At 39.1% G+C, this 72,089-nt stretch overlaps 2 protein-coding genes across 3 annotated transcripts in view; one reads left to right on the top strand and one right to left on the bottom strand.

Moving 5' to 3' along the window:
* The window catches only part of CLASP2 (cytoplasmic linker associated protein 2), a 151,358-nt gene extending 146,878 nt beyond the window's left edge, over positions 1 to 4,480 (bottom strand). Inside the window, exon 1 of the mRNA XM_027655814.1 lies at positions 4,439 to 4,480. Coding sequence (XP_027511615.1) covers positions 4,439 to 4,465 — 27 coding nt within the window. The 5' untranslated portion in view covers positions 4,466 to 4,480. The remainder of the gene's footprint in view (positions 1 to 4,438) is intronic.
* Positions 4,481 to 19,149: 14,669 nt separating this feature from the next.
* PDCD6IP (programmed cell death 6 interacting protein) lies at positions 19,150 to 54,047 on the top strand. Of its 2 annotated transcripts, none has more exons than XM_027655970.1 (18): positions 19,150 to 19,470; positions 26,054 to 26,108; positions 27,851 to 27,920; positions 31,200 to 31,327; positions 31,921 to 32,074; positions 35,198 to 35,298; positions 36,933 to 37,049; positions 39,970 to 40,192; positions 41,633 to 41,756; positions 42,410 to 42,587; positions 42,981 to 43,092; positions 43,853 to 44,022; positions 44,762 to 45,010; positions 46,178 to 46,312; positions 47,192 to 47,286; positions 49,944 to 50,073; positions 50,444 to 50,649; positions 51,454 to 54,047. In XM_027655970.1, the coding sequence occupies exons 1-18, from the start codon at positions 19,265 to 19,267 to the stop codon at positions 51,620 to 51,622; spliced, it is 2,622 nt and encodes an 873-aa protein (XP_027511771.1). In that variant the 5' UTR covers positions 19,150 to 19,264; the 3' UTR covers positions 51,623 to 54,047. The 2 variants fall into 2 exon arrangements, with proteins under 2 accessions (XP_027511771.1, XP_027511770.1); XM_027655969.1 differs by having other exon boundaries at positions 36,918 to 37,049.
* The last annotated feature ends 18,042 nt before the right edge of the window (positions 54,048 to 72,089 follow it).

Below are 72,089 nucleotides of genomic sequence, written 5' to 3'. Positions count from 1 at the left end.
TGATATAATATTTGCTTTTCATTATGGTCCGATTTAATGTTAGTCTCTGAAGAAATAAAATCCTAAGCAAAAAGAGAGGGTAAAGCTCATGGTACAAGCTTTTTTCAATTTCTCTTGATTCAAAGCAAATATACTGATTAGGTAATCTAGTTGCTGTGAATAGCATTGAAGCTGAGGGGAAGGGCAAAGTATAATAGGAAACACACTTGAAATATCGAAACTATTTTGTCAACGCTGAGACGACATCATGAAGCTATGTTAAGGGCAAAAAGTCATGCTGGGATATATGGCCTGCCTTTTTATTTTTTTTCCCCCATTTCACATAGTAAGTGTTTTCTTAGAAAACAGTAGAAAATAATTGCCTCACTGTAAAATCAGAGGATTAGACTACTGTATTTCATCCCGTTACTGCCTGACATAACTAGTGCTTCTATACTGTATTGATTATTGATACACTGTTTGATGTACTGTTATTGATGTAACAGCAGAAAATTGGTAGCCTTTTCATCACTGAGGTGCTTGATAAGATCAAGGCAATTTCATTTGAAATCTTAGCACTGAGAAGAATTATCTTTTTTTTTTTTTTTTTTTTGTGGGATAAATAAATGTTTCTTTATTTTTTCCTCTGCAAACAAATAGCATTTTGATTTGCCAAATAGGGCTTCTAGTTGCTCATTTCCTACTTTAGCAAGGCAGAAGTAGCACTCCAACACTGAATTTAGAGCAGACCCCCAGCTAGGACAAATGACACGGTTTTGTTGTAGATGTTCTCACAAGGTCCTGGTGGACTTTATACCTAGGGATGTGGGCTAGGCTCCAAAAAGAAGGCATTTTCACTCAAGCCTCTTATTCTCAGTTAAGGAGATTGCTTCCTTTGGAATGCAATCTTCTTTTTGGTATGCAAGCATGTGAGCATAAATCCACTACTCTTGTGTATTTGTACGATGCATAATATTTTGTAAAGCAATTAAGCCCTGTAGTAATTGAATGGAGAATCAAAATTTTCTTCCGTCTTCTCCCTGTGACTTGCCAGCAACCAGGGCAATTACAGCAGGAGCTGAGGTAAGCGACACTAATCCAGTGAGGCGCGTTTCCAACCTGAACTGCGCACCAAACCTGTTCCTACACCCCCATCCCATACGACTGCGCTGCACAATTATCACACGTATCCTCCTGTTCTGAAAAAGGCAAGAATTGTACACACGGGCTGGGGAGGGAGGATACCGTGCTCTTCGTTCCTTTGACTGATAAGAGAGCTCATACTGTGCTTCAGGCTCTGTTTCCACCCTCCTTCCCTGCCTAGCAGAAAACTAGAATGGGATCTCATGCAACCTAGTTATGGGTCTTCTGTAACGAGCCTGTCAGTCATTCCAGCAGAAAAGCTACTTCCACGGACTGACTTCCCCTTCTGAGAAATCCTTCCCACAGAGAAGCTATAACCCCATCTCTGAAAGAACCATAAAAATCCCCTAAAAACTCCCTGATAAAAAGGTCTCTTTATTACAAATAGCGAACATAGGCCATAAAAAAAAAAAGAGTGAATTTAAACATGAGTCACTCAGAAAGCTCTGGTAAATTACACTTTATGTAGCCTAGGTTGACACTCAAGAAATCCATGAGAAAGTTGTCCTTCCTGTTGGATGCCTCAGCAGCTGGGACAGCACTTCTACATCTTGTTCCACCTTGGTAACTTGAAGCAAATGTTCAGATTGCATCTTGGAGGTGGTGTCCTTCAGTCATATACTACCTTTTAATGTCTTCTGGAATACCCATAGGCTTTTACTTGTTTATAGGTTGGAGATAAGTACATTGAGAATTTTCTTAAATACTACCAGCGGGTAAAATACTGCCATATTTTGTAAGCTATTTTAAGCAGAAAAGTGGCAGGTTTTGTTATCCATGTTTTATAGATATTTATTTTGTATATTTTGTTACGTTAATTGCAAAAGGATGATGTGCATCTTTTCAAGCTGAATTTATCACCATTAATAACTTTTAAGAATCATTTCAATTCCTCCTTCTGAGATTAATAATATCAGAATAATGAAGTAATAAATATCTTCTGAAAATAAATAAATAAGTCATGAAGGAACATTCTGATGATGATGATGTTGCAATATATGTACCAAGCTAGTTGAAGTATTGCCCATTTTTCTCACAAGGCCTTAAAGATAAATTAAATGTAACCATATTAAAAATGTACTCGGTGAACTCTGCTACATTTCAGCTTGTGCCATGAATGTTCTTGAAATTACATATTTAATAGAGATCGCACTCATATGCTTATTTGTAAAACAGCAGCTGAAACTAATAATCTGGTATTTTTCTTGTACATACTAAGTTCATTTGATTACAAAAATGGGGTGTGAGGGGAAATCATACCAATGCCTGATTACTGGATTACTCCGAGACATTAATTTGTTCCTTATTGTCAAATGTGTTTTAACATGTAGACGCTGCAATTAAATAATTCACCCTGATAAATCTTTTATGAGTCATTTGTTAATTTTCTTGATTCATATGATGTAGAGAAGGAAGAACAAGTGAAAAACTATGGGTCATAAAAAATAGTGTCAGAATTAACGTGTAAGTTGCCACTTCTCTTTTATCATATTAGTCTACCATGCCTTATATTATTACTCAAAGCACTGCTACGTAACTTAGTATCCTTTATGTCCTCTTTGCACGGTGACAGAGGTGTTTGTCTCTAGTGGTATAAGTATTTAACTGTGGTTTGTCAAGCAAAGGATTGCATCTCTTGTGCAGCCAGTTAGTTTGCGAGACCTTTATCAATTATATTTTTATATCTTTAAATTTCTGTGGTGGAATATAGTATGCCAGTGTTGTGTGTAAAAGCTTAGTTGGTGTATAATGATTTCATGTCATGCTGGAAAAAAATTTGGGATGCAATAGCTCAATGTAATAGTCCATCAATATAAAATTTTCTAAATTTTTAAACTTAATAAATTGATTAAATTTGTATTTAAAATACCTGTGAGAACTACTTCAATGTAGATGCAATTACCTCTGTATTGTCATGCTACTGTTTGTAACAGCAGTATGAAAGAACTAGGAAAGAATCCAAAATATTTGTTTCATCTGACCTGAAAAGTAAAAACTAGTGAGCACACAGTGTACTGCACAGCAGTATCAAGGGACGTGTAGCTGGGTGCATTTTGGCCTTGGAATGGCAAAATCTCTGTTCTTGCAAAATAAGTCCCAGCATTTTTATTATCTGCAGGAAGATTGCAAGACAGTGAATGCACTGAAGAATATGAAGAAATGTGCAGAGTGTCATCTTTCTCATCACACAGATACAACTTTACAAACCAGGCAGTGCAGTGATACCCATCCTAGTAACACTAGTGCAGTGCCAGACTCTGCCCCCATTTGCACAAAGCAACCCACTTCTCACTACATGGGAATTAGAAGGGAAACAGAAAAACATTTATAGTCTGATTTGTTTGGCTTGCTTTTGTTTTTGTAATGCAAGCCCTGCTATAAATAGGACAGACTCAGCAGTCATTTACTACTTGAAGAACTCTGACATTAATTACCAGTATTGATCACAGAAGGTTTTCTCAGGTAAGAAGTTGAAGGGTTCTTTCTCAAGACAAGAGGAAGTTTTCTTTACACAGATGTTGTTTAACAAATACAGGCATTTACGTACATATAGTTTAAAATGGTTTTTTTTCTGCACTTATCTGCACTCAAATGCCGGGATAAAGGTGACCGAATTTTTTGGCTGTTGCCTGATTCTGACATGCTTTCCTCTGCAGTTTGCTGAAGCTCTCTGGCTGCTTGAGAGCTCCCTCTCGTGGTAAATACTCCTTCCTGGAAGATCTTCGCAAGTATTCCCGACCGAAGGCATATCGTTGGAACTTTACCTACCGTATCTATTACCGATAACGCTGTGCAGCAACAGAAAGAATCCAAGCTAGCTGTTGTTGCAGATCACATTTTTTTTGTTTGACTGTCCGCCCTGCTCACATAGAAACCTACTGGTTTGTATGAATGCAAATATCAGTTGGTATTTTGGGGGGAATTTCTGCAAATGAGTATGAATATGAAAAAAATGTAAGTATTCGTTTGTGTTCTAGGGGGAAAAAAAGTCATGGATGATTTTATTTTTTTATCTTGAAAAGAATAAATTATTGTCCTTGTCTAGAACAGTTGGGGGTCTCTTGTATCTGGGTTGGTGCTGTTGAACCTGCAGTGTAAAGCTGACTGTACTTACTACAGCCATCAGCATCTTTGGCCAAATACACGCTGTTATGGGTCTATACTGTACAAGGGTGTGTTTCTATTAAATTGCTTTGCAGTTCAGAACTGTCACCCACTCTGTGCAGGAGGCGTTCTAAGGGTTTCAGAAAAAAAAGGATCCAGATATTCTCCTCCCTCCCTCCCCCACCCCAAGTCTTGACCTCCTGTGCCTCACCTGGGAAAAGCTGTGCATCTGCAGCATCAGGGACTAAAGCAGCAGTCATAAATCCTGCAAACCTCTTGCACAACATGGTGTAGTCATTGCAGCTGGCTCTTTGTGTCTGCTGTGAGAGATGCTGAGTCACTCTTTCTGGTATCTCTGCACCAGCCGACACAAGGGAGTGTGAAGGTTGCTTCTAAGAACACAGGGAGTGCACCAATTCTCCCTGTTTCCCTATGGATAAAGCGATAGCCTATACAAATGTCCCAAGCTGGACAGAATAATACATTTTAGAATGAAAATTTAAATGAGATAATAGCTATAAATACAGCTCTGAAAATAACAGTACTGCAAATCAAGTAAAATAGTGGGAAAAGTAAGGTAGATTATGGGGGAAGACAGTTGTTTTGTGTATGAGGGTCTGAATTGCATTGTTTAAATTAAATGTAGTTTAATTCATAGTGTTTTAATGATCAGTAAATATAGCACTCTGTCAAGAAAATACAGCTTTTAGTCACATACAGTTATCTAACTGGGAAACAAGTAACAAAACCATATGAATCCAAGCGGCTCAAATTCAGGCAATTTTTGAAAACTGAGAGTGGATTCAGATCCTATGACCCTGACCAGTATCAGGGATTGGGCTTGCTCTTTTCTTTTTTTTTTTAATGTTTCCAGAAAGAGGACAAGGTACTGATGTGATGTATACTGATGGGATCTCTTAAAGACAACATGTGGAAATAAATAATATTTACTTGAAGTAACAGAAATTAGTAAAAGTTTCTTATAATTAAAATGTAATGTAATTGTCAGAACTTAAAAGATAAATTGTTTTGTAAATGTACATGCACAAATTTAATTAAAACCCCAACATATTTCAAATAATTATTCAAGACAACTTCTAACTTTTCTTTGGTATTTCTTAAACCCATGTAGATGTTCAGTTTACTTTCCAATAAATTCTATAGCCATTAATTTTAGTGGTGTACTCAACAGTGCTGGATTAATGGTTAGACTCAATGATGCTAAAGGTCTTTTCCAACCTAAATGATTCTATGATTCTAATATGTTTGATCCTAGCAGATACCTTTTTACACATCTGTATAAAGAATTTGATAGTCATTTACCCTAATCCATAAAGTTGCAGTTAGAACTTTCATAAACCAATTCTTAGGTGCCAATTTATGGGTATTTTATTAAAAATTTTGGGTACTTCACTATTTTCACATTCTAGAATGGAAATGGTTAGAGAAGCAAATGTACAGATTTGAAACACAGTAACTTTGAAGAGACAAAATTTCTTCGAGTCAGATTATGAATAGGGGGTTTGTTCCCCTTTTAGAGCATCTATCTTTCCACTGAGAGAACTCACTGATCCACACAGCAGGTCTGGGGGACTATTTCACTAAAGACAAGTTAAGAAAAATATGTCATCATACAGACAAGAATACAGTATAATATTTTTTATATATAAATCCCCAAGTAATACTATGCAAATTCATGGCAGCAAAAGCAGACTCTTTTTAATCTGCTTTTAACTCAGTAACTATAATGTCTGTGATGTCTCAATTATGAATTCCCTTTTTTTTCATATTGTATGACTCATAGCACAGACATTCTTGTATTCATTGCCAGCATTTGAAGACAATAACCAGCCTATTTAGAAGTAAATTCCTATTGAAATCAAAATTTCTGCGTGAGGGGGTTTCTGCACACCAATGTATCCAGTGTTGTGGATTTCCAGAACATACACCCAATGCATAAATGAGCAAGCATGTCAGTACTCAGAGTGACAGCAGAGGCAAACCCTCAGCATGGCATGCACCTGTCTTTGCAGTGGATGTCTGTCATCCCCTTTGCTGACTCTAATGGATGTCACACCAGACACTTACAGCAAATCAAGAGTGTATGGAAGTGAGTGACTAGCTAAAAAATTATCTATAACCAGACTTCTAGTTCATTCAGTTTAGATACCTGCTTATGTTAAACATTTTGGCTCATTTTAAACTAGTTTAAATCCCAGTCTACAGCCTGATCATTTTGGAAAGAAAAGACTGCACAACCTGAGCTAAAATAATATCAATGTAGTGACAAATAGTTTTGGGGGTTTTTTTAAGTAAAATAATGTTCTTCATTCTTAGGCCTTGACAATGTAACTTTTATTCAAGGATCCTGGTACCAAGAGGATGTTCTTCAGGGTTCCCAAGGGCCCCTGTGAACTGCACAGAGATCATTGCAGTGAGGACTGCAGCCAGAGCAGGCTGCTACTTAAGGAAAGCAAAGCCACAAGCCAACCAAGTCGGAGCAGGGGCCTCACTGTGCCCTGTGCCAGAGCAAGGCAAGCAGAGCGGTCCTCTGGCTTTGCCCACGGTCAGCCAACAGCCTGGTGCCTGCCAGACAGGTCTGCAGTCACAAAGGCAGGTCCCAGGTCAAGCCAGGTGTCTTGACTCGGTGAGGTGCATGGCTTGGGTGCACCACAGCCACACTGTACCTCAGATAGGGGCCCAGGGTGAGAACTGGAGCTTAAATACCACTCCCAAGTGAAGCAGGGAAGCCTCCAGAGGGGCTTCTCATAACTCTTTCTCTCTCACCAGCTTTTCACAGCTTTTTGATCCAAGGTTACACAGCATCACTGCTGGCCTCCAGAACAGGCAGTCAGGCCTCTGCAAGGGGAATGCACCCAGAATCCTCATACTGTGGATTTAATAATGTATTTCTGGTCTCTGATTTCTTGGTTGCAATTAAAATAAACTAATTTCCTACCTCTGTATATGCTCTCTTATTTTCTGAAGTGTAAAAATACATGTTTCTTTATGTGTATGAGAATGGCAGTGTTCTTTTGTCTTAAACTCTTTAAACATCTGAATATAAAACTTACATCCCACTTCTGTCACAAAGCTATGTGGTAAAGGAGGGGTAAGAGCAGTAGAACCAGTCCATCTGAACTAGAGATCTGAGATGGACCTGAATGACAACACCTAAAATTTCAACATAGAGTCTGGTTTTCCACCCACAGTTCACTTTTCTTTATCTCTGTGGTTTTGCTGTGGACCATTATAAGTCTAAGGACTAGTTTCAAAATTTTAGCTACAGACTTGCACTGAGATTCAGAAATCCAGAAAATCCTGTTATGATGAGGTTTAGTGTTAGTCCTTACCTAAGCACAACTTCCTTTGAGTGCAGTGAATTGCTTAACTCTGAACTTTCAAAGTATGCCCAAAAATAGGAATGAAGCACATCTTGGCAATGGCTACAATTCCTCATATTTACGAAAGCAATCTTAGGGCATGATGACATTTTCAAAACTAGCATCCAGTTATATGTATTTTTGGAAAAACAAGTCGAGACATACTTCAATAGAGAATGCATTATTCTCCCAATTTTATTTTTCTGAAGTATACATGATGAAAAGAAAGTGCTTTCCAATAACCCATTTTATTTCTTCAAGCTAACACTTCAGTCAGTCAAATTTTGCTACTGGAGACTTCCAGAGAAGTTGCAACATTCCTCACATTTTGTTTTCTCTGGGATCCTGGAAGTTTCACAAGGACTGCACTCTCTGGGTTTCATAGAGGCAAATTGGACCAGCAACATTTTCCTTCTTTGATGCAATGTAATCGATATCTTGGTGCTGCTTCAAGAAGTGCTAACTTGAGCCTGGAGAATGAAGCAGATATGCTGGCTATGTCTACTCAGCATTTCAGGTTACTCTATCCATGTTCACGCTGCAGACTGCAGCGTGCTTCCAGGGATGTCCATACATAGGGATATGCTATAGTTATATCAGAAAAAGACACCAGACCTTTTGGCTTTGAAAGCATTTTTGAGTGCATATTTGTGCAACCTTACGTGTTTCAAGATGTGTGTTTTTGCAAACCAAAAGCTGCCTTCAAGGCACCATTGCAGAAAGCACAGTATTTGTGTGGTTATGTGACCAAATTTCTGACCAGGCCAGGAGTTTTATTCAAAGACTGTTATTCAATACAAATATTTTTGCTGTTCTCACTAGTAGCCGGAGCCTGTCACAGTAAGCCTCAGAGAGACTTGCTAGGCAGTGCTTGGTATCCCAGGGTTTGGTGTTTGGCCGGCATTGCTGCAGGAAGGCCTGCAGCTGCAGGTGAAAGCCAAAGGGAAAACATAGGTTCAGCTGCTGTGGCTGTGTTTGTCTACTACCAGCACTGCTTTGTTCTTGCAGGTGATAGGCAGACTCTGGCTCCATCAGTCACTATGTGCTCAGTCCTTCCAGAGCTGGAGAATGGCGTGACATTCTCTCCCATGCCCTGTCAGTGTGCAGTCAGCCTAGCAAACAAGACAGCTGAATATCCCACCTGTGCTGCAAGAATATCTGAAGATGCACATCACAGGTGAAGGTAAGCACTGGCAGTGCAGGCTGTGGTGTGGCCCTGTAATTGTCCCAGCTGCAGGGCTTGAGAGCAGATCAGCCCAGACCTCCTCATTGCACCCACTGGTTGACATGTGAGGAGGATCCTCTGCTGCCTTAATGAGGTTACCCCCTCAGTGCTTAGTGTGTGCATAAATAATTGACAGTCAAGGGTTCTGGCCTCAGGCAGTGTACAGTCTAATATGGAAATACAGGTGAGATCACAAAACCTCTATCACAAAACATAGTTTTATGTATATGCTACCTTCCATGTCAAGGCATGGCCATTACATGAAAATCCAAGAACACAATTATCATAAAACATAATCGTGTCCAGTAGTACATGTAAACGACTATTTAAGCAAGTAATATTTTTCCACAAAGAGGAAAGATAATGCAAATTGTATTTCATAGAACTGGGCAATAGCTATGCAATTGTTGCTTGAATCCAGTCTTTATCAGCTTTAAAATCTGCCTGTAATCTTTCTCTATAACCATATGGATCTCAGCAGGTGTTTTGCCTAAAGGGTTGTACAGCAGCAGGCCTTCTGAGAGTAATCAAGCCAAAGCAGATCATATGGTTTCACTATAAAACTGTTCCTGATATTTTAAATATTTCCAGCTTTATTTAACTACGTTCATCTACCATTAGTCACTCCTATTTAATGTACCACTGCTATCGTTTAATTGCAGATATACTTTCTTTCCATAACCACTAACTAGATATTGGTTTTATGAACCCTATTTTTCTCCCACTCTGATAAAAGTCCATTATATGATAAAATCCAACTTAATTTCAAATGTGTTCTCATCACTGTGTTTTATTGCATGTGTTAGTAATCATAAGATAGAGAGCTGATCCTGCAACAAGGAGAAAATCCAATATTAAATTAATACATAATAGCTTTGTACAGTACAATCTTTTCACTCTGAGAGATAAATTCTGTCAGCATGGCATTTGCAGTTGGTAGTAGATTCAAGAGATACATTACTCCTCTCAGGAAATAAGTCAAAATCATGGCATTGATATTATTACTTTTAGCTTTATCTTGGGGCTAGAAAAGACGAGCTGCCTATCATTTTTATCAGCATTCTCTCTTTATTTAGGCAGAGCTGAGGATAATGGTGGAAACGTGATTCACATTGTTTTAAAAATTTTTTTCATTCCCTTATATAAGTGAGTTTTAAGAGTACCTTGATGGTAACAACGTTGTGGGTTGTACAGTACGGTGTGACAGCTACCTCTGTGCTGTCATACAGACCTAATTGGCTTGCAGCAGTCCTAGAAGATTCTGTTTTGAGAAGCACTTCTGGTGGGGCTACATCAAGAATCTTTGCACCGTGTGTTAAATAAGTAACCTTGGTATTTCCATCTTTTTTCATCTGTTAGCTCTTTACATTTATACGGTGCTTCAGACAGCATTTTTTATTTGCTTATACACTAATTCATGCAGTTGTGTTCTTCCTCTGCAGCATGCTAATATTGACAACACTACAAAACTGAGACAGCTCAGACAATTTAGTTCCTTTCAGGTGCAGTACAGAGCAGAAAGCAAATGCAAGGAATATGTATTTATCTCCACTCCGAAATTGCCGCAGGCCAGTTTGGTTCCTGGAAAAATTCCATCTACCCTAAGAGTTGCCCTAACTTGTACCATAATTGATGTGTTTCCCATAGGACTTTTCAGCACTATGCATGACAAGTACTGAAGAACATCTCAGCCACGCCTCAGACTGCTCTCAAGTTGCCTCACACATGGAAAGATCCTTAGCAAATATTACCAGTCTAGTAATTTGCTCATTTTTGTAGGAAGACTTCTTCTGATGCAGGTGGAATGAGAAGAGAAGCAAAAGGAAAGAGACAGCTAATGACCACAATATGTTAATAAATTCTACTGCAACAGAAATCCCTGGTTCTTCTCGTGGGCCTAGCATGAGAGTTCTTCTGACAAATAACTTCTCTGGTGTGTTTATGATAGGTCTATTAAAAATATAATTGCTTCAATTATTGTCTAACCTAATTAGCAAAGTGTTCCTCAATGTTTGCAAAGACCCTTGCATGTATCTATAGTTATTTACTAGGTAGTATGGCAAATAAAACCATGCTCCTTATGTTCCTCATTGAACATTCTAAAGCCCCAAAAATTTCACGCTCACCATGATCAGGACACCCTAAGCTTGCTACCTTTTCCCAAGTACTCTAAGTCATCAACTCAGCTTCCAGTAATTGCCGACAGTCCTCCGTTCTTTACAGCATTCCCTTTTCCATTTCCTAAAGAGTCACCGTTCTTAATTCCTCTGTTTCCCTGCATATAGTCTGGTTAACATGCCATTCTCAAGTATGGTTTATTATTCCATGTGAGCAAAGGTGAAAACAAGAGAGGAAATGAGTTGAAGCAACTTTTTTGTTTGTCAGTGATGAGACATGGTGTCAGCAAGCTGTCATAGCCCAAGTATGAAGACGACTAGGTACAACTACAGCACTTCTGAAAAAAAAATTCTGATGAACCCTTAATTTTCATCTTTGATTTTTATCTTTGCTCTTAACAAACAATACATCTCAAGTAAAATTTCCCATCTCTCACTGAGCTGCTTTTCTGAGCTGTATTTTGATGTGCATGTATTTATACTTTATATATGAGTTTTATACAAACGGAGATGGTTACCATTGAATCACTGCATACATTTCTGGCCAATAAAACATAACATTTAAATAATTAGCATATAAACACTAGGTACATTAAATGAAAAGTCATATTGAATCATCTACATAATAAACAAAAAATTCTTTAGCTGCATCATCCCTGAAAACAGTCACTGATATACTGTCATGCCAAGCAGGTAATACCAGTATGATCAAAATGGAAAAAGTGACAGTCATGAACACATCACGGGAAAACGAATTGACCTGCTATGATGACTCACATCTAGCTAACCAATCCAAAGTATATGCTTTGAGGCCTGTTAAAAGTGGAGGAAGCAGATGCTATAAGTTCATATAGACATAGGGGTACAGAAGGAATACACAAAACTAGAGGCCTGAAAGTTGATGCATGCACGTCTGGTGTTATCAGAACTACAGAAGCACAAAGGATTGTATCGGTAAAGAAGTGATCAGTCTTTGATTTTTACTTTGTGAAGTTCACTGTCCTAGGGATAGGGATAGGGATTGTCCTAGGGACAATTTAATGTCAGTTCTGCCTAGTCATAGTCAAAATCCTAACTAAGTAGTTTGGAGGTAGTGCCAGCTGATTGTGAAAATGATTGCTGATAAGCCTGTCAATGCTTGCACAGAGAATGGATAGTAATTAAGCATGCATTTAAACATAATATTTGAAGTAGGAATAACCTATCTCATGTTCCTTGGATTATCTTATTTGTGTATGTCACCACCTCTGTATCTGAGAGAAGAGGAAACAGGCACACAAACATACTAGTTTGAAAGGAATACAACATTATAGTTTATATGTCAGTCTAAATGGAAGAAAAGTAGCAGATACAAATCAGTTGAATGTCAGATTCTACAGAAGAAAATACCAGTTAAGAAACTCATTACAAAAATTTCAGTCTGTTTATATGACACTGAGAACTTTCGGGAACTTCAGAGGGAATGTCAGGTAGAGTAACCTGAGAATTCACGGAGTATTAAGGATAATTTCAGGAGCTTGTAAAATATAATTTGCATGATAAATTCCTTACAGTAATGTTTCACGTATTGGCATTAGTCAAACCCTGTCCAGATACTTTATGCCAGGATGAATCATATATGACAAATGTACACTGAAATCTGCCCTAATTTATGTAACTTTTGCAAAGGTGTTGACCGAAGTGCAGTGTCATACCAGAAACTGGCTCATCCAGTGTCTCTCAAACTCTCCTTTTTAATGTCTGAGTCAGACTATGGGATGTCCTATGGATGTCCTACTGCAATTAGAAACAATGTGAGCCAGTTATTTCTTTTGATGGAAAAAAAAATTAGAAAAAGGCACATATTGTAAAGATGCCTGTGACCAAATCATCCTCTCCTTCCATTTTTTGTGTGAAAGCACTCTACTAATGCTGGATTTTGTTGCCTGCTCTCAAGACAAAAGAATGATCATCCAGGAGAATGATGAAATAGAAGATTAAACCACATTTTTTTGCATCTTACTTTTTGCAGACTGTACCAGCACAAGTTTGTCTATAATTTCTCCTTTGAGCATTGCCAAGCATGCATTTTTAGGAGGAATCCTCTGGCAGTGTGGTCAGCAAATCCTGTTGCCATTTCTTTATCCCTAGATTCTTGTGGTCAGACCAAACTTTTCAAAGAGCTGCCTGTACTGGTATTTGTTACATTACATAACAGAGAAACTTTGTTCTGATTCATTATGTTTGGAATGTGTAAGATAAAAACCTCATATTATTGAAAAGTTTAACAGCAGGACATGAGGATCTTCACAGCTTTCAGAAAGTATTAGAAATGGCTCTTTGTAAGCCTGTCAGTACATGTGTTAAGGAGATGTTTTGAACTGGGAAAAGTCATAAATCTCTCCCTGCATGGACCATGGAACAGGCCTGATCTGATCAGGGTCTTCCATCTTTCATTTGATCTTCCCATTTTTTGTAAGGTCTCAGTCTGTTGTGAACCTGAGTTTCTTGTTTCCAGGGAATAAGGACTACAGCCATGCTTCCTGGACCACGCTCCTGGGGAATGATTCCTTCAATTCTCATGTTAGAAGGAGCAACTCTGGATTGACAGCTTTTAAATCAGGTCCTTGCTTTCCTCCTTACATGCTTGTAATCCCCCTTGAACCTAAAATTAGGCCTTGGCCCCTGTTGTCATCTCCTAGAATCCTCCAGTAGTGTGACTCTGCTCTGTCCAGAGCAGAATGGGAAATTCTTCCCCATGCCTGCAAGATGCTTTTACACAATAGATTCCATCTACACAGTGACAATGGCAATATGCACAGATGTGGATACAGAGGATCAGCCCATATGAGCATAAACGTTCAAAACCTCTCAACACCACTTTACTGAGTGGGAAGAGCATGTCCCTCATCTGAATTATATGTAGGTGGCAATTAATGTGGCAGGAAGTGAAGAGCTGAGCTGCATATTTGGGTAGCTGCTGCTAAAGGCACAGGATTAGAGGCACATGCCCCCAGCCAAATGACAGATGCTCCCCCCCTCACACATGAGCAGAATGCTTGTCCATTTGGGCACATGTACACAGCCCCTAAGAGGGACAAAGCTTATTACTGTCTTCTCAAAAAACAAGACTGTTTTGTGCAGTGAAGGAGCTTTAGATATTTGAACTGCAACCTACAGACCCTTCTCCACCTGAAACACCGAAAAGAAAAACTTCACTGTCAATAGAAAGGATTACTTAGCATCCATTGAGTGACAGAACTGAATTTCAGCACTGGTTTTCAGTTGAATTTACCAAATGGAGGTATTTCTTTTGGGATCTTATTTACTGTCCTGCCTGTTCGTTGTAGCAAGAAACAATGTCTCTATACTAGCAACCATTATGCTGTATTGATGACTGACTACCTAATTCCCTACTTCCATCCAGGTGTATTTCAAGCTTTGTAAAATTATTTCTATTTGAATAATTTAAAAGCTATTTCAGAATAAAAAATACTGTTGAAATATGCTGATTCGATGATGACTTCGAAAGAATCTTATTCAGTTTAACCAGATTTAATTTCTTTCATATCTTCAGTGTAATAAAACTAGTAGTCTTGAAATTATACATGGAGTTTTCTAGTCAAGCCTTGTAATTGTAGGGTAATAAACAGGAATGCCTGTATATTCAATGCCTGCATTGAATATACAGGCAAATATACAGGCAAATATACAGGCAAAACCAATATAAAATTTGTTTACATATTGTAAATAACAACAAAGGACAAATATTAATTTCTGCCTCTTTGAAGGCTACTCTGTCCTTTGGTTCAAAAAATATTTGGATTCAACTGATGACATAGTTGAAAAAAATTATTTTAAAATATGAAATACAACGCTTTAAATAAAGTAAGCAATGTTTAAAAGTGAATAAAATAAAGCTGTTGCTTTAGGTACACCCCACAGTGCATCTATTACAGATGTGTTTGCGTTATTTAATAATATAGAATTTAAGTGAAAACTTTCTGACTGTCAAATCTTAAGGGGTAACTTAATCAACCAAGCTTGTAAGAGCGATTTGTAAAATAAAAAACTCTTCTCTCTTCTGGAATGAAAAAAGAATCACATACTTTAATTCAGTTGTTTATTATTTTAAAATTAGAAGAAACAAAAACATGGCATATTTAGGGGAAGGCTATATTGCAAAACACTTGTGTTTCAAGGTCATTAATCCTCTCTTCTTTTAATAACTAATTAAAAACATGATAACATTAGAACACTACCCATCTCCTGTTGGGGCTTCTGAAATCCTGTGACATTTCACGGAAATGTTCATAGCAAGAATAAGTGCAGTGTAAGGGAAAATTTAGTCCATTATCACAAAAAGTAGACTTTTAATTTTTCATTTGCTTTTAATGTAATATGGTAGTTACCTTGTTTTCCATTCCTCGGAGTAAAAATTATTTAAAACTCCGCAATTTATATATGTAAATAGAATTAATGATTTAGTAAGTAACACCAATGGTTCAACACTAAACAAAAGTAGGACAAATCTTTTCTTTATTTCTACAAACTTAAAATCATAGAATCATATAATGGTTTGGGTTAGAAAGGACCTTAAAGATCAACTTGTTCCAAACCCTCTGCCATGGGCAGGGATACCTTCCATTAGACCAGTTTGCTCAAGGCTCCATCCAACCTGGACTTGAAGGCTCTGAACTTTTTTCAAACAGCACACCATAAACATTGCAACAAAATCTGTTGATTACAGAATTTCTATGCCAAAATCTAAGTCAAACTTTGCATGCCTGGCTTTGGATATTCCAGAAATTTATACACAAGGTTGGGTTCAGTAAATAGCTGTATAATTGGCTCAGGATTAAATTACAATAATATTGTCTACTACATCCACTTCTTCTTAAGCATAGTTGCCCCAATAGACAGGAAACAGGGTATGAGGGTTAGGATTAGGGATTGGATCTGAGCGATTAAATGAAAGTTCTTCTGTCTAAAAACGGTAGATAAAACCCAAGAAACTGAAGAAAAGCTGGTTTGAGTACTGAAAACAAATCTGACTTTTAGAGGTGCTTTTGCAAAACTGTGGTGTTCTACATATGCATGATGGTTATTTAGGAAAAAGAGGAAAGCTGGGGACATCTAATGGTCTACATTATAATGCAATGTTATCAGTGGCTATTACTTGTTTATGCTGCCTCATCTCAAACATTTTGGGGAAACCTCTTTTAAAGTAGTTCCATTAGATAGCATCATAAATTTGTTGAAGAGGGAAGTATGGTCTGTTGTTTAAAGCACAGGACTGTGAGTCAGAAGATGTAGATTATGCCCCCAGCACTGATAACTCCTGACTGTATGGCTTCCTCATATCTAAATTGGGAAATAGTACTTAACTAGTCAGAGGTAACAAGGAAACAAGTCATTACTGCTTATAACATTATAATTGTAATAATCAGAATAAAGCCTTCAGAGGAATACTGATTTAACAAGAAATACGTAGGACAGAAGCAAATCACCTGTACATTTGAAGTTCTAGTAACTTGTTCTAAGACAAAGTGAAATTTCTATGTTGTGGTGGTGGATGTTTAGGAATGCAGAGTATCAGTCATTGCATTTATTAAGCAACAGCCATCTAAAGGTCACTATGGCTCTAAAGTAGAACTATGATCTCACAGCTGCAGTTTTTGCCCTTCCCTATTCACACCCTTTCCATGTTTATGAGTGTTATGCTGGAAGGTATTGATGGCTTCCATCTTCCATATATAGGCAGCCACGTATCTTGTAGGCTTACTATGCTCCAGAAGGTCTTGATATTGGAAACAAACGGAGGCAACTGCCCATGCTTAAGACTGTATATTAAAATTGATCAGAATCCAAGCTTGTGAGGGTGGAGGTTTTTCTTTGGGACAGGAAAGTATACCCAGTGCAAGGCTAACTCAGGCTGAAACACCAAATACTTGCAAGTGTAAGTGGGCAATAAAATCTTGGAGGAAAATATACACCCAGGAGGAACTCATGCACTCAGATATGGATACGGCAGGACAGCTTACTTTTTGTATTCATTGTAGGATATGTTTTTTTTTTTTTTAATGTAAAATTGAGTCAACTACTAATTAGTTCTGATTGAACTATAAAAAACACAACTGGGTGTTTACTCAGCGCAGGAGCCAGGAGCGTCCCAAGGAACTGATAACACACATATTCACTTTTTGTAACTATAGCAAAGGTTTTTAACAGAAGCAATCTGGCAGGACTCCGAAGGTTACACACTTGGGCCCCACTGAAGGTGACCGGATGCAGCAGAATGAGGACAACTCCATTGTCTCCTTCCCTATGGCTGTGCCTGGGAAGGCCCGGCTGCCATTGCCACAGCATCTCTGGATTGCATACAAGGACATTTAATCCTGGACAAGCTGCCCCTCCCAGTGGTGACAGGAGTGGTTAAGACTGATTTCCCAGGCTCTACCCTTTTCCTCTCATGCCACACGTTACTTTAGACGTTCATGAGATGACAAAGATAGCTCTACTTAGTAAAGCACACTTTTAGTACGGATGGATCACCTGCTCTACAGCAAAACCCATCGTCTGCTACAACATGAGAACAAATATGTAATTTTAAAAGCAGTTTTACCATTCCTTTTTGTGGTGTCATCACCTGGTAGCTTATGCAAGAAGAAAATAGCAGGCTTAGAGCCTTAGCTGTCTGGAACAAGTGGCAGAGGAAAGGGAGAGATGAGCACATGGGTTGAATATCCCTTTTTGGTCCCCAGACCAGCCAGCCTGGCGGGCAGAGTGCCTGTTTTGCCTGTCTGAGCCACACCGTGCTGAGTCAGCAGAAAGCAAGCATAATGTGGCTGATCTATGATGACACAACACATGAATCTGCACCATATACTGCCAATAGACACATTTCCACGCTTGCTATTGAGAAGCCGCATTTCGCTTTATTTAAGACACTGATCCTTAGGGCAGAGCTTGAGAATGGGACACTCTAAGGCATTAAATGCCTGACAGCTCCACTCCTTTCTAGTAGCCACTGCTTTCACCATGGTGTCACAGCTTGTGAGGTTTTCCCTTTCCACAGCCGAGCTCCACAGTCACAACTCCCACCACGCAGCACTCAAGCTCGCTGCCTTCCCGAGGCTCCTGGCGGTTTGGACAGATAGGAGGGTTCATCTGTGGAACGTGGTTCCTGCTTCCCCTAGGGCAGTGGGCCCAGTGATACCAAGCCCCTTGTCTTGTAGCCTTAGAGGGGTAATGATACCAAGCCCCTCAAGATTTGAGTCCCTCAAGGTTTGGATAGAGATTTGAGTGAGACTTTGTGCGTTCTTTTAAGTTGTTAATCAGTAGCTGTAGCTGAACAGCTATGATTAAGTAATTGCTTTGTGAGCTTCATATGGTGCCAAACTCTCTTTGGTGGTGCCCAGCGACAGCATAAGGAGCAAGGGCCAAAAACTAGAACACAAGAAGTTCCACCTCAATATGAGGAATAACTTCTTTCAACTGAGGGTGGCAGAGCACTGGAACAGGCTGCCCAGGGAGGTCTTGGAGTCTCCCTCTCTGGAGACTTTCCAAACCCACCTGGACACATTCCAGTGTGACCTGCTCTAGGTGACCCTGCCTTGGCAGGAGGGTTGGATTAGATGATCTCCAAAAGTCCCTTCCTACCCTAACAATTCCGTGATTTTGTGTTTGTACACTTGGCTAATCTTTTGTTTTAAGGATAAGGGAAGACAATCCCAAGAAGAATGGGCTGTCTGGGAAGAAACAGCAGAAGTGAAGTCAACAGAACTGAGCGGTAAGTGAGGGAAAGGTAATTCCAGCTGTGGGATCGCAACCACCGACTCATTGACCACCTACTCAAAAGGGACCCCAGATTCAAACGGAGGGAAGAACTGCGTCTGCGGACTAATTAGCACGAGAAGAGAGAGATATAATTACGAAATAGGGGTTGGAGTACTAATTAATAGAAAAGTTATGTAATGTAGAACTAACGAACGCTGATGCCTTTGTCTGTTAAAATGTACAGACAACGTAAAGTTTTGACGACCGGCCGAGCCAGCCCTTCCTCGGCTATCCCCCTACCCCGTGCCGTGCGCACAGCAGCACAAGTGTCTCCCCCCGGGAACCTCTCCCTCAGCCATTCCGTCCCTCCCGAGCCTCTCCCACAGCCGCTCCCTCCCTCCCTCCCCGAGGCGGTGCCTGCGGAGCGGGTCGGGGGGCGGGGCGCAGTGCGCCTGCGCGGCGCTCCCGGAAGCGGCGGCGGGGCAGGGACTCCGCGCTGCGGTGAGAGGGGCCGGGGCGGCGGCGGCGGCTCTGCCCGCCGGGCGGCGACGGACATGACGAACTTCATCTCGGTGCAGCTCAAGAAGGCCTCGGAGGTGGACCTGGCCAAGCCGCTGTGCAAGTTCATCCAGCAGAGCTACCCGGGCGCCGAGGCACAGGCCGAGCACTGCCGCGCCGCCGAGGAGCTCAGCCGGCTCCGCAAGAGCGCGCTCGGCCGCCCGCTCGACAAGCACGAGAGCGCGTTGGAGACCCTCCTCAGGTAGGGCCCTCGCCATCCCTCTTCCTCCATCTCCCCCAGCCCTGGGTCCCTGTGGGGCCCCGGCGGCAGCTGCGGGCCTTGGGCGTGGCGGAGCCGGAGCCAGGTGCGGGCGGGCCCAGGTGTGGGCGGCCCTTCCTGCCGGGAAGAAGCGGCCGGGGCTGCTGGGCCGGCTCCGGCGGCCTGTGGGATGCAGGCGCCCTGGCGCTCAGGTGTCCTGCAGCATCCCGGGGTCCCCCCGCCCTCGCTGCGCCGCTCGGGTGTCGTGGGATGTCACATGATGGCAGCGCGGGCGGGGGGGGGAGCGTCCCCTTCCCAGTGTTTGTGTCGTGCTAGGAGCTCTTGGATCTAGAAATCGTAAAATCATAAAATGCTAAGGGATTGGAAGGGAGCTTAAAGATCATATCGTCCCAACCCCCCCTGCCGTGAACAGGGACACCTTCCATTAGACCAGATGGCTCACGGCCTTATCCAACCTGGTCTTGAATGCTGTGAGGGATTGGGCATCCACAACCTCACTGGGCAACCTGTTCTAGTGTCTAAACACCCTCACTGTAAAGAATTTCTTCCTAATATCGGACATAAATTTCCTCTCTTTGTTTGTACCCACAACAGACCATTTTACTTTTCCAAGAGAGGAAAACTTTTACCTTTTGCTGTTACAGCTTTCTTTTCACTTCCCTTTCAGTTTTCAGTGTGGGTTTGTTTTTGTTTTTTTTTGTTACCATGTTGATGTTTTTGTTACTTAGTTGCTATGTTTAGCAGCTTCTTGATTTATTTGCTTCTAAAGTTATTTGCAAAGTCACATCCTCTTTCTTTTTTCTACTTAACACTGTCAGAAAGTTTAGTGGGGCCTCTGTGGTGCTGTAGTTATCATGAGCAAAAGATTCATCTCTGCCATCTGCCTGGTAATCTGCATAAAGTCTGTCTTAGGACAAACTACTCCATCATCTGCAAAAGCAGTCGCTCTTTCCTATTTCTATAGAACATTTATGGATTGCAGTATTGACAGGAAAGATAAGGAGCTACTGGAGAGGGTCCAGTAATTGTTTTTATCCATCCAAAGATGATTAGAGATCTGGAACATCTCTCTTACGAGGAAAGACTGCAGGAGGGCCTGTTTAGTCTAGAGAAGAGAAGACTGAGAGGGGATCTCATTAATGCATATAAATAACTCAAAGGTGGGTGCCAAGAGGAGGGTGCCAGACTCTTTTCGGTGGTACCCAGTGACAGAATGAGGAGCAATGGCCAAGAACTAAAGTGTAAGAACTTCTTTGTATTGAGGGTGGCAGAGCACTGGATCAGGCTGTCCAGGGAGGTGGTGGAGTCTCCCTCTCTGGAGACATTCAGAGCCCATCTGGGCACCTTCCTGTGTGACATGCTCTGGGGGGGGGTTGGACTAGATGATCTCCAGAGGTCCCTTCCAACCCTATCAATTCTGTGCCTTACTGTGGTAACCCCGTTGTTCTGTTTCTCTGTGTTGGAAATATTTTGAGCCAATGTATTTGCAGCTCATCTGCTCACTGAGGTCACTATGATTCATTCACTAGATTAATACTAAGTACACATTTCTATTTACAAAGCTGGGATCAAACATTTGCACTATCAAAAATGCATTTTTACATAGTGGCAGCAACTTGTTTTTTTTATTTTGAAGGAAAAAAGATAGAGGAATTTTCTATTATAGGGAGAAGTGATACTTGTAGACACACTTCTGTAATATTATGAACAAGTAAAAATACACTTGATGTTCACTAGAATCTCTTATTTATAAAATTTAAAAACTGAAGAGAAATGGAGAAGAAACAAGTACCTTGTTAAAAAGAAGGCAAGTATTGTGAAATAAGTTACTGATGTTTTTTGAGCTTATCAACCCTTCACTGGGTGTTTGGACTATAAAAGCTATGACTGTACTGATCATGTTTTACAGTATCTTTGTAGTTTCCTGTTCTGTTCCTGTCTTATTGCTGTGTATGCTTTTGAAGCTACTTGTGTTTATGCCTGTTGAAGGTTGGGGAAATTGTGAGCATCTGTGAACTGAAAGAGGGACTTTGCCAGCCAAATTGAAAAGCATATTATTATCTTTCCTTGAATGCTGGAAATGAGCTGCTTTTTCTGAAGGTGCCTGTCAGGTTTGCCATTAGTTTCTGTCTGAAATCCCTGTTTGGCCCAGCCACACTTATCATTTCATCCTATTTAGCAGTTGTTCTACATGACCAAAAGAAGGCAGCCCTCTTTTCAATTCTGGTCCTTATGCTTTTTCTGGAAGGCAAAGTGTGCACATGGCATTCTGAACATCTTGAATGAGTTCAGTGGAAGGTCAGATGAACATCAGAGCTGGTGCAAAATAAAGAGAAGTAGTGTTGCTGAAAGCCAAGGGGCTGAGCAGGACCTCCCTCTTTTAGTGCCAGCAAATTATTAAGTGAATTTATCCATAATATGCAACTTCACCTCAGATTTTCTCTCTGAATAATGAAAGGAAACCACTTGCAATTTCATAATTACCAGTTTTGAGCCAATTCCATATGCAGAGATCTGTTCTCTGCTGGTGATCAGTGACCAGCAGGTGAATTTAGGTGGTCCAGATGCTGTTGCAGTAGTCAGGAGCTGTTGAATGTGGCTCTGCACCAGTGTAAACATGAAGTGTTATCCCTTCCATGCAGAAGCTCCTCTCTTAAAACATCTGCATTTTAAATTGTATTACTTGAGAATATTTGTTTATTTTGTAGTGGAAGTGAGAAGGTCTGAACTAACTATAAGTTAGAGAACATAAAACAATCAGATGTATGTTTTCCCTTATTTCTTAACAAGTTATGGGTGGCTTGTTCCTGTCTGATCATTTATAGTCATATATTTATGTGCTGGAAAATAAGTTTGCTCTTAATCTGTGAAGACGATTCTGACATATATTCTGTTAAGTATTGTGCAAGGCACAGTTGCTTTAAGAAGTCTAACTGTCTGCACATTCAGAAGTTTGAAGTATCTATTTGAGCTTATGACAGAAAGAACACAAATGCTTGAGTGCCATGTTTCCTCTGAAAATTTCCTTACCTCTCCAGTTTCTCATATTTTCCTGGTGCTATTTAAGAGTGGTACTCAGTCTTATGTTTAAGTAACAACTTTAGCAAGATTTTCATTGAAGTTGAAGTTCAAAACTGGTTTGTTAAGGAAGTAAGGTTGGAAGAGCTAATTAAAACATGGATTTACATGTTACTTTGCATACATTTACTTCTTGGAGGCTTTTTATAGACCCTAATACCTAGTAGAGCATTGTAGACTATGTAGCTGTTAAGAAATGAGGGCTTAATCTTCTGCTAACTAATCTAGGATTTGCCCTTGGTTTTGTAATTTTTAGAAGCCTTGTTTTGATCAGTAGTCACTACAGATTTTTTTTTCTTTTATGGAAGAAATTAACTCAGTGCAGCCACATTTCCTAGACAAGCACTGTCCAGTAAAACTTTAAAAGTGAGTGGTGTGCTGTTGTTCAACTCCTGAATGCAAAGCTTGTCTTGGAGAAGTGTTTGAGATACCCAGTGAAAAGGGGCATAGTGTAACTGGGAAAGACTCAGCCTGCTTCCAAGCTTTCTTTGTTTTGTGAGAATCTGAGCACTCTGAAGGTGACGTAGGTGTGCTTGGTACAGATGTTTCTCCTTAAATTCTGTCATAGCAGATTTGATTCAGTGGTATTTTTCTTTTTTTTTTTTTTTCTTCTGAGTGTAATTATAGCTTCAAGGGGTTCCTTGCTTCCTCTAATATTAAAGCTAGCCTGGACCTAATTTCCTTTTTCTGGAAACATGGGGTGGTGGTGGTACAACTTTAATTGGTTTAATTTTGCTAACAACTCCTGCAGTTGTTTTTTAAAAAAAAGAAAGGGGGGGGGGGGGGGAAGGGTAGTGCATGGTTTTATTTTGATTGTTCGAATTCTCTGAGAGCTAAAAGTTGCAGTTGTGGTTTCCCACTGGGAGTTTGGGACTCTGGTTCTTATCTCGAAGAGCAAAGATAGATCTTTTGTTCTCAGGGTCTTTTGAAGGGGATTTTTCTTTATGATTCTTTGGAGGAGGAACAGAATTTGAATTTCTTAATACAATACATATTTTAATTCTGATTTTAAACCTTCCAACTCATTTGATGACTGTTTTTTACTAGCATTTAGAAGTGTGTAATGCCTGTTTTGATGAGAGATTGTTGTACTTTGAGCATTAGATCTGTGTTGCCCCCCCTGCTGTAGCTCTAATTCATCAGTTGCACAGCCAAACAACACTCAGCTGTGTTGTGCCTTGTGTTCTTTGTGTTTTGATAGTTAGATTACTGTAAATTTAGTTTTAAATTACACCTTTGTGTTTACCCTCATCTTTCTATGTGTAACTGAGTTGTGCATCAAATGTGGTCTTTTCTCCTGTAGTTATTTTCTTTGTACTGCTAGTTTTACATTGTCCTGGGGTTAACATTTTCATTTACCATTTTATATGTTCATACCGTTATATTTATACTGCTTACATTTATAAAACCAGAAAACTTCACGCTTGTCTTCTGTTTTTCTTTTTGTCTTCAGAACTTTAAAGAGCTCTTAAATCTTGAGTAGAATTTCAAGTTCTCTAATAAAAAGAAATGACATCGCACGCTTAAAATAGTAAAGAAAATAGTAACGCAAATTCTGGACTTGTTTAAAACAAACCAAATGAAAAGCCCTATGTTGTTGGTAATTATTGATGCTAAACGCAGCAATGTGCGTGTTTAGGAGGAGCATACACCTCTTTAGCTTATTTTCTCTGTGGTTGTGTTGACATACAAAGAACAGTCTGTTTGCAGGCGGCTCAGGCTTGGGCACACCCGGCTTCCCAAGGACATTTGACAAGCTTTGCTTCTTGACTGTGTCTTCATGGCAGATGAGGACACTGTAATCGTGGGATGTGGGAAGACAGCTTGGCTTTAGTGGTGGCTTTTGGTTAACAAATTAAATTGAGGCAGGATGAACAGCATGCAAAGTCTCCTTTTCTCTGTGATACGATGCGAAAACAACTGTGTTGAGATCAGATGAAGGCAATGAAGAAAGTGTGTTTAAATATAGTAGTTGCAGTGATATTCAGTGGTTATTATTTTTAACTAAACCTTTCACATATACTTGATAAATTGTTTACTCTTGTTTAAACTGCTGTCACAGTAAATATCCACAGACTTTTATTTCCTTTTCCTTTTTTTTTTCTTTTTTTTTTTTCTTGTAACCGTACAAGGTTATTAGTGGAGGCCCTGTTGGGTCCTGCAGATTGTTGTAGTATATTGATATGGCTTAGTATATTGATATGGCTTAGTATATTGATATGGCTTAGTATATTGTGTCTTAAATGCAGTGGCTCTGTTGAACTCAGAAACCAGTAGTATTATATACACTAGCAGATGTAATTAACTGAAGAATACACTAAACCTATTTTTATTGTTGCATATGAGTTTTGAAAATGCTTCTTGAAATTTTAAACATTTATTGACTGCACAACATAGGTCTTGTGCATGTGCTTCGTGCCTGTATCGGTAGTGATCAATATTTAATAATGTAAGGAAACGGGAACAATGTTAATCCTATTTTGCAGACTGTGAAAGTCATCACTGGAAGGTGTTTTGTATATTGGGAACATAAAGTCTTTAAAAAAAATTTGACCAATATAATGTTGAGTGTTCGCCCATATGGCATATGCTACAGGAAGAGTATAGGAAGCAGACTTCACGTATTATGTGTTCTTAGCAGTTGGCAGTTGAAAGGTTTTGAATTCTGCATCCAGCCTGTCATGTTAAACAACTGGTGCAGGTGTAGGGTACCACTCTGGAAAACTGTGAACTGCTTACTGTTGCCTGGATAGATTGTGGGAAGGACTATGCTATACTTGCTGTATTATCGTTCTGGCATTCTTTCATAAACATCTTCCACTGTGACTAGGGAAAATATTGGCACAGAGAAACTTTTAGTTTTGATTCATTGTGAGTGCTAGAATATACTCCAATGAAAACTAAGTTTACAACTAAAGAATTTTATCAACTCTAGTTGGTGCTGTGCAAGACAAACGGCATCTATCTCAAAGGCATCGAAGTTGAAATGGTTGAGCCTGAATTTGCAGGGGAGTGGGTTGTAATGCTCAGATCAAGAGAGTACAGTGTAGCATGTTAATGTTATGTTAAGTGCTGCATGCAATTTACTTTTGCAGCACGGCTTAATGTACTCTTTGTCTCCCTGTGTGAATATAGGGACTCCTATGCATGATACTCTCTTCTAATCCACCCTCCATCAGGTAGTGGAATGGGTCAGTTTTGTCGCAGCTTTGTCTGTGATACTCCTTTACATCGGAGTAAGACAGGGTTTCCACATTATCTGTGAAAGAGTACCTCCTGTTGAACTTGTTCCTCTACTGAAAAAATCCCTTTAGGCAGAAATTCTGTCTGGCCTGTAAATCTGCCATAGTTACATATGAGCTTCACAAGTTGTGTGTAGGATTTTTGTGCTCTTTTCCTTACCTTACGTGCCAGCTTAAGAAACAAAACTGTTAATTTGATTTATCTAATAGCTGTTTCTTTCTTTTTTTTTTTTTTTTTTTCACAGATACTATGATCAACTGTGTTCAATTGAACCAAAGTTTCCATTCTCTGAAAATCAGGTAAGAAGACTTACCAAACCCGTAAACTGAATCATGGCACCCACAATGTATGACTTCCAAGCCTGTACCTAATCTTCTACAGGGTACTTCTCTCAGACAAGTCATTTAATCTCTTTGAGCCTTATTTTCCTAATCTCTGGTTATTTTCTAGCTGGTGCTTGCATATAGTCTATACTGAAACTTCCCCTCTAGTGGCCATAACTGCCTTTGTACAGGTTCAGAAACATTTTGGTTTTGGCTAGTGATCACTGTGGTCTAGGTCAGAAAGAGTTGTGCTGTGCTGATTCCTGTTTTTCCAGAAGTCTATTTCATACTATGTTCTAAAGGCTTTTTAAAACATAATTTCTATGGGATGCAATATGATCTTTGGTTTTTGAAGCACAGATGTTTCATTCACAACACCTAACAGAATAAGCCATGTAAGAGCTTAGCACTGTATTCCTGCCTCTGTATCTACAAATGACAGTTTTTATATAGGCATGGTGTTCATTAGGGTTTAGGGGTTTTTCTTCTGCCACATTTTTTTAGAATCCCGAACCTACAGAGAAATTCAGCTGAACTTCTGCCTATTGAAGCCTTCCTCAGATGGAAACGAATAGATCTGTAGGCTCCTGTATTTTGGTGGAAAAAGGTGTGGGTTTTCTTTGGGTGTGTTTAGAAATATGACAGAATTTATATTTCTTTCTGCATTAAATCATGTTTAAATGGTAATACTGTGATTAAAAGGAAAAATTTCTTTCTGTCTTACAGGTTATAAGTAAGGGAATAATTTTAATACTGTTCTAACTTCTACATGAGCTTTGCATGTAGCTGCATTCACCTGTAGCCAAGAACAGCACTTTGATTTTCAGTGTGCAAATGATTTGATATGATAATCTGCAAACCCTGGGATAAGGAAAACTGGAGAACTTAGAGAGCAAGATCTGCCATATCTGTAAACTGTTCCATTCAAGGGAAGAAGTAGTCAGTAGAAGCAGCAATGAACAGCTTGGGACCAGAACTTCCTTTACTAGCATTGCTGCTAGAGGAAAATACACTATCAACCAGTACCCTGTAGCTTCTGAAGTAATTCTCCCCAAGCACTTCAAACTGAGGATTTTTGCTGCCTTTTCTGGTTTGATACCAGTTGCCTACCTGTTGATCAGCTGAATAAGGAATCAAATTGTGGAACTTGAAAGCAGATTCTATTAAGCATTTGCATTGTCTGTGGAATATATGCTGGAAGTAGAAATAACACACACTGTTTTATTCTCTTTCCTGAGGGCATTTCCTGATAATGCTGCTATTGAATTCACTCGTAACAATGAGTGGATTTTGGTATTACAAAACAGATCCAAATAGGCTAGTAATTTGGAACAGTGGAAAATGCCTGGTTGGGTAGTTTCCTTAAAACTGTGACTATACCAGACCATCAGACTTATTGGGAAAGGAATGTCTTGGTTTGGAAACAAATTTATCTGTTGCTCACAATGTGAACAGAGCTGAAAGATAATTCTGAGAATTTCTGTCTTGTCTACTTGAAATGTTTTGAGCAAACTAGCAGGAAGGAAAAAAGATAGAATATTTTTTTTTTTTAATAACTCTTGATTTTCTAAAATTTCCATAATGTTTGTAATGCCACAAGTGAATGAAAAGTTTTATGTAATTCAAATGTAAGGGCTAAGTACGTAAATTTGGGATATTTTAAGAAGATTTTGTTTTTGATTTTAGAGGTAAAGATCTTTCTTTTTCTCAACTTTCAGGTCTGTGTAACATTTACCTGGAAAGATGCTTTTGATAAAGGATCACTTTTTGGAGGATCTGCCAAACTGGGTATGTGAATATATCGAAAACTCAAGTATTAATGATACTAAACTTTTGAGAATATTTTTATATAATTGAATTGGTAATAGTCTTTCTAGTATTTTCAACATAGCTTTTCAATGAATTCAACTATATTAGTAATGAATTAATCACTTCAACATTGGTAATGAACAAATAGGCACCATGCAAAGAATTATTATAAAATTGAGATTTAATATTAGATTCCCAGAGGCACAAAGAGATCTGCAGTCTGGTAGTAGTTGTACTATCTCCTTCTCAGACTTTTTCTGGGAACGACCCCAATTGATATTAATCAAAATTGTTTGTGTTAACATTAAGATTCAGTAGTAAGTTTTTGGTAATCCAGCTTTTACTGGTCTAAATTAGTAAGATCATTATGAAATGTGATTGTGAGTGAGTGAGTCCCCTCCAGAAGGGGAGTGTTGGTAGCTGGCTTCAGTAACCTAACCTTGATACCACATTTTGTTCAAGAGAATAGAATGATTTGCCCATGTTCTGAAATTATTCTTCTATCACTTCTTTTAAAAATATTTTCATACAGATTTGAAAACTTGGAAAGAAAAAAAAATTGTATTTGTTTCCTGCAAACTTAAGGAGTTTGATTTGTTTTAGTCATAGAGGGGCAATTCCGCACTACAAATTCAGGATCATTAAATGGATTTGGGACACTTGTCAGTAGAGAAGTAAAAATGAATAATTTTGAGTTAAATGAGGAGCTGTTCAGTCATGTGTCATCATTCTTTAGTATTTCTGTTTATACCTATAACTTTAGTATTTCTATTTATACCTATATCCTGACTAACATTACAAGATGAGCAACGCAATTTTGAAGCTTTAGACAAAGCCTGAAAAAAATGCTAGAGTGCTTACTCTGTTTTTATTTTTGAAGTTCTTGCATCCTTTCTATAGTTCTCTGTTAACAACCACTGAAAGTTTTTGCAGTTTTCTATGTTCTGCATTCCCTGCTGAAGTTGTGCTTATGTGAACTGTACGAGTATCAGTACACCACATTTGTATGCATACACAAGTCTTTGCTTTCTTTTCTAACTATTCTAAGAAGCCCTTCAGGATAACTGGAGGCCTTCATGAAGATGATGTGGGTTTTTTCTCAGAATTTGGTTCATCCTGTCTTCTTTGGGGCTAACATTTAATGAGGATGGAACCTGTTTCATAGTAAAGTTCAGAATATTTAGTTATGACTTAAACATACTTTGTGAATCACCAGAGATTTATAATAATTGTGAGGAAAAAAATCAGTAATCATAATGGTGATGATTCTCAGGATACCCTGAGAATTTGAATAAATATGATGTCACAGCATCTTGAGAAAGCTTGCTTGTCTGAAGGTTAATTATATGCTAGTCTAAATAATCTGGGAGGCAGATGGCCAGAGATTTATGTAGCAGTCCATGTGAAATACCAAAGAAATTCTTGACTGAGCTGTGAGTAATCCTCAGGTAACAGGCAGTGGAATAAATTTTATTTTGAAATTTAAAGCAGATCTTAGCGGAAAGACATTGACAAAAGAAGTCTTCTACTATCTGTCTTTACAGTGATGTGTCACAGTTTATCCAGATGCTATTATCCGGATTAACTACGCCATGTGTATATCTCTATTTCAGACCAGAATTAGCAGTGAGGTTTCCCAGTGTAAAGCAGAGTTTTCAGTTACTGAGGGAACAAAATTCCTCTTGACTTCTAAGAGGAGGTAGTCCTGTCTTCAGGTAGAAATTCACTGTAAAACTCCTGTGACTTCCATGGGAACAAGATGCAGGGATGTGACTTGAGAGTTCTGGCTCTTGCTGTGGTGGTGAACTCTTTGCTTCCCACCTTCCCCTGAATCCCAAGTCTGTATCACAGTGGTAGCTGACAGATACTGTGACTGCTTGGGAAGTGACCGAGTTCACAGCATGGCCTGTAATCTGAAATAAGTTAATAGGTAGTGCTATAAACAGATGAGTCTGTGGAATATCTGTACTGGTAAACAGTTGTTCTCACTGTAGTAAATCACACTTGAGGTGCAGTCCAGAGTATGAAGTAATTCTGCATTTAAGGTAATTTTGCACTTCAGAAACTTTAAAGCCATATTTTCTTTCCTTTCTTGTGGTTTTTTTTAGTCTTTTCAATGTTGTTTAAGTTTACAAGATCTTATTTTTAGAAAAATTCTGGAAAATAAACTTCAGAAGAGACATAGCTAGATAAGTGACTGTTATCTTCATGAGATACAGTGACTGTGCAATTCCACTCAGGGAAACAAAATGGGGAAAAATGGCATGTGAGATTTATGCCTGCTTGTCTGAAAGTTGAGTGCAGGTCAGGGAGCTCTAACAGAGAAACTTCAGAGATGTGTTAAATGAATTTGTACCTCTATAGAGAGGCTGGATATTAGTGAAATGAAACAAATGTGCATCTTCAGCGTGTTCATGTTTTAAGGATAACCGTACCTGGGTCTGTGAAACTGAAAATTCAGTAGTTGTCTCTTCTGTATTCTCCAAGAGTAGTGTCTACACTTTATAACACCAGTAGGAGACTAATAACTGCAGTGTTTGGTTTTTCCAGCACTTGCATATGGCACATAAGCTTTTTAAAGCAATTAATATATTCAAAATGGCTTCTGTTCAGGTATTTCTGGTTCTAGAAGTGTGGGCTCCATCCTCTGGAGCTGTAAAGTACTGCAGGAGTTGCATCCGGACAGGCTACACTGCTGTCTAGTGAGCTCAAGTTTTAATTAAGTAAATCCTTAAGTGTTTCAGTACATGCATAATGAAGATATTTTTCAGAATTTTCAGTCTAAAACAATAGCTTTGAGAATGAAAAATTCCCTATATTTCAATAGCTAGGAAGACAGACCATGTAAAAGTTTTTGTAATTGGACAGTTATTACAAAGTGATTAATGTGTGGAAGTTCATATTTCAGATTATCTCTCAGTAATGCTTCAAGAACCAAAAAGCTGCACTCTACTTATAAAGACTTGAAAATTATTTTGTGTAGATTTTCATGCTACTACTTTCATGCTTTAGGCCACTTTATGTAGTTCCTCACATGGAAACATTTTGTGGAAGTACTAAATTAGCCTATGTAAAGCCTTCAGAATGAAGATGACTTTGACTTTAAAAGTTCAGTATGTCTGGGGTTTTGTTAGTTTGTTTTTGCTTGAAACTGTTGATACCTTCACAGATAATAGTAGTGTTGGCCTCAGCTATAGGATGCTGGAGAACTGAAATTATTTTTTTAACAGTGGAGGTAACTGTCTGTCTTGATTGCAGCTCTGGCAAGTTTGGGATATGAGAAGACCTGTGTTTTGTTCAACTGTGGAGCACTGGCAAGCCAGATTGCAGCAGAACAGAATCTGGATAACGATGAAGGACTAAAAGCTGCAGCTAAGCACTATCAGGTAGAGAGGCTCCCTGCTTCTGCTTGTGAATTCAGAACTAGTAATCTTAGAACATCAAATAAGTATCTCTCAATTTTAAAACTATATATACACATGCATAAAAATATATCTATCTGTATGTATTTTCCTGCTCTTAATTGCAAAGATGGATTGGTTATGTACCTTGTCTTGTCTCATATTTTTTTACCAGATTTGGAGCATATAATTCTGTACGGTTCCCCATACTCCTTCCTTCAAGTATGTTGGTTAGCTAATAACCTTCAGCTTAAGATTTAATAATTTTAGCTAGTATAAGTTCTAGTTTTAACAAGTTATACAGTAATAATCTCTTCTTTATGGAATGCGTTAGAATTTCCATGTTTTTATGCCGTTAGGTGTAATCAATATACCTTTATTTATACCCTGTCATGATAAGTGTCTCAGTGTAAGGGGCTCCAAGAACAAGAGGTCACCAGGAGCTGTTTTTAGTGGCTAAAAAATAAATGGGAGACCATATACCAAAGACCTTTCTTCTGTATTTTTATATGTATTATGTTTGTAAGAGAGAAAATCTGAAAAAAATGAATGGTAATGTATTATTTTATTTTACTTAGTTTGCGAGTGGTGCTTTTCAACACATTAAAGACACAGTTTTGTCAGCCTTGAATCGAGAACCTACAGTGGACATCTCTCCAGACACAGTTGGGACTCTCAGTCTTATTATGTTGGCTCAAGCCCAAGAAGTCTTTTTTTTGAAAGCAACAAGAGGTATATTTTAATTTTTTGCTTGTCTGTTTAAGTTCACATTACAACTTCCACTATTAAGAGTGTGTAAAGGGCCTTTCTGAAGTTTTTATTTTTGCCTTTACTGATTCTCCCCTTGCTCCTTGCAGGTCATGAAACATGAATTACAGATATTTCTTAAGAATTTTTCTAAGGTTCACCTGACAATGCAGTTGTCCCATCTGCCTTTTTATGTCCAAAACCATTAGTCTTCATCTTTACAGAGGATTTTGCTGGATTATATTTGTTTCCATTCCTCTCTTGAGAACAAAAGAAATTGTCTTAAAGAAGTGAGAGTACTAGAAATTATGCATAAGGGGTCTTGCAAGTACTCCCCTCCTCATCTGTGGAGTGATTTCATGAGAATTTAGAAAGGAATGACTGTGCTAGGAAACAAAGGAAATTACCTAGGAGTTTGAGGGAAACAAATTCTGTTTGTTTGCTCCTACTTTTAACGGGGGAACTCTTTGACCAAATCTAATTTTTAGAATGCCCAGTTTATCCTGGAAAGGGAAATTCTGCAAGCAGAACAAAAAATTATTTCCCTAATTGTTAAAGGTTGATTGTGAAATACTCGTTCAGAGTCTGGATATTTTAATACAACTATTAGAGAACTTATGCTTTCAAAGAATTTTCCTGTGAAACAGTACTATCTTTGATACAAGATCTCTTGCTGCATTTCTCTCTCTATTTAGAGGAAGTTGTGCATCTAGAATTTACGGATATATAAAAGTAGAACTAAGGACATAGAGGTCATATGTAATTGCCCACAAATGGCTCTCTCTCTCCCCACATCATTTGGAATACAGTGGAGGAAGACATGAGTTATTTTACCTGGGATGTTTCTTGTTTTCATGGGGAAGATCTCTGAAAATTCTTGTAGCCTAGCCTTACTGGCTTTAGAGAATCTCAACAAGAAACTGTTGTCCTTCAGGAAAATGATAAATTATATCTATGTTCTTTATCATGTTGCTGGAGGTATTTTAGTCTCTGCTCTGAAATAAATTTGTATAACAAATGTCTGAAACTTTTCCTTCAGGACAGAGCAGATGCTTCCCTCATTTTACATGACAAATAGATTTTTCTGTCACCTTCTTGATTTCTTCTTTTCCAAAACGTGAAAAAGACAAAGCAAGTCTAATCCAAATGCCAGATGTGCCTGGTGAACTGAAGATTTTTGTGATTACTCCTAAGACCACAAGTCTGGCAGTGCTTGAAGGACAGAAAGGTTAATAATCATCTGACTATGAAGGCTGTAGATTTTGCCAGATTTAGAGGTTCTTTTCCCTGGGGGGAAAGACATTTTGGGAAGAATTGTGTTTGACAACATGGTTACCTTCAAAAACCTATTTTTCAAGTGGAAATCCTTCGAAGTTTGATCTCAAAACTGAAATTTAATTTCTTGCTGCATTGACTTATTTATCTTACTTGGAATGGTATTTCTGATAGAACTGAATTTATTTACAAGTTGAAAGAAAAAAGATGTGTTTGGCAAAAGTGAAATTGGTCAGTCAAATCTAACTCCCCTACATAACTACAGATAGTTTTTTTTTTTTTATTATTTCTGAGCCTTTCTTAATGTTTTCTTTAAATGTCTTTAAGTCTGCACATGTTTGCTGTTCTGTCTTAAGGCTTGTGTTGTAGCTGCAATATTTTAAAGATACGTGAGTAGTGAAAAGTTGGATAGTTTTTTCCTTTCTGATGGTGAAAGATATGTTTTGAGCTGTCTGCGTGGACAAATGAATCTCCTCTAACATTTCCTTTGTTAATGGAAATGTAGTTAGTGTGCTGGTATTTTTTTTTTTTTTTAATGCACAAGCTGTATGAAGGAAGATGCAACTACTACACACTTGGTGGAGCTAGAAGGACAGGTTTCTTAGATTTTGTGTAATTTTTTTGTAGATTTTAGATTTTTTGGTTTTATTAAATATTTAGTGCACCAGACAGAAACATTCTAGCAAAGAAGTAAGTTGATAGATCTTATGAGATCCTTTGTCATAGTTTGTCATCTAAACCCTCTTCACAGTGAAAAGATCTTTCTGGCATACCTTAAACATACTTACTTCATAGAAGGTAGATATATTACATCATAGCTTGTGCCTGAAACATTGTAAATAGATGTGTGAATATGCTGGTATGAACAGACCACTTAGGAATTATTTTGATTTAATTTTGGCAGACTAATTTCTGCAGAATTCCTAATCTCCCCATATGTCCCCACTTATACTTGTCAATCTGTCAGTACCTAAGAATCACCTGAGTCAGAGGATGCTTGTTTGTAAGGGCAGCTGTTTAGAGTGGATGGCCTGGGTTTGCACTGATTGCCTGCCTTCTTTTGGAAGGTTGAATTGCTAGTGCAGGCCAGAGGTTACCTTCATCTCCTTTATAAGAGGACCTATCTCCTGCATGAAAGAGAAGATAATGATTGTTACAGAATATTCCTATTTTAAGAGTTTGGGCTTCAGGAACAGAGTGAGGATGTGAGGCAGGGAATACCACTGCTGCTAGGCACGTGCAGCTCTGATATGAAGTAATGGTGTTTTATGTCTAGGAATGGTGTTTCTATATTTGCTGTAAGCTAACAGGGATGTGGACTGCAATGGAAAGGACCGGTCCCTTCTCCTCTTGGTGCAGTTTCTGTGAGTCCTGGCATAGAATTGGGTTAGGAACAGATCCTACTGAAAATAAGCTGTGTTTTGCTTGCTAGATTTCAGGTAAATTCTCTGACTATTGCTACACAAGTGCTTGTCCTGGCACAAGGAAGGGCTTGGAACAAGCTGCCAGAGTTCAGAGTGGGATTGTTGTATCTTTTATTGGCAGCTTGCATTGGTTTGAGGTGAAGTATCTCTCTTAATTCTGCATAAATGCCAGCAGCTGCCAAAAGATTTCTGGTACAACTGACTGAACCTTCAGTGTCATGATTGAAGTAGAAATTCTGGAAACTGCTGCTGGATGTCAAGAGAGAAGACTGGGAGTCTTTGAGTTATAATGTAAAGCTATATCCTTAAAATGCAGTTGTTGCTGTTTGAAGATGAACCAGTCACCTGTTCAGTTGTAAAAACTGATGATAATCTCAACTGTTCTTTGTTTTCTCTCCTTCTCCCCCAGATAAAATGAAAGATGGTATCATAGCTAAACTAGCAAATCAAGCTGCGGATTACTATGGTGATGCTTACAAACAGTGTCAATATAAAGATACTTTGCCCAAGGTTAGTAACTCATGGAAATAATGTGGGACCTGTTGTTACTGTGAATAACTATTATTGTTTACAATATACTTGATGAAATACACTTAAAATATATCCTCAAGAAGAGCTGACATATTGCTACGTTTAAGGAAAATGAAACTGTAATTTGAAAAAACTGAAAAATCTAGGGGGTAAAAGGTAGTGTGTTTTTTTAAATAAGTAAAATCTTATTACATGAAGTGTGTTTATTTGTAACACATTTCATTAAAGTGAACTTGAAATGTTTATGGTGGCATTTAGGGATGCATTCTTAGAACTTAATGCCTTACTAAATCTGTTTTCAAACTAACACTTTCTGTTGAGGCTTAATTGGCTTCTAGTCTCAATGTTTTTGTGTGAAATTTGCTCTCATGTTGAGTCCAGCATGAATACAGTGGTGCTGTTCACTTACCTGCTGGTGAAAAACATGACTGGAAGTCAGTGTGTGTCCTCTGTCCTTCTGCCTGCCTCCTTTCTCCACCCCAAACCAATCTTGATACTTGTAAATTATCCCATGTAGTCTTGACTGTTTGTTTGAATGCTGTTGGTTTTGGAAGAGGTAGAAAGATCTCTTTTTCACGCTCTTAGAATATTTCACACTTAGGTATTATGTTTATGATGATTTCTGAGAGGTAGTGAGGCCACTGCTTTATCTTTTGTTGTTGTGTACCTTTCTAAGCAGTAGATATACTCCCTGTTCCAGTTGCAAAGTAATCTCTCGATTATTTCAAAGAATATAATAAGGTTTGCTGGTTAATACCAGCTCTGAGAACAGTTAATGTTTAGGAGTGTGACATAGAGGTTGATTTGGTGTGTTGAACTCCAGTTGCAAGGCCTCCCAGACAGCTTTCTCTTCCAAATTTACACTTTTTTAATTTTATTTTTTTCATCTCTGGGGGAAAACATCACTCTGGTTTTCCAGTGCTCCTTGATTTAAGAAATAAAACAGTAAGGCCAAATCCTTGATCTAAGACCATGTCTCTACTGTGAACTGCAGCATAATGTTTTCTTCATGTCTTTGTTGATACTCCTGCAAAGATAAGTGCATTTATATAGAAGTCTAAAAATGACTTTTCAGTTGCCTTCCATGTCAGTTGTTATTGGTCCTCTTTAATTGTTCTTTCCTTTCGTAACTGTAGAGTTACTTTCTCAATAAGACCTGCTGCTGTATTAAGTGTAATTACTTTTTTTGATTAAAAAGAAATCAAAACAAAAAAACCCAGAGGACCTATCTTTCCACTCACCTCTATTTTTTAAGAGCACTGTCTTGGCTTTGTCTTGGGGTTATTTGGGTGTTTTCTTGCAGCTGTCCTTTCTAATAGATGCATGCCTTTCTAATCTCTGAAGTAAATGTTGTGACTTCATGGCTTGAATTTAAATTGTAGTTCATTTACAATAAAGGACAGTAAGAATTTTACAACAGTGGATTAAAAAAATATTCAATCCATGCAAAGTCACATGGTCTCTGACATTTACCTCTAATGTTTTAACCTATCTAAACCATTAATTGGGTGATTCTAATTTCCTTTTCTTCTTCCTTTTTCTTCCTGCATCCCATGTTGTCTGTGGTGGTTAATGTGGTTGGACTTTCCCCTGGTCAGTATTTTTATTTCCAGGAGGTGTTTCCTGTTCTGGCTGCAAAGCACTGCATTATGCAGGCCAATGCAGAGTATCATCAATCTATTCTGGCAAAGCAGCAGAAGAAATTTGGTGAAGAAATTGGGAGGTTACAGGTGAGTAACTTGCTTTCTTCTCTGAAAAATATGGAAAAGCTTCAAGTCCTGAAAAGCTAACTCAGAGTTCTAAAATTCAATTAACTAAGAATGAAACATATTCAGAAGTTGCAGAGCATGTTTATCACATGAATCAAATTATTAGCAGCTGCATATTGGAGAGGTATCTCTGTAGCTTTTATAAAGATGTGTTTTAATGATTTTTGGACAGTCTGATAGTGCTTGACTTGTTAAATCTATATCTTTACAATTGCATAGGCTTCTTATCTCAGTATAACTAATATGACAGATTTGTTAATAAATTTTCCTAATTAATGTTAGTAAAAAAAATTCCCCTGATAATAAAATTCTATCTGGTCTGTACATAACTCCTTTGCTGCAATTCTGATTTAAACCTGAATAATTTTTGAAAACTATACCAACAGTTCTATTTTTATTCTTAATGGGTTTTTGCCTCTATATCTGGTTTCTAGAGGGACTCAGATATAGATGTTGTAATGAGTAAGATCTTCTCATGTTTTAAGCACAATAGAGAAAAAATGGCTAAAATTAACTCCTTTCTTCAAGTCCCCTAAAGCTTGAGAAAATAAATATGTGAAGTGCCACTTTGACTGATTTGTAGAATCCATGTGCAATATCTATTTATTGGTATGCAGGAGAGTTGACAGACTTATATAAGGCTATAAGATGATCATGTTGACATTTTGAAAGTTACTGTTACACTTTTATCAACTGGGTGAAGGTTGGAGCTTGAAACTTCTTTTTGTATCCTTGTTTTAACAATGAAGTGTCTATAACTTCTAATAGCAAGTTATTATGTTATGGCTGCATTAGTACATGATATATGAAGCTGTATCTGTTGCTTGTTCTGGAGTTTTGAATCTGCCTAGCAGACCTCCTTTTCTAGGACTTTACTGTAATAGAATATTAATTTTTTTTGGTTTTTTTTTTCGTCCTTACCCTGGACAAGTTTGGCTATATCAAATTTACTGTCATTGTTAAGCTGTATAGCAAATTAATTGTATCTGTGATTTTTCTTCACGTTGTGTAAGAGGAAGTACCCCTTCATGTTGAGTAGTAAAGGTGTGGATTATTTTTCTTGTTTGTTTGTTTTTTGTGAAACCTGAGGGAAAATACTCCCTTATTACTTACTTTAGGACTGCTTCATGAGCAGCACGTAGTCACAAGTTAAAACACAAGTGTTGTCTTAACTTTTAGCTTACTGAATGTATTAATTATTGTATCCTGTTCTCCACAGTGATTAAAATCCTGTTTCTGTAACTATCTAAATTAGAGGTTTAGTACCCTTTTTTTTTTAGTTTTTGAAAAATTCAGTTACTGTAAAGTAATCTCTTTCTTTATTTCCCATTTTAAAAGGTAGAATAATAATTGATTGAGAGGTGGGGGAGAGATGAATGTGTGGAAGTCAATAAACTAACATGATCCCAGTTTGGAGGCAAGAAACTGGAATGTTTTATTGGACTCACAAGTTCGTATTTAAAGGGTTTAGGATCTACATCTACATATTCAACAGGGGGTTGTAACTATTACAATTTATTACAAACAGGGGGCTTCAGGGGATGACGTAAGGGAAAAACCTGACTTAGGCAATTTGGGATTTTCACAGAGGTGACATCAGGGGAAAATCCAAGTTACACTTCTTGGGGTCTTAAGAATTACTCATGGGGGAAAACCCACTTTATCTTAGAGGGATTACATGAGGGGAACAGGTAACACAGAGGGAGAGATAAAACACACAAGGTCTTCTGCACAGGTTTGTTGAGATCAGGGCATGGTTTCTCCGGGCTTGGGCAGGACATTCCAAACCTGTGACATCAATGGATCCTTGTCTGGACTCTAGATGGAAGTTTTTTCCCAGTCTCTGTCAACCCAAGGCTTTTGTTTAAACCTAGCAGTTTTCTTTTTCTCATATCCAAATTTTTGGAATCCAACATGAATGGAACAATTTTAATTCTTTCAAATTAAAAAGTACGTATAGAGTCATAGAATATGCTGAATTGGAAGGGACCCATCAGGATCATCAGGTGGCCCTCCTTTGTACACTCTCTAACAGTGTAATATCTTTTTTATATATACTTTAATGCTGTTTGTTCTCCTCTCATTTTGTTTCTGGCAAATGCTAGTTTAGACTGTAGCATTGTATCAAACCAAAACGACTGTTGTGTGGCCTTTGGCACAATGGAAAGTGTCAAAAAATCTCAGCAAACTTCAAATACACTTCACTTCTAATGTAGGTCAGGTTCCACTTCACAGTCCCAAGAAGTCTGACTTTTTGAATTGTGAGTTTATGCAAATGTCAACTGAATTGCTTCTTAGTATTTTGGGTTTGCACATTCACAACACAAATGTGAATAAATTGTATGTAGGAAAACTGGTTTGGCTGAGCAGACAGGAATGAAGAGACAGCAGACCTTCTGTAGCTTCTGAACTCAGTGTAGTGGCAGATGTGAAAAGCAGGATTCTGGCCTCTTCATTTGTGGATGTGAGCAAGGGTTGAGAAGCAATTTGCAGTCTCTGCGGAAGCAAGCAAGGGTTTTATGAAACAACATGGAAATGACATGATGACATTTGGGTTTTTTGGTGAATAGGTGTCTGAGATATTATTGCCTCTAACTCAGGAGCACTTATTTTGGGTTTTGGGGCAGTCGTAGTGAGTCTATTGTGAGCTATTAATTTGGTTGCTTTTTATTTGTTTGTTTTTTCCTGATGAGATGATATTTTAGTGAGTAAGATATTTTTACTTTTTGATACATAATAGGAGAGAATATTTTCTTAAGGGAATAATAGTATTGATCGTACGTGTCGATAGTAGTTACTTGGCTAACTGGGAAGCTCATCTGTTTTTGAAAGGGAGAAAGAAAAGTTATTATTTTTACTGTATTTTAATTTTTTTTTTTAGCATGCAGCAGACTTGGTGAAAACAGTGGCATCTCGCTATGATGAATATATAAATGTTAAAGATCTGGTTGACAAAATCAACCGTGCACTTGCAGCTGCCAAAAAAGACAATGACTTCATTTACCATGACCGGGTTCCTGACCTGAAAGATTTGGAGTCCATTGGAAAAGCCAGTCTTGTGAAGTCTACTCCAGTTGTTGTACCCCTCAGTCAGAAATTCACTGGTAAGTGAAGTGTGTGGACTGCATGGGTGTATTCGTGCTTAATTACATATTGCTGCTTTTGGCCTGTGTTTGGCCCAGCCACCTGTGAGAGTCTGTTCTTTTCTGCCGAGTTATGAGAAAACAAGCACTGATAACGAGAACGTCATCCTTGAAGGAAGCATCTTGTATAAACTGAAATTAATTGGGGCCCCACTATTGGCTGACAGCCCTCCAAGGGCATTTGAAGGAGAAAGTGAAGAGGAGGAGGATGAAGTAAGCCCCCAGACTTGTTTAGGAAGGACCCCCTGAAGGTGTAGCACGCAGACATGGGGAAATTCCAGTGTACACGCGCGTGTGTAGAAGAGATACCACTAACATAACAGGGGGAGGGACCAAAGGCCTCTAGCTGGGTGATGCTGGCCACACTTGCTCAGGTGGATGTTACAGGTTAATTGTATAAAAAAGCAGATAGCTCTTGCTGGGAGTGAAATCAAGCTTCACATGGAGGACAACATTGCCTTTTTGGGGGGCGCCCGCTATCTTGTGAGGCTGCCGACACTCTGAGGATGCAGCTTCTGCTGTGGGGAATTCTAGGCTTCGGGGGTCAGGAAGGCAACCTCATAAGTAACACCTGAGTGAGTGGGGAGTTGTACTGAGGGCTTATTTCCCTCCTCTTTCCCTCTGGTTCTCATTTTGTTGACCACTTCTTTGTAATAAATATTGTTTTGTTTGAGCTTTCAACAGTGTACGGGTTTCAGTTTCAACCTTCTCCTGGCTACAATGGGTTGTTACCTTGTGAAACACGTGGCCACCAAAGTTCATGTGTCATGTGAAAAAATAAACATTTAATTTTTGAATTGTATTATGTGTTCAGCAGTGTTGTTGCAGCTGCTGTTTGTCTTCTTCAGTTTCTCGTTGTTGTTCTTGATGATAAATGTAATAAAGCACAGGTTGAAAATTACCTGAAATGTACAATTCTCTTAAAGATATTTCTCAGATTTTCTCAGCAGTTGTATTTTCTATATTAAACCAAACTTTTTAATTTCAGAAGGAACAGTATCAGTATTAACTAACCTAGTTGCTGCTCTTCTGTAAAGTTGAAAAATTTCAGTTTGACTGGGCAGCAGAGTTGTGAAAAAATGATTCTTCCCTTTCTCATCTTCTTCCTTTAAAGAAACAAAATTAGAAATAAAACCTTAAGGAAAATCTGACTTGCAATCCTACAACTGATTTAAATATATTGCCTTTAAATTATTTCTAATGCAAATTCAGTCTTAAAAATTGAAATCTGAAGACCTGTAGAAATAGATTTTTGTTTCTAAGACAAAAAGTGGGGAGTGGGGGAGAGTATCTTAAACTGTTTAGGTCAGTAGTACAACCTGTACAAAAGAGCTGTGAAGATGTTTGTGTCCTTTTACTTTCACAGTGCAGCCTGTGTAATTTATACTACTTTAATTGCAGACCTGTTTGAGAAGATGGTTCCATTGCAAGTGCAGCAATCTGTGAGTGTTTATAACCAGAGGAAGGCAGATCTGGTAAACAGGTCAATAGCCCAGATGAGAGAAGCCACAAATCTGGCAAATGGGTAAGTATGGCCCCTTGTTAAATTTCTCAAGACACGCACTGGTTGCCTTGCAGCCTGCAGGTACCCAGATTACAGCAGTGGGTTTTTTTCATTATTATGTGGTAGACTGACCAACTTAAAAAATAGAAGTGGTATTTAGAACTACTTTTCTGTAGGTGTTAAAATTGAAACCTTATTAAAGTAGTATTTATTGTTCTTCAATATTTCCTCATTTTTTAGGAGTCCAACACTTGCTTAGAAAAAGTTCCAGTACGATTAATCTAGAATGATTTTCATACTCCAATGGTCAGCTTGTATCAATTGTTTTGTATCAGTTACTGAATAAATTATGTTTTTCCCCCCAAAATTTTTTTTCTTTAAAAAAAATAAACATTAAAAAATTATCTCAAGCTGATAGATAGGAATGTAACTCAAGGACGTTGTTTCTTTTATCTACCAGACAGTTACTACTTAAAATGTTTGCCACATTTAAGTGCTAAAAGACTAGGATTTCTTTAGTTTTTTAAGAGCTTTGAAACATATAAAAATGTCTAAAAGTACATTACACTCTGTTTCCATTATAATTGACTGTGTGATTGATTGTTTGGATAGCAGTGTGGTTGTCAGGATAAAACTACAAACAATTTCTTTATTTAACATGTTGACTTTTTCAGTGTGTTGGCTTCCCTCAATCTTCCTGCTGCTATCGAAGATGTGTCTGGTGATACTGTTCCTCAGTCTATTTTGAACAAGTCTAAGTCTGTGATTGAACAGGGAGGAATTCAGACTGTTGATCAGCTGATCAAAGATCTGCCCGAACTGCTGCAAAGGAACAAAGAAATTTTAGATGAAGTAAGCACTTGATCTTGAAAAACATCACCACTGAATGTTTTTCTTTAAATGATAATAGAAAAAAAATGCACAGTTATCCAAATGCTTGTTAATAGTACTTTAAAAATATGCTATTTTAGTGTTCAGTCCATACAAAAACTGTGCTGTCACATGTGGATTTTTCCTTACAAGTATTTTGCTTTTAAAATTGTTGGTGGGGAGGGGGAAAGCATTGGGAAAGCATTCTAAAGAAATTTGGGTGATTTTTGTGCCTTTCATACCTGTTTTTTATTTGTTAAATTAAATTTATAAAGAATGTATAAGCATTTTTTTGTTTTCTACACTAGCTGCATATTTTGAGGCTATTTCATGTTTAAAACTGCCTATAATGCTTGTAACATTTTACTCTTGTAGTCTTTGAGATTATTAGATGAAGAAGAAACTACAGACAATGACCTGCGAACAAAATTCAAGGAGCGCTGGCAGAGAACGCCATCCAATGAACTCTATAAATCTTTAAGGGCAGGTAAAGTTCATGTTTCATGCTTTGGGTTTTGGGGATCCTCTAAAGGTGTCTGTAGTGTAAATTAAAGTAGTTTTCAATGCTCTGGTGTTAAGGTTATGCCAAAATATTCTTATTGCAGTTCGTGCCATTATTTGGAGTTGAGAGATGTGATAGCAGTGCATTTGCTGCTTCTTTTTCACCCTTGGCATGTGCATGCATGCTTAAGTTTCAGAAAGCATATATAGTGAAAAATGACTGTCCTAAGGATCTGATTGCAGTTACCTCTTAAATAAATTTTTCTTTGTATATTAACATTTTTTTTTATTTATTTCCCATCAACGTGGTTTTGTCTCTTTAATGTGGTGTTTTGTTTTGTTTTTTTTTTTTTCCCTGGCAGTTAGTCTAACTACTTAGGACCATCACTGTAGCATGCTTTTTGTGTGCTTAATATATGTTGTTTTTTGAAGCTAGTAAGGATACCACTGCCTCAGTTGAGCAAAGTTACGGGGGTTTAAATCTGGGGTGTAGTTCAAACCAGTGTTCATTCCTTTGTGTGCTTCACTGGAGAATTACTATAGGTGCTTTGTTTATACCCCATTTAAAACATAACTTAGAAGCTTATGTTTTGTAAAAGTCTTAGTAAATAACTTTATAAATGTACAGGCTCATAAAAATATATGAAGACTTGCTGAAAAGCATGAAAACTGCTCAGGTGCAAAACTTGGATAAAAACAAGTTTAGAAATGATATAAACACCCTTTTTTTGTCCTCCCATCCCCAGAGGGAGCCAATTACCACAATATTATGAATAGAGCTATGCAAGCAGATGGGCAGGTTAAAGAGCGCTATCAGTCTCACCGGGATACGATTGCACTTCTGTGTAAGCCAGAGGCAGAACTCAACGCAGCCATTCCTTCTGCCAACCCAGCAAAAACATTACAAGGAAATGAGGTAAAGCATTGAAATTGTCTCTATTTTGAAAAGAAGTGCTACTCGTCTGACTAAGTAAACTTACATGAATTGGTGTGGAAACTGCTCCTTAGTTGCTCTTATTTCTGTCACAATTGATACAGGTGGTAACTAACATTTGGAAAAGAAATTGTCTTTATGTTTAAAGTCCGCTTGAGTATATTTTGTTGTACTTAGTGTGAACAAAGTCAGTTGGCATGGACAACAAGACTCGTTGACTATTATAAATGGAGCAATCTTTGACTATTTGTATGTATGGAGGTGGGGTGTAGTGTTTGGGTTCTTGGGACAGATAAGCAATCTAAGACATAGCTCAGTATTTTAAAGTACTAGGCAATTTCACCAACTTGCTTTCCAAGAAATTAATGGCTTATCTACAGCAATATTATTATTTTTCTCATAGTGATTTGAAGTCAGTGGGTTTGACTGCCATTTTAGAATATCCTGTTTGAAGGTATCTGATCAACTTAAAAAAGAATTAAACATTTTGTAGTAATTAAGCGTTATTAGTGAAAGCAAACCTCTAGATGAGAATATAGCTTGAGAAATGCTTGAAGATCTTTGTTTTGTTGTATTTTGTCCTAGTTTGTGATCTTAAACGCATTCATAAAGGAATAGTCATGCAGGACAGTGAGGAATGCAAGATGGAAACAAGTAGTAGAGTATACTTCTGTAATAATTCTTCTAAACCTGCTAACTTCTGACAATTTTTATTCCCTAGGTTGTTAATGTCTTAAGAACTTTGCTGGCCAATCTGGATGAAGTTAAGAAGGAGAGGGAACAACTGGAAAATGATCTGAAATCTGTAAATTTTGACATGACAAGCAAATTCCTTACTGCACTTGCACAGGATGGTGCTATAAATGAGGAGGCTATCTCTGTGACTGAGTTGGACAGAATCTATGGGAGTTACACACAGAAAGTGCAAGAGTCCCTGAAAAAACAGGAAGAACTTCTCAAAAACATTCAGGTATGACACTTTGCATGTTTTCCATCCTCTTAAACTAAGGGCAATGATACTTCTACCTCTGTAGTACTTTAGAAATCTCACTGTGCTTTCTCCTCTCTTTTGCTTGTTCTTGTGTCATGTGCCAGTTGATACTCCTTTACTCCTTGATCACTGACAAATACAGGGATGTCTGAAAAAGAATGAGAATTTTTAGTAGATACTCCCAGAACTCCACTGTAAATTCTCTTGGACCTTTTCTTGGCCTAGTTCTGGAGAGGGTTTTGTCCTTGACAGAAGCTTAACTGGAGCATTTAGAATTTTTTGGGTTTGTTTCGTTTTTTCCTTTCATTTATACTTCTTTCTGGTATAATAGGAGACCTGTCCATACTGTCTACTAGAAAACGTTTTGGATCTCTGAAGTATATTTTGGTTTATTCCTAATTGCTGTTGACAATATGCTTGACTTCCAGCATGTGCAAAGCTCATCAAAGTAAAACCAAATAGAATTTCCCAAAGTTTGTTTATAAATTCAGTCTTAATTTGTCGGTAAAACGAGAGGCAGGTACCTGAAACACCTAGCAAAAGAGAGTCTTAGTGCTTGGAGAAATTAAAATAGCAGCTTGAGTAATGATGGAGACTTTTTACAGTAGGGAAAAATTCTTTTTAAATGACCGTGTGCACCACGGTTATTGAGGATTTAATATTTGAATGTAGGTAGGTGATCCTTCTGTGAGTTTTCCTCCTCGCTGTCCTTCGAATAGCTTGCCAAGGTCAACCAAATTTGAAGTAATACTTCTTAAAAATCCTAGCTTTCAGTATGATTTTATGAATATCAATGTAGGCTAGTACAGGAGAGAGCCTAATTAGTATAACCTCTGAAAGAGAGTCTGCAGGATGAGCTTCAGAATTATTAAAGGCAGCCCACAACAGAACAGATAATTAACTGGTGTCTACTGCCAGTGAGTTAACATATGTACAGTTCTGGAATATATATTATCATGGCCACTGTGCTTAGCAGATGACAAGTATTGACGTACGGCGTGTGGATGGAAGGTGAGGAAAAGCAGGTATTGAGGAAAACAGGTAGAAGCAATGAATGAGAGGAAAAAGAAGATCAAACATGCAGAATCTTACATGCATTGTAAGCTTGCATTATTTTCACTGCTTATTTTTTTTTCTTCTTTCAAGAATGCACACCAAGATTTTTCAAAGATGAAACAATCAAACAACGAATCTAATTTAAGAGAAGAAGTTTTGAAGAACTTGGCTATAGCAAATGACAACTTTGTGGAACTTGTAGCCAATTTAAAAGAAGGCACAAAGGTATGGTGATGCTTAAGGGATTGGAAGGATTGTTGTTTCTTTTTTAATTTACACAATGAGATGTGAATCAAAAATAATAACAAAATTTGGAGATCTGCTAGCTGAGAGGTACGTTTTTGAGGATTTTACTACTGAAGCAAGTTGCTTGAATTTTGATTGTTTCAAGAGCTGTGAAATACTTCTTTGTTGCTATCTGAAAAGTAAGCTTTTCTGAGTAATAGGAAAAGTTGTTAATTACAGCTGAGTAAAGGATGTTGAAACACCCAGGCGAGCCATTTTATCCAAGAAATTCATTAATCTGTTTTCTCATGGTATTTAATCACCTTATCAAATTTGTGGGTTTTATGTTGATGCTGCATACATGAGAGGCTTCTGGAAGTTGTCTTACTGCTTCTGTATTAAGTTTACTACTTCTGTATTAAGTATTTTTTCTGGTTTATTGATAACTCACTAAAGGAAAAAAACCCCAACCTCTGAGATATCAATACAAATGAAATGCATGAAATTGAGAGCAGTAAGATTAAAAGAAAAAGAAAAAAATATCCTTTACAAAAATAAATAATTCATCATCAGAAGTGATCTAGTTTTTCTCTGGTCTCAATACGTTTTTATAGTGTTGTCTTAAACTATTTTTATATTTACACACAAATACACACACATAAACCCCCACAGTAGTATGATGTTACAGGGGTGGGCAACAGCTGACTAATTTTGGTTTTGAAAAGCCTTATAGAATGCACTAGAAAACTATTGGAATGGCAGGTTCTTGGCACTGTCATAATACAACACTCATAACTGGATCAATATGTAGAAGTATGCTAGCATGGAATCTGAAGGTGTTGATGGAGCTTGTTGGGTTTTTGTTTTTTTCTTTACTAGTTTTACAATGAGCTGACAGAAATCCTGCTGAAATTCCAAAACAAGTGCAGTGACATTGTCTTTGCTCGCAAGACTGAAAGAGATGAACTGCTCAAGTAAGATTTCAATGCATTGTTTAAAAGCATTGTAGAAATGGTTAAGTATTTATCAGAAATTAATCTTTGGGGATATGTTTATTATGGTACTTGATGAAATGAGAAGGAGGAACAGGTATGTTAAGATTCTCAACTCTTCTTTGCTTTGATGCTAACCCTACTCTTCCCTCCCCTGAAAAACAAGAACAGTGATAGGAGAAATAAATAGGAAAATCTCCTTTGAAGTCTGTTGTGGTTTTCCTGTGTACAGTTCAGCATGAATCTGTTTCATGTTATGATTTCACTCTTGGGGTTTGTTTGGCATGTATGTTTTACTCATTTTGTTTTATTCTTTCCTTTGAGGAAAGATTTCTGCACCCTGCTCCTGCTGTCATTTTAGTTTGAGAAATTAGATAAATGCTTCATCATATGATTGCCTTCCATGTGTCCAGTGTGATGGGGGGAAAACTGTTCTACACTGATATTCCACTTCTGCTCTGTAGTCTGATCTTGTCTGGTCTGTTTTTTTATCATTGTTTAGATATGTGGGTTGCCTACACTGCTGGGGAGAGGAGCAGATTTTGTCCTTCATATGAGGAAAAGTATTTGTTGTTGTCCCCCATATGTGATCTGGCCTAGTATAGTGTGTTTCAGATGTGATTTTTGGGCTCTCCTCTTAAGAGGAAAGCATAACTGAAAAGATTTGTCTTTTACTTAGTGTTCTTTAGCAGAGCACATAGTCTTTTTTAAAAAGAGCTAGTTGTTATTAAAATTTTAATTGGTGAAGCTGCAGTTGTTCTATGCATGTACCATGTCATGAATGGGATACTCAGCCCTCGACTTTTACCTTTCCTAACTTGATCCTTTGTAGAACTGTTCTTTTTCATTTGGGCATTGTGCTTGTAAATGAATTCTTAATTACAACCCCTTCTGCCTCTCTTTGGCTTCACACACTCATGTAATTTGGAAGCTGAAGGCTGCCTAACCAAGGCATAGGTCTGAATATCTCACATCTCCATGTTCAGTGTCAAAGTTGTAGGATTAGTGTTGACAACATTCAACTGAGTCTTTCCATGATATATTTTACTGCTTCGTGTTACCTGTTCAGTTACATGAAACCCAGTCACAGTTAGGGGCAATGATCACATTTGGGATATGTGTAGTGTGCTTCTACAAAATGTGTTTCTTAGTGCACCCAACCCACAGCTTGAGGGAATAAAATGTGTGTTTTGCCTCTTCTCCCTGCCCCCTTGCCTCCCAGCTACAATAAAAATGTTGATTGTGGGTTGCATCTTAGTGGAAATAAATTTCTTTAGGGAGTTTCTCATTTAGAACTTCAGTGTGAATTTTTTTTTTCCCCCTACCATAATGATTGCCCATTGGAGGATCAGTTGTAATAGTGTTTTAAGCTTCATGTTTAATGCAGTTGGTCACTCTGTGGTCAAAATATACTTCACTCTGAAAGGCACCCATGTTCTGTAAGACATTGGTCTTGTCTTTTAAAATCACATTGCAAATTACTGCTTACATCCCTTGTGTCATCTAAGATATTAGGTTTGGGTTTTTAGTTTCTGTATAATATGGTGTTGAATACTTGCTTCGCTACCTACAAGAAATAGTTTCAGATATACACACACATATGTAACAGAATATCAGGACAGTATTTCCAGCTTTGTCCTCATCATTCCTTTTTCCTGTCAGGGTAATGATGAGGACAGTTTTCTTGGAGTTTTTATTTCAGTTTTGGGTTTTTCTATGAAGTTTCTGCAAAAGTGGCCAGTGTTATTCTTTGGAGCTCACCTTTGCTGCTATGTAATAGGATCCTGTATTTTATTACTAACTAGACTGTACACTTTTGTCAGTCTTCTCTTTATTCTGTTTCACAGTGCCAGCTATCAAGTTCTAGCTGTTACATACTGCTCACAGATATTTTTATGCAAAATTTTCTGAAATTTTAAATACTTCTTTAAGTCTCTCTGAAGAATCTGCCCCATCTCAAATATTGAATCTTTGCATTGAGATTTGCATTCCTCTTAGAACTGCTTCCTTGCAATGTTCATGACAAGTGAAGTGCAAAATTATGCTGTCTAATGGCAGCTTGTAGTACAACATGACACCAAAGCCTCCCAGTATCTTATCAAAGTAAGATATGAAAAGTAACTTACCAAGGCTTATTCCAACACCAGAGGTAACAGAATAGAGAACCTGAAAGCTCATATGCTGAGCCATCGAAGTTTTTTCTGGGTTTTTTTTTGATAGTTACATTTACTCAGATATAAATGATATTGCAGTTTTTCATGTGCATTTTTTTTTTTTTTTACTCTTCTGTTATCATTTTCCATAGACATGAGGTTTCCTTAGCTTCTCTGGAAGGCTTCCAAGTTGCTAAATGTTCTGATGATCCTGTAATTTCTGTTCCCAAAGCTTTTGGCTAATTCCGTGATCTATACCTAGTATTTAGTTACAACATAAAGACATTATTGAAAATAAATGTAACAGTTAATCAGAGGATGGTTTCTGTGGAAGTGATTTAGACTCCAGATTTAGTTTGAACTAGCTCAGTGATCATGCTTTAAATATTAGATTTACTCTGTTGCATCTTTTTGGCTTAGCTTGCTGAAACCCATAACAAACAATGCTTAAACTAACCTCTATGTTTGCTGGTTTGTTTTTAATAGAGATTTGCAGCAAAGCATTGCTAGGGAACCCAGTGCTCCCTCTATTCCCCTGCCTACATATCAGACCACATCAGCAGGAGGAAGTAAGCCAGCGGCATCGACTCCTACTCCAGCACCAAGAACCATGGTGGTAAATATATGCTGTGGAATTTGTGGGTTGAAAGTAGAAGGTCCATACTTTAGAACTCTAAACTGATCTATAATTTGCGTATATCACTCCTCAACATATTCGTGTAGTTGGAAATGTGTTGAAGTGAAATAGAGGGCAAAATTAAAGACTTTGCAGAGAGGTGTATTATGTGTATTATCGGGGTTAATAATTTATAGATTTGAAATGAAAAACTTATTGCCTTTTAGATGCTTTGCATTATTATCTGTATAGACCAAATATAGAATGTCTGATTAAAAGGAAAATAAAAATCAACTAATCATATAACCACAGCTTTTGATTCCAAGACTTACATAAAGAAGCTCCGACTTAATTCACTTTCTCTCATTAGGGGACTAAACCACAGCCACCAGCACGGCCACCACCACCAGTGATTTCTGAGACAAGCAGTTCCTCTTCTGCATCAGCACCCGCTGGAGCACCTGCAGCTCCTGCTGCTGCTCCTGTTCCTACTCCAGGAGCCAGTGCACCTGCAGCAAGCACTGCACCTTCACAGGCACAGGGACCTCCTTACCCAACTTATCCCGGTTACCCAGGGTAAGCTATGGGAGTACCGAAGCAGCTTTTCATTATCCTGTTATTTAAAAGCACTTTTTTCTTGACATTTTAAAATTAGTGTGTTATATTTTAAAATTAGTTATTGTTCCAGTTGAAGATATGTTTAGTGTTTGAGGCAAGAAGTTTTTTTTTTTTTAATTTTAGTTTTAATCATGTAACTCTTGTAGGAATCATTTGCTAGTACCTTTTGTGGGAGGGTTCATTTTAAGTTTTTACAGCTTTTTTTAAAGGAGAAGGAAGGTAGGACTGCAGTTCTTTAACTGTGGTTTCTTGACTATTGCCAACTCTTGCTTAATCAGTTGGTGGTGTTTACCTCAAAAGTGTTGGCACATCTAATTTTTCAAATCTTAGTATTGTGCCTACTTTGATGAAAAATACACAGAAAATTGCAGTTGAGTAGCGTGCTTTCTTCTGATGCTTTTTTCCATCTTCCTGGTGTTATCCCAAGGAATTGAAGGTAGCTGCGGTCTTCTTCAGTAGCAGGCTCAGCAAATGTTAAAATATGCACAGTGTTATGAAACAGAAGAGAATCAATTGAGATCAGTTCTAGTTCTGGCAGGTTGCCTTTACCTTCTACCTGTATTTCTGTTCCATGCACTGTCATTGATTTCATGTTTGCTCCTTGAAAGTTACCACATTTCCTGCTGCACTCAAAGTAAAATGTAAAGAAAACATTTATGGAGATTGCATGTCTTTTGTATCTATTAATGAGTTATTTTTGCAAATTAACATCGTCAATGTTTTGCAACTCAAGTATGCTTTTATTTCCCCCCCCCCATGCAGGTACTGCCAGATGCCAATGCCAATGGGCTATAATCCATACATGTATGGTCAGTATAATCTGCCATATGCACCCTCACCTATGTATCAAAACCCTGGACAAGCACCATATCCGCCACCTCAACAACCTGGATACCCTTTTGTTCAACAGCCTTATTACCCTCAGCAATAATGTGTCTGCAAAGAAGCTCTGCTTGTTAAAATTTGGGAGAAATTGGCAATAAGCATACTAAAACTTCTAGCTTCAGTTAATGTACCATACTGAACTGTATGCAGCTATAACTCCTATCTCTTGTTAACTGCTCCAAAATGTCTAGATCAGTTTTTGATTACACTAAAGTCTTTGAAAGATCTACTGCAGTGGTTTAGACTGTAGACTAATGCCAGAACTAGAGCCTAATTCAACAGTCTGAAACTGTACACTACATGTTGGTTAGACCAAAATATTTGTTTGAAAAATCCTGTAAGTAACAAATAGGTTCAGATGAGAAAAATGAGGCAGTGTGTGCACTGGGTGTGATATATTCTGCAGAACCATATAGCATTTCCTTCTATACTCTATTGGTTTGTATTTTTTTTTTTTAGTTTAGTTAAAATATGCTATTTTGTCTAATAATCAAGGCCTTGTAAATCATCAGTAAAAAGAAATAAATTACTTGAGAATGGTTTAAACAGTTGGCATTTTCATTACCATAAAAATGTGTTTTATGTGTCTGTAGATTGTTTCATTTGTCCCTTAACTTTCATAACATAAATAACTTCTTAAGAGTTTAGCCTTACAAGTGAATTTCCACCTCTTTTCCTTGATTCTGTATTTTTGTGACAGAATCTATAATTAACCATGTAAGTGTTGGTAGATGAAGTCTTACAGGTGGAGTTTTCCTATAACTTTGGAGTGTATTTAACTATAATACATTCATTACCATTTTTAAAGAATGATTAGTCATCTCCAGGATACTACTTAAAATAAGGGAGGTCAGGGTTCTTTTACAGGACCAGTGAATGGTTGTTCTAACTTGTGTTTTCCAAAGAAATGTTGATGAGAAATGTGTTATGGTTCAAAATAGAGCAACTATTGATTGTTGGAGCTTTGCAGATTCTGTTTTTAAATGATCACTTTTTTTCCCTTGAAAAAATTGATGTATTCCCTCAGGGAGCTTGTTATCAGTGGAGAAACTTTTTTTTGTGGGGAAAAAAAAAATCTTGTAAATTAAAGCACATTGAATGTTTACTTTTGGATCCATCTTCTCAAGGGATTAATAGCCTTGCACTACATTTTACATAAGATAGTGAAGAGTCTAAGTTTGGGGTTAATGGCTTCTACCAAATATTTGCTAACCATTTATCAGTCTTTATTTTTAAAACAGGTTTGTCTAGTGAGGGACTCTCCATTCATTTAGCCCCTGATGTGAGTTATTTGATTCTGTGGGACAATTAATTTTCTGAGTGCTTCATACAAGATGTTCTGGCCTTACAGAATAACTACCATAGTACCTATGTTAAAAGTTATTCCTTTGTTTTTCTATTTAAGTGCCTGATTAAGATATCGAGGTATATTTTAATGTAGGTGTTTAGAGGTACCAGTTATTGTAGCATCTGGGTGGAAACCTCGCTGGATCATTAATATTCTTCCTCATAAAGAAAGCAGCATTCATATCCATATGAGCTCCTTTCTTTCTGTCTCAAGTTCCTCTTGCTGTGTGATCACTCCAGTTACTGTGTGAAGACTCCTGGTCTTTAATACTCCCTAACACCCATAGAAAATGCGAATCGAAAGGTAGAAATAAGCATTCCTTATAGAACATGAGTATCTAATTCTAAACAAATTTATTAAGCCTGTAGAAGCTCAGTGATGTGGGGAACACGATGAAGTAAGAGACTGCAGCACCATAGATAAAACTGTGCACAAGGACAGGTGCTTTGCATTTCCTTATAAACACTGTTGAATGGGGTGGCACAGGAACCTCTCCATTTTTTTCCCTGATAAGAATGCATAAGAGGCAAGCGAGGACAATGAGAAAAAGCTAGGAAGATAACTGACTGGAAATAACAATCAGAACCTGATTTTATTCTAACTGAAAAAACAGTAGTTTTCCACTGATTTCACTGTGTCAATGTGAGCAAGTGCAAGTCTAATGCAACCTTTAAATTCTAAATTTTTAGTATGCTGTGGCCTGTAGGTTTTTCAGTTCACACATTAGATGCATTTGAGCTATTGTGTAAGTAAGTTTTGTCTCTAGTGCCTCAGTTGATAAGACTTATTTTCATGCTGTATAAAAACGTAACTTGGTTCAGCATAAAGATTCTTAGAACTGAAATTTCCTTTTTAAAATTTTGTAGATCTGGAATCACTGTCAAGACATTTTTTCCAGTTGTGTTTTTGCTTGCTTTAGTCTGCTATTATTTGAATATGTGTAGAAATCTATGCATTATGTTCAGCTTTCAGTTTTTCTCCTTTTTTTTTTTTTCCTAAAGAGAACCGAAAAATCCTGAGACATGTTATGTATCTGCTTTTAAGCATGCAGCTGTCATGACTTTGGTTGAAATGTTATCTTGTTCTTCTATAGTTTATTAAAAAAATCAGTTAGAAAACCTGATTTCATGGCGTTTCTCTTGAGTCCTTTGGCTTCAGACAAGTGTTATTTTGAGAAGGATGGAAATAAGTTATGGGCCCCCAAGAATGTTTGTGCTGTGGTGAAGGCGTATCAGCTACAGCGTGGAACGGTCGCCTGTGTGTGTGCAGGTGCTTTATGGTGCAGCAGCTGCTCTGCAATAACAGCCAGGTTCAGGTCCTGGTAGCTGTGTTTCTTTCCAAAGATGATGGAGCATATTTCTCTTCTGATTAAATGAGGAGGAAAAGGTAAGGTGGTGCCTTCAGAAACTTGGATTCAAAGTTTGTTTTTTATGAACTTATGTTAGGCTGGGTTTCGTGAGACTCACAGCAGCGTGTGTATTAAAACATGGGTAGCAAGATAATTAAGGGATTGTAAGGGCAACTAACTTTAACACAGTGTCCCTGTGGACACTCCAAGAAGTCAATTTTTTTTTCTTTTAATTTTTTTTAAAGAAAAAGACTGTATTATACCATGATTACTGCAGTTGCTGTGTGGAGAGAAAAGTTTATAATCACAACCTTTTGGAGACTTTGAAGTCAAGCATATATTTTGTCTTACATAAAAGCTTTCAATGCAATTAATGAGAAAAGCGGGTCTTAGGAAGCAAACTGATTGCAGATCATGTGTGAAATACCAAACTGTTGCAGAGCTAGTAGGTCTTTCCTCTGCTTTTTCTTCTTATTTAGTGTGAAAAAGCAACTTCTTTGCTGACTACTAATTTGACATTGCCAGATAATGATGGTTCTTTTACTATCATCCCAAATGAGATGAAGGATTATTTTAAGTGCTTTTTAGGGCTGATCTGTGGGATCTAGGTTCAATTACACTGAATGTAGTCCTTTGCTATTTCAAAGTACTTTGAAGTGGTATATGAACTTGACATTCTGCAACAACCTCACCTGTTGTCAGCTGAAAATCAAATTCTTTGGAAAGCAAATTTTTCATCTGCATTAGCTGAGTGATGCACTTGTTTGCTTCTAAAATGTATTCAGTTCTGAAGTGACTTGCATCTCAGAAGCTATTTTCTGGCATGTATTTATCCTAACAACAGAACATTAAAATAGACTAAGCTGACCAATTGTGGGTTTGAGTTTTGGTTGAATGAAGCTGCCTGAATTTTCAAGAGTTCATTATGTTTACAAGAAACTTTTTTTCAAGTTTCAGCACTTAAAAGATGAGCTATTACAGCACAACAACAGCCAAATTGCTTTTTTGTATTGTTTATGGGGAGGATTTTGGATTGTTTTTGTTTCATTGGACTAGTGTTACATGCTAACTTTTTAGGTTTACTATGACTTTTGAAAGGTATATTTGAAATAGTGTTTATTTTTTTTAAAAAAGTGACCTGTTTGTCATGATAGTACTGCTAGACTAAAAAAAAAATGTAATAATGTTTCAAAAACATAGCTGGGGTTGAGATTTTTGTGGTTGGGTCTCAAATTTGGAACTATAGTAACTTTTACTGGCAAGCATACAGTTAGTGTTAATCTGAAATGATGACTTTAATCTTGCATCTGATTCCCATAATTGAGTATAATAGTCCCCCATACTCTCAATTGTATCTCAGTTGTTGTATCATGCTTTTTTTTTGAGTACTGTTTCTACATCGATGTGAGAAGCTGGCCACCGATTTTATTAACCAGGTTGTAAAGAAAAACTGCTTACTCTCAAGCATGAAAAGATGACTGACATTGCAAAGTCAGCACCAAGGCTTCACCACAAATTACTGCTATCGGTCTCTTCGGCCCTTTCGCCTTTAATCCCTTCAGCAGTTCTGCACAGCGACACCTGTCTGCATTTCCACTTCTAAGGTAAAGCATTCCTGAATTCTGGAGTGCTGTTCTTGGTGCTGGTAAGCTGCTGGAGTGTTTGCTGGTGTGAAGGCAGCCTGTTCCAAGCAGTGCACTTTTTCCAGCCAAGTGTGGTGTGTAGTTGGGCAGGCAGGGCAGTGGAACAGCTGTTCCCAGCAGCCAGCTCCGTGCAGCTCCCCTGCTTGGAGGCTGAGGTGGTGAGGAAGCACATGGCACGGGCCCTGCTACCCAGCTGGCCTTGGCCCCTGCTTGTGGGCGCGTGTTGTCCGTGTTGGCAGCTGACAGCATCCAGCTGCAAAAACACTCTAGAGACTTGACCCTGGCATCAACCTTTATCCTAGAGTGACTTGCCCTCTGACGATGCGGAACCTTTGACATTCAGGAACATCTGTCCTTTGGTCTCAAGTATCCCTTGACCTTAAGGATCCTCTGCCTTGTGACCTCAATTAACGTTTGACCTTGACAAACCTGTGCTCTCAACCTTTGACTGGAAGTAACATTTGACCTCAACTAACCTCTGTCCACTGACCTTGACTAACATTTGGCATAGGTTAACCTTGGTCCTGTGACCTCAAGAAACCTTTAATCTTGAGTAACCTTTGTCTTCAAGTGACTTTTGAACTAGCACAACCTCTGTGTTCTGACCTCATGTAACCCATGACCTCAGCTAACCTTTGTTCTCAAGCAACATCTGTCCTGTGATCTCAAGTAACCTCTGGCCTCAAGTAACCACTGTCCTGTGATAAAGATCAGAGTAGTCTTGTTGTGGCAATCTGACTTGTCAAGTAGCTCTTGTCCTCCCACCTGAAGCATCTTTGATTTCAAGTAGCCTTTGTCCCATGACACAGCCTGGCCTGGGCTCACTCTGCAATTATGTCTTTGCTGGGGACAAGCAGCACTGTGTGATCTGGGCAGAGAGCAGTATGGGGGCAAACGGCTTCCTCTGCCATGGCTGAGCTCCAGCTTCTTCCACCCTACCTCAAGTGCATTGCCAGCAGTGGGAATCCCTCCAGCTTCAACATCGGCAGTGGGTTCCTCTGTGCACCTACAACCCTGGGGCCAAAGCAGAGGATGGGAGGGCTCTTGCTTGTGGCACGTGTGTCGAGGTTTTGCTAACACTGACTTTCACTGGAATGGAGTGGTTGCCTGAAGTAGATGACTGCCCTGTATTTTGGGACGTACAACATTTACAGATTATTTTATTTAACTAAGATTTGCCATCGGTCTGCCTGCTTTTCAGTGTGTGTTAGTGAGAGAGTACATAGCATGAGAGGTGGGAGGATGAGCTGTAAATGCCAGCTACCTTATACCTGGAGAGTTAACTGCAGTGCTGTCTACCTGAAGATGTGCCTACATAGTTCTTGTTTCTTTGCTTTGTATTTTCTGCCAAAGACTTTTAAGTCCCCCCCATTGCCACACCTGATGGCACCTCTTATTTTTTGCTAGCTTTTCTGAGTCCAATATACATATATGCACATATATATATACTCACATGCATAATATCTGAGTTGTAAGACACGGCCAGGCTGTGCTGTTAGTGTTCTCAGAAGACGAGCAGCACTAGGCCATGCAGCAGCATCACGGAGTTGTGTGCTGAGCCTGCAGCAGAGGGCAGACTGAAACCGTGTAACCAACAGATCTCTTTGGTGCGAATGTATGTGAAAAGAGATTTGAAGTTCATGTTGCTGGAAGGACAGGCAAATCGCTTTTTAATTAAGCCTCGTCAATTTTATGTATGTGTTGATGGTTAATGACTGGGAGCCTGAACTGTGAAATCAGCCAAGAACGGGGAGAATTACATCAGCTGCCTACATCCACCGTCCTGACCAGCTGCAAACCGAACTCGGAGTGCTGTGCTGTGAAGGTGAAGATCTAGGTAAGACTTTGGTCATCCTATTTTATTGGTTTGCAGGAATTATGCAGCCTTTGGGAATTTTCTACCTTTAGTTTGCATACCTGGACGACCTCTTTCTGAATATATCCAGTGTGATTTGAGCTAACCCCCACATCTGACATAAGATGGCTCCTTACCTGGAGCTGTGCAGAATTATCTGATTAGGTTTAAACAGCTGCTGCAATGAGGTGACAGTGGAGCAAAGTGGATGGTGGGTGTTATCATGACCCATTCTGAGAGTGGGAGTAGGAAAAAGGATCATGTGTTGCTGGCAGGAGGAAATTGTGTCAGCAGTAACAGCTCTGGCACTGTGGGGTAGCTACAACACTAACAGCAGATGTTGCACCAAGAGGATGAAAAACACAGAGAGGGGAGATGTCAAAGTGGTCAGAGAGGAGAAAGAGCCAGGAGAAAATGGAAGGAAAGTTGAGGGACAGCTGATGGTTTAGGAAACAGGAAACAAATCAAATGAGTTTAGGAAACAGAGGAAGCATGGAAGAAAGGCCCTAGGACTTTGACAGCATGAAATTATAAATCATAACATTTTAGGTGGTGCAAGGAAAACCGAATTCAAGTTGAAAGGCTTAAGAATTAACTGAAACAGAAGAAAAATCAATGGTGGTAAAGGGAAGGGAGAAAGGAGCTTTAGCTGTACAGGCAGGGAGAGACAGTTCAGAAAAGGAATTTAAAGGTGAAGGAAACTAATTTTTTTTTTCCAGTAGGTCTGAAGATCTGAAGAGAATGGGTGAAAGCTGGGGATTGAGATGGGCAGAGAAGCTCTTTAGAAGGGAAGAGGGAAGACACAGCAGATCACGTGAATTTGACAATGTTGATACAGGCTGACTGTAATGGGGAATTATGTCTTAGAAATGAGTAGGATCATCCGTGGAGTGACCAATCTGAGTAGAGGAATCAAGGTAGGTGCTTATGTGGCAGTCTCCAGTATTGGAGGCAACAAGGGGTGATGTGAACCTGAAGCCTGTAAAGGAAAGGAGAGACAGCAGGTCAAGGTACAAGAGGCTAAGTCCTGATGGTAGATAGGAGTATCTCAAAGCAAATGGAGTTCCTTATTTAAGTAAGAAGGCTGACTTTCTTCTCTATTCAGCCTCTTGCTGCCATTTTGTTAGTGAAGGAGCATTTCATATTCTATTAGTAAATTTTTCATTAGCCAGCAGTTTCTAGCAAGTATTAATTTCCATAAGCAGGAAAGGAGTACATGATCTATCACAGATACGGATGTAGATCCAGAGGGAAAAAAACACCTCCCGGTGCCTTGCTGTTTTCCAGTGTTGTCATATGACCACCTTGAAACAATTTTTCTTGTTGCTTTGAAGTAAACAAAACTTTCCAGGGCGCTTCCAATCCCCGAGTGTAAAGAAGGAATACCTAACCAAGCGTGCCTGGCAGCTCCTTAGCACTAGATGGCATTATATGGAAAGACATAACATAAACCCTGGTCATCCACCATGCACTGCACTGCTGTTAAATCTCTGCATCTCACCAGTATCATCGGCTTTGTGTGGAAAATTTTGAACTGCATCGTTAAGAGTCAAGACGAAATGATGCAAGCTGATGGAAGAAAAAGTTTTGCTGTGCTACAGAAAGACATTGTTCTGAAAATATTAGAGAAATTGGAATTCTACCTGTAAGTCTCTACAAGACGGTTTTCTGGATTTAGAGATTTCTGACCCCCCAGCTTTGGCTATGTTAAGCATATGACATTTCACTACAGGATTATCAGTGGGGCATAATAATGGAGCCTCTGCACCCCCACTCCAGTTTTCTGTGAAATAACACCTTGTGCCCATTATTTTTAATTAAGGGGCAGAAAGAGAGAAGGTTGTGTGAAATACTGATAGCAATGACCTACATCATCAGTTCATAACCTTGCTAGTAGAAGATATGTCTCCTAATCTCTGAAGAAGAGGCAATAGCATATACAGGAGTTTTTCTCCTCTTCCCATCTGAGCAAGGGCCACAATTTTGGATAGCTGTTTATGCTTTTGGGTAGCAAAAGAAAAGTGTCTGAAAGGTGACCATGCTATTGGAGATGTACTAGTTTCTGCTACGATGTAAAGCTGACAGTAGGAGCTTGAATATTATACATGCTGTAATAGGCTGGTTATGGCAGAGTGTGTGCCCAGAATGAATTTACCCGGGCTAATCATTTACTTCCTATGGTTTCATGGTAGCTGTGTTTTGTATGGCCTCTCATCCACTGTGGAAAGCAGCATGAGGAGGTGAGCTGGAAACTGAAGGTAATGTAAGTTGAAACTTTATGTGCCTTGGTGTGCCTCCCTTGAGCTGTGCTCACTGTGTTTTGGGGTGGTGTGAGGTGATCAGCTCCCTGCACAGCTGCAATAATATCCATATCACACAGCACAGAAAATGTGCAGGCATGTGGAGCACGCTCAGTAGATTTTTACCTGGTACTGAATGTTACCTGCACACAGGTTATTGAAACGATGTGTATAGCAGGAATTACACGCCCCTGTTGCAAAGAGGATAATCCTGAAATACTGCTCAACAAGTCATTTAAAAAATGACCATAGGTGTAAATAGAGTTTTCCTCTTCTAGAATGCTGATTAATACAGGTCACAGTGATTTTATACAGCTAGCCTTAAGCATGTATGATTTCTTAAAGTGTATTTAAGACATATTTGTCACAAATATCTTACATGGTAAACGAGTCCCTAAAGCTTTTGAATAAATGCAAATGCTCCAGCTTGCAGGTTTCTCCTTCAACCAGATCCTTCTGCCTCCATGTGTGCTCTGAGCGATACCTGTTGTGGCAGCTTTACTTTGCATACTGTGAATTATGTGCACAGGGAAGACCAAAAACAAACAGAAATTTGCAATCAGAATGACCTTGACTTCTGGTTGAGAACCACAGAGTGAGGACAAGAGCAAAATCAGGCTCTGTGGGAAAGCATCTGGTGTGTGTCTCTGCTGACAGCATCTACCGCAGCGAGCAGAGAAATGGCTGGCAGTTCTTGTGGAGAGCAGATTAGAGATTAGAAAGTGTAGTAAAAGAAGACAAAGGTACGGGTTATACACTTGCATGCTCTTGCAGCCTACTAGGGTGCGGTCTTGTGTCAACTTAGTTCTTGTAATTAGATTGCCAACTGTGACAGAGGGGCATAAAAACTATGAGTATAAAGGTATTCTAAAGGATTTCCTATCTTCCTGAAATGAGGAATGTACTGATGGATGCTCAGTTTTTCTCCTTAATTTACCTTGATGATCTGACCTGTCCCTGCTCCTTGCGGCAGCAGGATAGCTTATTTTGAAGGAATGAAAAGATGGGTCAAACTTGGTTGCCTGCTTCATTTTCTTTGGGTGCAGGTGGCAGGGCAAGGCACCCCAAGGGAGGGACAAACAGACAAGACAGATATTAGTTATTCTGTTGGCCTCCCAAACCTTCAGGCAGGATGTTCTTGCATTTTGACAGTTTCTAAACAGGACCCTTGACTTCCAAACCCAAGAACAGATTTCCCATGGGTCAGTCCTTGTGTGTGATGGTGTTGGATGTCCAAGCAAGTATGGGCTTTTCTACTGAAGCGTCTTCTGGGGATGCAGCAGTTACAGGCATGGCCTTGTTCTCCTCTTGTGCAGGTTCTCTACTATCTAATGAGATTTCTTTGGCTAGAGAACTTACAAGATTGCTTCTCTCTTAGCTGGATCCTTTCACAAAACTCCTTCCATCTAACTGTCCTTGGAACCTCAGTTTTACTAGCAGGTTTTTTCAAAGTTGCTGGAGGCCAGAGAAAGAATACACATATGTACTTACACATGTGTACATCTACTCACTCCCTTGCAGGACAGCATCACTGCACAAGTACTGTTTCCATGGAAACAAAGATAAAAATACTGAATAATGGAAATTAGAGACTCATCTAACAAGTGCTTTCTATCCTGGACAAGGTTATTCTCCTCTATGTTCTGTTTGCATATATCTCCACGGGTTTCTGAAAGACCAAATTTTATTTTATTTTGTTGGTACTCTCTTTCTCTTACATGCAAAGAAGTACCCTCAGCAGTAGCCCCTGTTGTTATTCCTTCTGAAGAAAAATGCTGCATTGCATCAGTATGTGCTGCTGAAGCACCTCGATGAGATCAGAAATTCATGTTAAGGATTCTGTCCCTGTGTTGGTTGCTCTGCGACCACATCCTGCAGAAAGCAGCCTCTGGAGCACTGCAGTAGTTAGCCCAAAGCAGGCTGTCCATTCTTAGTTCTTGGTCTTTGAGTCAGGGACAAGAACCTGCTTCATGCCAGCACTGGAAGTCTGAAAAAGGCACATTAGACACCAATTTATCCTTGCCCTGCAGCTCTCCGAAACGGGCGCTCAGGACAGCTGGGCTCTGAGACAGTGGTCTAATGTGCACCAATAACTGCCTGTGCCCCATGCCCTGCCTCAAGCAAGCTGCCACAGCGAAACAAAGCCTTTAGAAGCCTACAAAAGTGCTGTTGCAACTTGCATATAAACAGGAGTCTGCACTTTGGAAAAATCTTACATTTTATTTCATAAACATAGGCATCTGTTGCTAATTAAAGTAGCAGCATATAATTATACCCTTTCTTATTAGTAGAGATAGAGTCTGACAGTTGCTTAGATACAAAATAAGCAACTACAGATTGTCTTCTGCACTTTAACAAGCACAGTGAGCTGGAACAATAGAATTGTAAACTTTTTCTGTATTATCTTTGGTAAATGTGCCTGGGAAATATATGTTTAATCTCATTGGTAGCTCGTAATTTCAGCTGTAAGGTTCTTCAGCTCTCTCTCTGCTTTCCTTTATTAAGTACCAACCAAAAACTTTCTGTGGAGAGGGCAAGATACCTCACTATGGAAAACATTAGACAGAAGGAGCAACAGTGCATTAACAGCCACCATTTTGCTGAGATCCCATTTTCTAGCTTTTTATATCCAATGAAAGTAAGTTTCCTCTTAATGATTCAAAAAATCCAGGAGCTAGTGCAGTTATGCTGTGGTTTAACCTCAGCTGACAACTAAGCACCACACAGCCACTCACTCCCCCTACGGCAGGATGGGGGAGAGAATCTGAAGGGTAAAACTGGGAAAATTCAAGGGTTGAGATAAAGACAGTTCAATGGGTAAAGCAAAACCCCGCACATGCAAGAAGAGCAAAGAATTCATTCACCACTTCCCATGGGTGGGACAGGTCTTCAGCCATCCCTGGGAGAGCAGGGCTCCATCACATATAGCGGTGGGAAGACAAACACTATCACCCCAAATGTCCCCACTTCCTCTCTCTTCCCCCAGCTTTATATACAGGAATGCTGCCATAGGTTATGAAATATCCCTTTGGTCAGCTGGGTCAGCTGTCCTAGCTCTGTTCCCTTCCAAATACTTGTGCACCACCGGCCTGCTTGCTGGAGGGGTAGTATGAGAAGCAGAAAAGGGCCTTAATTCTCTGTAAGCCCTGCTCATCAGTTACTAAAACATTGCTGAATTATCAACACTGAATTATCCACTGTTTGGATCTGTGTTTTTCAACACAAATCCAAAACATAGCCCCATGCTAGCTATTGTGAAGAAAATTAACTCTACCTCATCCAAAACCAGCACTGTAGACACCAGCAGATAACCAGGAATGTAAAATGTGCACACGCTGTAGCTACTATCTTTAAAAGGTAGATGTTACAAAATGTGGTTAAGTTATTTTTTATAGGTTAAGCTCCTAGCCAAAGCAATCTGGATGGGATGTGACAAGATGGATCTACAGCTTTCCTAACAAAGTCCCTGTTGCTTCTTATCAGAAAACCCATGATACTATATTGAGAAATCACTTTTCTTGCCCCACAAAATGTCATCTGTATCCTAAGAGGCACATTTGAGTGTGACCTTTTCTTTTCTCACATTCTGCTAATAACCCCCAACTTTCTTTGCTCACAAATCCAAAACACTGTTGATACACCCATAGTCTCACTGCTCTTGTTATTAAACTGTAGGGAATGTAATCAGAGCAGTTAATGCCACAATAATCCTCCTGATCCATGTGGTTATCTTGAAGATATCAGAAATGGTGACGACTGTAAGAGAGATGATGTATTTCGGTTAATTCTGCACCTGCAAACCTTTGAAGGAATACACTGAGCTAACCTTACAGATGCTAAAGCACTTGAAGCTGCAATGAGATTTTGTATTGACTATCAAAAATATTCATTATTTCTCGATGGAAGGGCCTAGCTTATTTCTGAAAAAAGAAAAATTTGACAAAGTCTTTCATTCCTCTGCAGCACTGTTGTAAGAGTCTCACAAGGATGCTGTAGGGCTTGGGCTGCAGGGGGTGCCAGGTGAACAGCAGCCTTGCTCCTCTAAGAGCTAAACCTTCTGGGGCCAGTTTGAAGAATTGGGGGTCGGACAAAAATCTCACGTTTTTCCTTCACTTAGGTATAGCAGCTTTGCCAGAATTTAAGGCACCATTCTGTGGCAACCTGAAGGCAAAGTTAATATGCAGATAAGCAGCTGAATCTTGCTCCTTAGCAGAGCAGGTTTGGGCAGTGCTTAATTCTGCTGCCGAATTACCTTTCGGGTCACTGGTACAGCACCTTGCTTGCACAAGGAGTTGATGGGATTTTTCCAGCCACGTGCATAAGTTCTGGTAACTGTGACTCTTTACCACCCAGGGTCACATGTGGAATGACTCTCCTCCATAAAAATCTTTATTCTGGATTTTCTTCCTTCTTCTCGAATGTGTTGGGAAGAGTTGCTACGTGTGCTAACAAGTACTAAATATTTAAGCCCGCAGTGTGCCAGGCATGAGTTTGGGTTCAATATGAAGGTGGTCATGTGGTTTGTTGGTTATAGATCACAAGGAACACATCTCCCAGCAGACCCTCCTGCAGCACACAAGTCTGGGAAACGTTGCTGGTGGAGAGTGAATGATGGTTTGCTTGCCACTGCCTGTGCAGCCTGCTGGGGCTGACAGGTTGGCAAAGGTTAGACAGGCGAAGTTAGACTGTGCAGCTGGAAATTACTTTCATATGCTTGTTACTGTCCCAGATTCAAAAAAGGGGAGGGGGAAGAGGGAAAAAAGGAAGGGAGGTGAAAGAGAAAAAAAAGAAGAAAGAAAAATATGGAGAAAAAAAAGGAAAAACATACAAAAAGAAGAAAAAAATTTCAGAGCCTAATACAGTCATTAGATGAAAACACAGTGTAAGTACTCTGCCATAGCTGAGTGTTGGTGGGATTGGAGCACTACTTTCTCTCTCTAGATGGCCTTTTAATGTTGGTGCATTGTTGCAGTTCTTTCTCCTCTGAAGCATCACTGGTTTTAGATTCTGCCTTATTGTTTTGGAAAACGTGCCTTTCAGTAGCTGGCATGAATAGCTGAGCAGTCTAGTTGGTGCTTTAAAGCTGGGCAGATGAATAGCACAGGCACTCCTGAGATGCAGATGAAAATGCTTTAAGGTTCAAAGTTTTTGAGCTACAAACAGCATCAGGGTGCCAGTAGGTAAAAGCCAAGGCACCTTTTACTCTTGCTGTGTCAGCCCCTGGAGCCTGAATCCCCATCTCCTTCCAGTCTGTGTGTAAGCTCTATGGTTTGCTCTGCGCTGTGTGTCTTCTTACAGCCCACTGTGAACCAACACAGAGAGGACACTCAGATCAAAAGACACTGGTACAGAGAGATGTGGGCAAAACATTACAAGAAGGTAAAGTGCTGCAGTGAAGAACTCTTAAAATATTTTCCCTTTTCTGTTTTTGCTACTGGGCTATTTCCCTTTCCTTCCCAGTATGATATGAATTTTATCATCCCAGTAACAATAATTTGCCAGATCTATCTTTTTCGAAAGACCCCTGAGAAGAAGGCTGCACTGCAAGTTCCTGTGCTCTTTCCCTCCCCATCAGATTTTTCAAGTATTTTGATGTGGGTTCAGAAGCTTCTTTCTTCTCCTGTTTTTCTTTTCTCAGCACGACCTTCAAGATCCCAAGAGGTAAATTTAGAGTTCAAAGGTAAGCAAAATGCAGTGTCATTGGATATGCTTCAGGCTCTTCCACATGAAACAAAGAAACATAACAATCCCTTCACCTCTTCCAAACACAAGTATCATTCCTACTTCCTGTTGGACAAAGTCATGCAAAAGTCAGTAAAATCCTTAGTATATCCATCGGAGTTGACTGCTCATTCTTTTGGTCTCTAGGCAGTTGACAGTTGTGCGAGGTGCTTTTTAGCAACTTTCCAGTGAAGTTGCTTGTAAACTCTGCCCCCTTCAGAGCACCACAGATCCTTTTCAGGAAACCAAATTTCAAAACAAGGTAAGAGCTTGCCTACTACGGTCTTGCTTGACATTTTGGCTTCAGGCAAGACATGCAAGTGCACTGGTGTGCTGCGTCAAAAAAGTATTTATTTTTTCTTTTTTCCTTGGTACAAAACATCATCTAAACCAAGCTCAAGTTACCTAGTGGGACTACAGACGAGTTGTGGGAGTTTGCTTTGTGATTGGATGCAGGTACAGGCTCTATTGACAACACATGCAGGGCTCATGTGTGATAAGAAAACCAACCTCCAATGAGCTTTCGTAGACCTCCCGTTATACCTCCTTTTCTGTACTCTACAATTCCCTCACCTTCTTCTATAATATTACAATATTGTTTTCAATACAGTTTTGTTTTTTTTTTAAATAAGAGATCCCCCTCAGCTGATGTGCCTCTTTCCAGACAACACCTCACGAATCTGGCATAACAGACCTCTGAGAGGCTGTGATGTCCTGTCCAGTGGTTCAGCGTTTGTTTGCCAATTACCTTGCTTGAGGTTTTGCTACTTCAGCAGCACAAGAGCAAAAGTTAGATCTTATCCTTCTTAGAAAGGGCTTCACAACACAAGAGGAGGCAGTTCTCAGTCATCTGTAGCTGTCAAGTTGCAGGAGAAGGCTCTCTCAGCATGAGTAGCGCTTCCATGGACCAGCTGGGGTGAAAATGTTTCTCTCAAGGCCCAGGTCTGCGGACTTTAGGTGCAGGCAAGTGTCTGTGTATGGATAAGGAGGTAGGAGCTGGATGAGTAAAACTGTAGTGGGGAGGGCTCTGGGGTTATGACCAAAATAGGATGAGAGGGCAAAGAGCATCCTTTTTGTTCTATCTAAGGGGCACACGTGGACTGGTGTAGGACTGGTACCACTTTGTCCCATGATCACTGTGGAGGGACTACTGCAGGGGGGCCTAAGCAGTTTCCATCTGAGAGAACTCCCAGACCAGATATCTCTTGCTATATGCAAGTTGCAATTTACTACAGATCAGGGAATGAGTTCCTAATGCAATATACATTGCGATTTAAGAAAGAAGGTATCTGAGAGATGGAAAGGTGATCCTTGAGCTGGAGTGGGTGTAAAACACCAAAGTGCCAAACTGGCTACATATATCCCCTCATGGGCTGAAGCAGTATTTAATTTGTGGTCTCACAAATACACAGACCTCATCAAAGCTGTAAATGCAATCAGCCTCTGTAAACTGATGAGCAAAAAACAAGGAAAACTGGGGACCCACGAAGCTTCAACGTGTCACCTTGATAAGCTGCAGGTATCACAGTTTGATGGAAAGCCTAAAGCAGGGTCCTCTTTGGCTGCTCTCTTCAGGCTGGCCAGTGCTTACCTGTTGCAGTTAAGGGATGTCTGAAAGGTACAACTAATTGGAGTACCTTCCTGTATCTTGATGCATCTCATACCTCTAGCATCTAAAGTATCTTTGCTAAAGAGTGTTTTGGAGAAACTTTAAATAATTCCCTGGCAGAAAATTAGATTTCAAGTACAGCTCAAGCTTGTCTCTATTATGCCATGCTTTTCTTTCGTGACTTTACTTCCAAGATGTTGCTCAGGAGCTTACTGTATTGCTTTTCTCCAAGGTCTTTTGGCTGTTCAGCATGAACTTCAGTGAATCTGACAAATCTGGAATGCTTTTGCATCAGCAGACTATAAAATAACCAGATAAATGCTGTTACACTGAGAACTGTTTTGGTGTCTGCAGTCCAGGCAAAATGAGGGAACATCCATATTGCCACAATGGGGTCATGTTGTTCCCTTTATTAAAAACAAAGCCTTTTTTCAGAGTATAGGTTTCAACAATTTGTTAGTCACCATGTTTTTGAAAAAGAACCTCCAATTTTCCTATTTATTAGTGCTTTTCCTGTGCTGTAAACAGTGATGCTCGATCAAGTATCCTGACACCATTATAATGAGCTGTACCTAATACCTTAATGAAAACATCTGTAGGCAGGCTACAGGGGAGGTGAGAAGCAATAAAGACTATTTTTCTGGTTGTTATCAGTGTGTACAAAACCCTGTAGTTTGTATAGTTCAGCTAGATGGTTACTGTTCATATGTGTTGGCTTTCTTTGTCTAAATCGACTCTGGGTATCCAGCATTGGGTATCCAGTCCCAGGTAATGAACTCAGGTTTCTGTCCTGCTGCTCGGGGCTGTATTGGTGGTATTGAGAAAATTCAACAACCAGGAAAGACTGTGGTGACACTCTGTGGTTTCTCTGCAAGCACATCCCACATACCATGTTGCTCTGTTCTCTAACCCCCTTGAGTAAATATTTTGATTTCCACATCATACACTTCTGACTTAGATCACATTTACGACCTTTCAGCTTTACTTCCAACAGTTAGAATATTTTTCTCACTTTGTCTGTGCATCCCTCAAAGTCACTACCATGCACGAGAGCATTGTTCAGCACACAATACCTCATTCATATATTTTCACAGGCATTCTCCTAGACCCAGCCAACAAGGACATTTGTTAACTGGAAGGATATTTCAACCTATGTGATACGGTATCTGTGGGGTTGACTGAACCCGCAGTAAGCTGACAAGAGATGATTTCTTTCAACTGTGAAGCCTTGAAGCGTGAAGTTCACAGCATTGCTCATCCTTTCAGAACGCTGTCATAATTTGATGGATTAATCAGGGTTACTTAGCAGGAATGCGTACCTGACAATTCTCCAGCTTTTGTGCCTCTCGTGTACAAAACTCAAGGCCAATCAGCAGCTGCATCCGGTTCAAACAGTACTGTTAAACTTCAGTACCAAGACCTACGTGAGTTTTATGTTTCACATGTGAGTTTTTGAACTGTTGAAGATACTGCTGTACTTTGTCTTAGCTGAGGTGCACGCACATTTGTAACCTGCATTGTTTCATCTGATGACATTCACAGAGCCTTTTGCCCCAGCAGTGTTGAGGAGATGAGCATTTTCCCTCTCCAGTGTATATTTGTTACTAACAGTCCAGTGCATGTCAGCATGATTGTTTAAAGGACGCTGTGCTTCAAACCCTCTGGTGCAAGTTCTGGTGTCAGCTTTGAAATCAAACCTTCTGCCTTTCCGCAGTAAGTCTTCAAGCTTCCTAAAGCCTACCCTGGGAGGTGAACAGCTCTCAGACACAAGATCACTGGCACATTGAGTGTGCCAGTGTCCTGAGGCTCAAATGTTCTTTGTCCTGAGGAAAGGTTGTGAAGTGCCTTTTGCTAGTGAAGCTGGGGGCCTCGTTTGGATTGGCTGTGAAATGGCAAAGACAGGATCCTTACTCCTACCTGTGTGCAACATGTTCAGCTTGGACTTTGTGGCTTTTGATTCCTCCTGCACCCCTTCATGCTGCAGCCTGACCTTCAGGTTTTTTTCTTCTCCAATCTGATAGGGAAGTCAGAAGTAAGCTAACTTGCTACTCTCCATCCTGCCTGCCCTGGTCTGTGTACCACACTCTGTGCTTGTGGCACCTGCCTAGGCAGCCAGTATTAGTGCTTTGATTTTAGTTTTCAGCCTTCGATCTGCTTTCCTTGACTATTAATCTTCTTGTCTCATTCATCACTGAGAATGCTTTTCCCTTGAGAGGAGATGCTCTTCCTCTGCCCTGCTTTCCCTCCTATTAGAGCTACACCATGATCCCGGTGTCTGAACTTTAGCTGTGCCATGTATTTTCCTCTAATGCATTGTATACAGCAATGTAGATATAGCAATATATACAGCAGTGCAATGCATCTGCATATGGCAGAAAGCAGCTTCTTGAATGACATCTCATCTGCAAATGAACTCACTTTTAAAATGTTTTAAAAAGGCTTTTAAAAGTCTTTTTCATTATGGCTGTGCCAAACTTGTGTCAGGACCAACAGGAGGAATGTGTTGTGCAAAATGGGAGTGTTGTATTTAGGACTGGATTCAGCTCCTCGTGAAGCAAAGGCAGTTCTGCCTCAGATCAAATGCTCAGACTAGAAAATGCTGATCTTTCTCTTCTGTGACTCACCTGGGGCTGAAAGTTCAGCCTAATAGTGTCTTATTTCTGGTAACAGAGATCTTCAGAAGCTCTGCAGTGTTGAAAAGCTTGGATCATCTTTTTCCCCCAAAGAACTCCAGCAGATCAGGGGTGAGCAACACAGGCTGATTATGGCTTCCAGACTAGACCTCATGACTGTTTTGTTACACCCAAAAGCAGAGGCTTAATCTTTTTCCAAGGAATCTCCCTATAAACTGCATTCTGCTAATTGAAAACCCTTTTTAATTAACATTTTCAGAGTACCCTTCTTGAATAGCCACTAATTAATGTTGGCTCTATTTTGGCATAGAACACAGTACAAAATCTCTTTTTGAATATTTTTTGTTTAAACCATTGCAATGTGAAGAGTTTTACAGCTTCCAAGTGTTTTGGTTTTTGGCTGTTTAGGTAGCTTAACCATATATGTTTTTCATGCTTTTGTTTTTTCCTTTTTCTTTTTTCCCTGCAGTTCTGCTGCAGTCTGTCCTAGAAATATCCTGAACTGGAGATTTTTCTTCTGTGCTAATTCTGTAAATGCCATAAAGTCTTCCTGCATCCACATGAAGACCTTTTTAACCTTTTCTTACCTAGAAAATAAAAAATTTCTGCCTGCTGCAGAGGTATTCATCCTGCTCTGGCCACAATACAGCCATATCTTATTTCGCTAAATATTCTGCTTCTAAATGAGAGGCAGTTTTAAAAGTAAAATTTTAATAAATTGAGTATTTCCTTTCTTTTTCATAACAAAATAAAACTCCTTTGATCCCTAAACACATACAGTTTGTTTCAGCCTCACTGCTGCTGAGCCTTAGCAGCATGGTGCAGTGAAACCTTATTTTTAAGTTACGGAAGGTCTTCTCCACTTGCACCCTGTTGGATGTCCACCCACTCTCTCTCCACTTTGCCTGTGCCATGCTGTGATGCTGCACGTGGGAAGCCCCAAGCTTCCAGCAGCTGACCTTGCTCCAAAGCTGGGGACAGCTTTTGAACTGCAAGAAGTGAGCTCTGATAGCCTGACACCCAGGCTGATTTGCCCCAGGGCTTGTGATATGACCTGATGTGATCCTCCAGGCTTTGGAGGGTGCCAACCTGCCACCTCCCACTGACAGAGAGCATCTGGAGTCAGAGCCAGTTTGGGAGCAAGGACAGGCAACTGCTGAGTGCTCCCAGAGGACCCCCAAACATGACGCTTTTCCTATCTAACATTTCCCTTGCAGACACCTGTTTTTCAAGCCCACCTGCATGGGGTGATGTACCTTCTTCTAAGTAAAGGTGGGTCTGGCTGCTACTAGGAGGATGGATTGTACTGCTCTGCACTCCTCTGACTTAGGGTCATGCCGACAGTCCCTCCTGAACCTTGCTAGATCCTTACTTGCTCCAGGATCTCCAGATAAGAATAGACACAGGCATGTTCTTTCATTCCTAGTTGTCAAAAAGATTGCAAGAACATTTTTTCTACAGATGGATGTGAACTTGTCCTAACCATCCAAGCCTTTTTCATCTTCATATTAAATTACTTCAGCATATTTCTATGTAGAGCCGTGCCAAGTACAGCATACAGCAAAGTTAATAATGGAAGAGCATAGAAGTTAAAAGTAAATCTGGAGTTTTAAAATTCATTCATGTTAATAATGCAAACTACTACTTTTTAAAATTCCTTGCTGTGTTTTTACAGTGCTACTTCAAAAATCTCTCCATAAAGAAGGCTAAAAATCAAATACAACTCATAACTTTTTAAGTCACTTATGTTTTAATGGAGAATCTCCTTTGGTTCAGTGAATTTCCTGAAGACCTTAGGAGCATGGGAAGAAATTGAGGAAAGGCCATGTATTTCCTTTTGTCTTTCTGTTGCTTGTGCCAGCAGTATAACACATTGCAACACTCGGTGAGGCTTCTCTGCTGATGGCTTGTGAGCGTGCTGGCAGCTCCAAATGCTGTTGTAGCATGAAGTTTGAAAGAGAAGAACTGAACTGGTTCTTCTCACTCTCTGCTCTGAGTTTTGAGGTTTGTGTGGGAATATTTTTTAAGGCCTAAAAGGCTGGATGTTTTCTCTCTT

Source organism: Corapipo altera, unplaced genomic scaffold (genome assembly GCF_003945725.1).
Source record: "Corapipo altera isolate COAL_440 unplaced genomic scaffold, ASM394572v1 59, whole genome shotgun sequence".
Lineage (NCBI taxonomy): Eukaryota > Metazoa > Chordata > Aves > Passeriformes > Pipridae > Corapipo > Corapipo altera.
The sequence above is the reverse complement of the archived record's forward strand: the minus strand, read 5'-3'. Positions and strand labels throughout refer to the sequence as shown.

Bases quoted from the DNA above. Each gene is read 5' to 3' on its own strand.
- PDCD6IP (XM_027655969.1), top strand. From the start codon at position 19,265: ATGACGAACTTCATCTCGGTGCAGCTCAAGAAGGCCTCGGAGGTGGAC. The intron at 41,757-42,409 runs GTAAGTATGGCC...TGACTTTTTCAG, and splicing joins GCCACAAATCTGGCAAATGG to TGTGTTGGCTTCCCTCAATC. The intron at 43,093-43,852 runs GTAAAGTTCATG...TCCCATCCCCAG, and splicing joins CTATAAATCTTTAAGGGCAG to AGGGAGCCAATTACCACAAT.